The sequence below is a fragment of the Pinus tabuliformis genome, chromosome 5_1 (genome assembly GCF_031772625.1).
Source record: "Pinus tabuliformis cultivar Carrire ecotype Pingquan chromosome 5_1, CPIR1, whole genome shotgun sequence".
Classification (NCBI taxonomy): Eukaryota; Viridiplantae; Streptophyta; class Pinopsida; order Pinales; family Pinaceae; genus Pinus; species Pinus tabuliformis.
This window is the reverse complement of record NC_142305.1, coordinates 543,388,827-543,460,915: the sequence shown is the minus strand read 5'-3', so window position 1 is coordinate 543,460,915 and position 72,089 is coordinate 543,388,827.

Sequence of the window (72,089 nt, the reverse complement as noted above, 5' to 3'; positions counted from 1 at the left end):
GCAGGATATTAATGGTGACTGGGGAGGACGACGAGACATATCCTTGTTGGGGTTTTATCCTATGAGCTCAAATTGATTGGGAGGTATTGTTATTGGAATGGCTAGGAGCTTGTTGGAAAGCTTCAGGTCGCATGTGAAGGTTCTTCATGAGGTCTGCCATCCTAGTGCATATGGTCTCACCCTTTTCCCTGTGGACGACGACAACGGGTATGTTCACTCATTGTATTTCTCTTATGCCCTCATCCTTGTGAATCAATTCTATCTGATATTTCGTTGGAGAAGATTCTTTGAGACGATGTTTGTGGTTAGAAGGGAAATCTTCAGTGAAATTTGGGAGGAAAGAGTTGCTTTTTTTATGGGTTATCTGAATATAGTAGAATTGTCTTTTTTGTTATGGAATTTTACTCTCTCAAATGGGCATTTATTTGGGCTCTGAGCACTGGAATTCAGTTTGCATGTCCTCCATGGATGATTTTGTCTAATATCTTGTTTTTTCGATGTATCTGTTGGTCTTTAAGAGAATGGGTCTCCTGTGAAAGGATACGCCTAAATGGATTTTGCGTTTTGTCTCAAAAAGGCTCAGGGAGCCCTTGGTTGATGTGTTCAACCTATCTTGGAACACCCATCTCATAATCATTGGAAAAATTTTGGTTTATAGCCTTAACACTCATTGTTATATGGAATTATGTATCGCATATGTACAGGTTTATATTCTCGATGTGCACACAAGGATCTTAAGCTAGTCAAACACCTCGAGCTAGAGGTCTTGGCTTTCCATTTCAAGGTATCATATCACATTCAGGGTAGGCAGAATTGTAGCATAGTGCATCCTTATTCTGGAAGAGGCACCTCAATAAAGGGAGGTCGGTGGAAGAATAGAAATGTTGGCCAGTGGTGGGGAGGTAGACAACCCCAGCCATGTCGAGCTCGAGGTCGAGGTCGAAAATCTACTTCTAGCCTTATTTGGGATTTTGTATAGGCATATCAGACTGGCACGCAACCTCAGATCCACTAGTTAATCTCTGGTTGGGAAACAAATTTAAACCAACAAGTAGCTTGCATGGACTTGGATGTGGAGGAATGGTAAGACCTAGTGCCGGATCATGAACACTTGAGAGGTCGGTCCTCTCAATACAAACACATTGTCTATCTTTACTGGTTGATGAAGAATATTGTGGCTAGAGCCTTGACAACTCCTTCAGCTGATTTGTCCAACACTGATCCCAGTCTCCAGAAAATTCATAAAGAATTTCAGTTCATACTATTCCAGGTTCAACAACAGAATGCCTGCCTCAACCGCATAGAGAAGCATATTCCATGTCTCACTCAGATGGAATTACCGGGCTCTAGTGTGAAAGACCCAACACCTATATACTCTTCTCATGATTAATAGCATGATTTGCATAGTGTGGTATTTTTTTTGCTTTTTATAGATAAAGGCTCAATAAACTTTGATATTATGTCTTAGTTATCTAGATACTAGTAGAATTAAGTATAATTTGACATATATAGCTATGATAGACTTTCAAATTCTTTTATTTTTGGATGACTTATAACACGGTAAGATAACCAACAGAAGTGATTTACTAATAAGCATTCCATATAACCATCTGAATATGGATGCAACTTCCCAATTTTTGTTGGAAAAAAATGAAAAAATCCAACCAAACTTACAAAAAAAACACAATTTATTTGAAATTATATTATAGTAAATATTTTGAAGTGTTGAATTTACTTATGTATTCCCACATATATTTTAAATAACCAAAAAAATCACTGAAATCATAACAGTAGAATCTTCACCGTTGAAAAAATTAAAAAGGTAAAACACTTAAAAATATTGCTGATATATTTCACTTAATGCAATAATTAACAAAATTTCATACAACATACTGCAATTGAATGTAAATGCTTCAAATTCTATAACATACGGAGAATCTAAATCAAAAAATATTTTTATTTTTTTAAGAACGAAAAAGCATAATAGCATTATATTGAGACTATATAAAGGTTCTAGATAGTACAAAAATCAAGCTTATAGAAGCTGGATGATCTTGTTCTTGAAAACAAAAACTGTGGGAAATGACCCTTCATAAAGGGAAAGACGATCTGAGCAGAAACCATATCAAAGACAAATACAAATTTTATATGCAGCACATGAGGAACATATCTGAGATGTAACCTTGATTTCAGATATTGATGGACATCCAAAAATCATACATATACGAAGATAAAACAAAAAAGGTGAAAAAGAGAGGATCTGGAGATAATCAGATATGAGTTAAGAGCCAGGAATTGAGAAGTCCTGAATAGAAAAGGAATTCTCACCATATATTACCTTCATGGACCAAGAACCTGTTTCTAGTAGAATACCTTCCTTTGACAGGCTGCCCGCTTGCTGGTTCTGAGCTCGGTAAATGTGTTGAATGGAGAAATCTTTCATAGGTCCCCAAAAAAACATAATCCTGTCCATCCATCCTGCGAGGTGTGGGCTCCTGATATGGCAGTTTCCTTTGACATGATCGATCATTGTTTTGGAGTCACCAAAAATTGAGATAGACTGTATATCAAAAAAGATGCAAAAAGCCAGAAGACATTAGCGACATTAGCCTGTTTTCTAACAAAGGATCAACATGATTTTTTAAAGGGAAGGGGGGAGTCTGTCCGGAATTTTTCATGAAACAGTTTGCTTTTTAGAGCCGGGTGCCGAGGGCAATTTTTAATTAGGTGTCCTATCCTGTGACATGCAGAGCATCTGAAGGGGATTCCCCAAAAATCCAGTCTTTGTTTAATTTTTAAATCTCTCTAGGCAATCTCTATATGGTCAGGAAACCCTCCCCTGTAGGCCTTTTCAATAAGAATCCACGCTATTCGCTTGTCCTTCTCCCCAAGACATCTTGGGTCAACGTAGACAAATCTTCCAATGGAATTACCTATCTCAGCTAGAGTCTCCTTGGACCACATCTCCAGGGGGAGGTTTGGGAGCTTTACCCAAATCAAGTTATTCGGAGTGTTTTTCAGAGGGTTGTACCCGATATACCACTTGTAGAGAGCAAGAAAGCTCCTTTTATGAACCCAAGGTCACTTCTGAATGGTTTCTAAATCACTGGCGCTTAAAAAATGAAAGCAATACCACTCCTTCATGAGATTTGAAACAATGGGGGTATATCCGATCAGTGGTTTCCACTGAATCTCAAGCCATTTTCTCATCGTGGCATCATCCATTTCTGGAAAGTGCCATCTTCCAACCAAGGCAAGGTCCTGTAGACTTTCTATACGCTCAGTCAAGTGGACGCTGTCCAATTTTACTGCAGCAGGCGGGGGGGTGGTTTTGACAGGGTTCCGAGCCTTGTTATAGTGGCTTGCGTGTTCACGCATAAACTTATCCTTCTGTTGAGCAACACTTTTCCTGTTGATCACCCATAAAGGTTGCTCACTTTGAGCCCCTTCCCTATCCCTGTCAGCATCCGGCATCAATGGCTGGACTACCACGTCATCCAGAGTAGATTGCCATCCTCCAGATAACGTGGAATCCCCCCATACCTTCTCGGCTTGAATTGCTGCCCTGAACAGATGAACTTAAACCATGCTGAAAAAACCAGACTCCGAACAGAGAAATTTAAAAAGCCAATTTCATAATTCAAACTCTCTTCCCAACTTATATTTTTAAAACTTCAGAGCAAAGAAATTTCAGACTATAAAATTCACTGTCACTGCGTAGCTCTTAAATTCAGAATTAAAACTGCATCCCATAAGCTAAAAAGAAGTAGAAAAAACACACTGTAAAAGGCAAAGAGTCTGACCTTTTACCAGGCGCGTGCCGAGGGGAGAGCGTCCATTAACCTCCAGCAAACCCGAAAACCAGCAGGATATGAGCCAAAGCAAGAACACCGAAGGATGAAAGCGGATGGGTGAAAACGATAAAGCTGCCAGGGTATGAGAGAAAATCAGCCCTGCGCCTGGGCGCGCAGGGAAAACGGAGAGGCTAGCAAAAATTTTCTCCCTTACCAACGAACTGATTATGTAATGGCTTCAATGGACGATAGGCCAGTGAAAAATACAGAGAGTGCATGTCAACTATGGTTTTGCATGAATGGCAATAGGGTTAAGTGCTGTCAGGTGGCGATGGGACGAAGCACGTTGGGTAGCAGACATGCATCGTCGTTCAAACACACAACAACCTCAAAAACGTGGCAAAAAATAGATAAGAAAGACATGCACTAGCTTGCACTTACCTGCTTAGCATTGATAGGCTATGGACATGTCTGTGGCGACCTGGTTGGTTGCTTGCAGCGCACATCTCTGCTCGGCACACGCCTGTCTTTCAAAACCCATTTGATATCGCTATGTATATGTATACCATTCTTATCACAATCCGTAGTTAACTTCAGTGCATCCTAATCAAAAATATTTTTATTAAACTTTTTTAAAGTAATATTTTATTATATTAGCAAAACATTTTCTGTTATTTGAATGAGCGGCTGGAGTTTTGGCTATGATTATGGCAGTTGTAGTTGCAGAACATCTCCGCCAAATCGAAATCTAAGAGCCAATACCAAACGAAGGGCTAGGCAGGGATATAGCAAATAGATCCAACCGGTAAATTTTGATCTATGTTATAATTTTTTTTAATTAATTAAAAAAAATGTTATCTGCACATATTATATTGGGTATTGGTGTTGATAAACTATGATATTGGCCCATGGTATTATAGCAATACCTATTTACAATATTTTCCATAGCAAAGTGGGAGTGAATCTCTATGGCTAAAAATATTGTTTAACTCACATATTGATTGTTTTTTATAATTAATAATAATAATTTAATATAAATTTATAATTTACTTAATCTTTATGATTTTTTTTAATACAAGCAATGTAAGATATATCACGTATAAATGTTTTGATTCTTATGATGAATTGATGCCTATCAACAATTATTATCCATTTACTTTATATGGCTATGCTAGTTAACATCAATTATAAGAAAACCATTATGTATATCATACTACCAATATATGTAAACACATTAATAACCAAATTAATAATGAGTAAAAAATATTATGTATTTACATTAATACTAATACAATGCCATAATACTATTAATGTGTTCATATATATTAGATAATTTTATTTTTGAAATATACTATATGAAAAACATTCTAGAACATATATATATATATATATATATATATATATATATATATATATATATATATATATATATATATATATATATATATATATATATATATATATATATATATATATATATATATATACTCATTAAACAAAATGCACACATCATGATAGTGAAAGCATAATAACGATTCTATAATGCGAAATAAACACTTAAAAAGAATCGAAAAATTTAATGCCCAAGAAATCGTACCTCCGGCCATTGATACTTGCTACGATTCTCTCACTATTTCTCTCATTTTGGCACTTCCAAAACTCTACTCACTCTGTTTTGACGGTGTAAGACTGAAGGGAATTGAGTGGTGAGTTTCAGGACCAAACTGAAGTATTTATAGCCAAGCTTCCATCAAGCGATCGGTGGCTACGTGTCAAGTGTTCCACAACTTCAGTTGATCATGGGGAATGTTCCAACTGCCCTATGAACGTGGTAGAGAACTTAAGGTAAGTTATGGACCACTTCAATAGCTCCCAACAAGAAAAGGAATCCTGCGAGATGGTTTCCGTGAGAACCGGTCGTGGCCTGTTCATGGCCACGACCAGATACAGGGAGCTAACATTATCCCACTTGGTCCATACTTCTAATCTAATGTTTCATCTTAAAACCCATTGATAATCTGTATTAAGTAATAAATACATGAATCATGGCGATAAGTCCTCTAATGACGAGTATTATCTTCCATGTATTACTATGTATTTATTTCTATTATAATTTATGTGGCAACAATTTCTTAATGAATAAACCCTATGTTTATTCTTGGTCCTACACAGATGAATTTTCTCAAATCAAATTAAGGTGCACATAAATATGAGGAAAACATCACAATAATTAAGAATTTCATTAAAATAACATTGTCCATACAATGAGAAACTACATAATGGAACCAAGTCCCATATTCACTACATGATCCTTGAATTTCAACAGTGGCATGCCCTTAGTCAAAGGATCAGCAATCATCAACTCAATGCTGACGTGCTCAATGACTACTTTCTTTTCTTTAACACGTTCCCTTTTAGCTAAATACTTAATGTCAATGTGTTTACTTCGACTCCCACATTTGTTGTTTTTAGCCATAAAAACAACAGCTGAATTGTCGCAATACATTCTCAATGGCTTAGAGATAAAATCCATAATTCTAAGCCCAAAAATGAAACTCTTAAGCCATACACCATGTAAAGTAGCCTCAAAACAGGAGACGAACTCGGCTTCCATAGTGGAAGTGGCAGTCAAGGTCTGCTTGGCACTCCTCCATGATACAACTCCACCGGCCATCATAAAGATGTATCTTGATGTTGATTTGCGTGAATCAACACATCCAGCAAAGTCAGAATCTGAGTAGCCAATTACTTCCAACTTGTCCGTCTGTCTATACATAAGCATGTATTCTTTGGTTCCTTGAAGGTACCTCATTACTTTCTTTGCAGCTCTCCAGTGGTCTAAACCTGGATCACTCTGATATCGTCCCAACATTCCCACAACAAAGTCATTCTTCGGGTATTGGTTCAAATTGAACCTATCACCCTTCACAATGGGAGCTAAACTTTGTGAACAATCCTTCATCCGAAATCTCTCTAAAACTTTATTAATATAGGTTTCTTGAGATAGACCCAAGATGCCTCGAAATCTGTCTCTATGGATCTTAATGCCAATGACATAAGATGCCTCACCCATATCCTTCATATCGAAATTTTTAGAGAGGAATTGTTTCATGTCATGCAGCAAACCCTTATCACTGGTTGCTAGCAAACTGTCATCCACATATAAAACAAGAAAATAGATTTTACTCCCACTGACTTTCTGGTATATACATTGATCCATAATGTTTTCTACAAAACCAAAAGAAGAAATTACATTATGGAATTTCAAATACCATTGGCGGGATGTTTGTTTTAAACCATATAAGGATTTCTTGAGCTTGCAAACCAATTGCTCACCATCACTAGAGGGGAATCCTTCAAGTTGTTTCATGTAAACCTCCTCCTCTAGATCTCCTTTGAGAAATTCCATTTTCACATCCATTTGTTGCAACTCCAAGTCAAAATGGGCTACTAATGCCAAAATAACGCGCAAGGAATCTTTCTTAGATACAGGAGAGAAAGTCTCCGTGTAATCAATTCCTTCTTTCTGAGTGAATCCCTTAGCAACAAGTCTTGCCTTATATCTCTCAATATTTCCCAATGAGTCTTTCTTTGTCTTAAAGACCCATTTACATCCAATGGCTTTTGCACAATTAGGAAACTCAACAAGATCCCAAACTCCATTACTCTTTATAGAATTCATCTCTTCCTTCATGGCATTATACCATAATTCTGATTCTTTGCAACTCATGGCTTGTGAAAAGGACTTGGGATCATTTTCAGCTCCAATGTTATAGTCAGATTCTTGCAGATACACAACATAATCATTAGGAATTGCTGATCTCTTTGGTCTAATAGATATTCTTAATGTTGTACCATCATTTTCTTGAGAAGTATGTGGTTCAACTCGTTGTTCAAAAGTTCTTGGCAACTCTTCAACTACCTGATCTACTGGAATGTCGTCAGTAGCTTGTGGAACTTCAACGATTGGTTGTTCAACACCGGTTTGTACTTGAGGGGTGCTGTGAACAATAACCAATCTATCACTTGAGGTGGAAGGTTGAGATTCTAAATGATCTTTCTCAGAAACTATGTTCCTGGTTTGATCGCTCCCACTAATCAAGTCATTTTCAAGAAACTTTGCATTTCTTGATTCCACAATCCTAGTGTTGTGAGATGGACAATAAAATCTGTAACCTTTAGACCTTTCAGCATATCCAATGAAATACCCACTAATGGTCCTTGGGTCCAGCTTCTTCTCTTGTGGATTATAAATTCTCACTTTAGATGAGCATCCCCAAACATGCATATGTCGCAAGCTTGGTTTCCAACCTTTCCATAATTCAAATGGCATTTTAGGAACAACCTTGGTTGGAACTCGGTTTAATATATACATTGTCATCTTAAGTCCTTCAACCACAAGGATTTAGGAAGATTGGAGCTGCTAAGCATACTCTACACCATGTCCAATAACGTTCGGTTTCTTCTTTCTGCTACACCATTCTGGTCAGGTGAACCAGGCATGGTGTATTGGGCAACAATCCCATGCTCTTGAAGAAATTTAGTGAATGGCCCAGGTGCTTGTCCATCCTCTGTGTATCTACCATAATATTCTCCACCTCTATCTGATCTCACGATCTTAATTTTCTTGCTGCATTGTTTCTCTACTTCAACATTAAAGATCTTAAAGGCATCTAATGCTTCGTTCTTGTTATGAAGCATGTAGAGATACATATATCGTGAGTAATCATCTATAAAAGAGATGAAGTATCTCTGACCATGTGAGTCCATGTCTGGACTACATATATCAGTATGTATGATCTCTAATATGTCTGAACTCCTATTTGCACCTTTCTTTGACTTGTTGGTCTGCTTTCCCTTTATGTAGTCCACACAAGTCTCAAAATCAGTAAAATCCAGAGTATTAAGTACCCCTTCATTTACTAATCTTTTAATTCTTTCTATGGAGATATGACCTAATCTCCGGTGCCATAATTTAGAGGAATCCTCATTAATAACACATCTTTTAGTGCCAGTGTGAACATGCATTGAATCATAAGTGACATTGTTTTGTAAATTAATGCAGTAAAGACCATCAGACAAAGTACCATTCCCAACACAATCAGATTTATAAAATAAACTGAAAGATGTTTATGAAAAGTTAAAGGAATATCCAAAAGGTACAAGCCTTGAAACTGAAATCAAGTTTCTAGAAAAACTTGGAACATAAAAGGTCTTTTCTAATTCTAAAACAAAGCCACTACTTAAAGTTAAATAGCATGTTCCTATAGCTTCCACATGCGAGCCCATCTTGTTTCCTAATAAGATGCTTTGCTCACTTCCCACTGGCTTCCTTAGGTTTTGCAAACCCTGCAAGGAATTCGAAATGTGAATTGTTGATCCAAAATCAATCCACCAGGTGTTAATATTAACATTAACCATATTAGATTCATAACAAACAAACGAGATTGGATTACCTTTGTCCGCAAGCCATTTCTGAAATTTGGTGCATTCCTTCTTCATGTGTCCCTTCTTTTTACAGAAGAAACATTTGGAGTCCTTCTTGATATCAGCTTGGGGAGGTACTTACCTTTCCCTTTCTGATTGACTTGAGATTTGCCCTTTCCACGCGTTGTCAGCATTGCACTTTCTCCCAGTTCCATCACCAGTCTCCCTTCCTCTTGAACACACATGTTCATGAGTTTATTAATTGACCATTTATCCTTATGTGTGTTGTATGAGACTTTGAAGGGTCTGTATTGGTGCGGAAGGGTGTTCAAGATGTAGTGCACTAGGAAGGACTCCAAGATTTCAACCTCGAGTTTCTTCAATTGAGCCACAGTGTCCCTCATGTGCATGATGTGCTCGCGCACACCTTTCATACTGGTGAACCTTAGGGATGAGAACTTCATGATTAGGGTGCTTGCCAGTGCCTTGCCTGAAGTGACAAATTGATCATCAATGGCTTTCAGCAAGTCTCAGACCTTTTCACGCTGATCAACGGAACCACGAATACTAGCAGAAATTTTAGTCTTAATGAACATCATGCTTAGGTGATTAGATCGCTCCCATCATTCATAAAGCGTGATGTTCGTTGCAGTGCTGGTATCAGTGAGTGCCGGTGGTTCATCTTTCCTAATAGCATAGTCTATGTCCATCCACCCTAAATGAAGGAGAATTCTCTCCTTCCAGACCTTATAGTTATCTCCCTTAAGTTTAGGGATATCACAACGAATATCAGAAAAATTTGCAGGTTGTACAATTGCATAAAATTAAAGATTACATGCTTATGTTAAAATTGAGGCCTAAATAAAATTTCATGCCTTACCAATGTAAATCATGCTTAAAATTGAATCTAATGACATAAAAATTGTCTGTGGGCTAAATTTTTAATTCAAGCAGATTCAATTATTCTTTATGATAGAATTTATCAAATTATTCACTTAATTCATAATTCTAAAGGGTATATTATGATTATAATTTGATATAAATTCTATCTTAAATTAAACTTTATGATAAAACTATTAATTCATAATTCCTGTGGGTAAGTTATGAATAATTTGATATTTTATCCTAATTAATTATATAAATATAATAAAAATTCTTGTGGGATAAAATTTATTATATTAAGTATAATTAATTACAATTAATGTCTAAATATTCTTTATGTGATCCTAATCAATCATAATATATAATATTATTTAATTAGAGATGCTGTGGCTATTCTCTAATCAATTAAAAATTATATGGATCACTAGACATTATTTCTCTTATGCATAAAAATTAACTTGATATGAGAATAATTATAAATTGGATAAATAAAACTATAATATTCATGCATAACATTCAACGATGGGTCTCTTATACTTATCCAAAATAGCATGTATTAGTTAGAGCAGAAATAATCAATTCATGCAAATTAAATATGAGCATAGTTAATAAATTTGCACAACAATTATCCAAATTGCATATAATTAAACCAAATAAATATTATAAGCATAAAATTTGAGCAAAAAATAGACATATTTCCAAACAAATGCCTTAATTCAGAAAATTCTCAAAAATACAACATTGAGCCAAATCGATGGCTCAATGGCTCAATGCGTGCCTTCATAACTTGGGTTGGTTCGAGTCCCTACGAAATACCTCTTCAATTTTTATGTAAGGAAAGAAAGAGGGTTGGGCCATCTAGGCCGCATGCATAAAACCTCCAAAAACAGTTTCTACATGATTTCTATTTCAAAACTTAATGAAACAGAGCATAATAACATAGAGACAAACAAAGACAAAATGTCATTCATAAACACCAAGGCAGATCAAACAGAGCATGTCTATAAACACCAAGGCAGAGATAAAATGGGCTTTGATACCAAATGGAAGCAAAATAACGATTCTAATGCGGAATAAACACTTAAAAAGAATCGAAAACTTTAATGCCCAAGAAATTGTACCTCCGACCATTGATACTTGCTACGATTCTCTTACTGTTTCTCTTGTTTTGGCACTTCCAAAACTCTACTCACTCTGTTTTGATGGTGTAACACTGAAGGGAATTGAGTGGTGAGTTTGGGGACCAAACCAAAGTATTTATAGCCAAGCTTCCATCAAGCGATCGATGGCTACATGTCAAGTGTTCCACAGCTTCAGTTGATCATGGTGAACGTTCCAACTGCCCTATGAACATGGTAGAGAACTTAAGGGAAGTTATGGACCACTTCAAGAGCTCCCAACCAGAAAAGGAATCCTGCGAGACGGTTTCCGTGAGAACCGGTTGTGGCCTGTTCATGGCCACGACCAGATACAGGGAGCTAACAGATAGACCATAGATTCATGTGATAGAAATCTTAAAAAGTCCATTTTGTGTACAAAACAACATGTTAAATATTTAAAATATGGAGCAAGATCAATAATAATTAAACCTATCCTTTAATATGAGATAAGCTTAGTCCAAGTAAGACAATTATATTTGTTAACAAATCCATAACTATATATAGACATAGGAAATTTGACCCAACCATAGAGTTACAACTCCAATTCTTTCACTGACAAGACATCCCCAAGCTTTGGCTATGAATCCACAAGAAAAAGTGGCTCCTAAGGTTTCCTATTATATCTTTATATCAATCTAATTTTTATACCCATTTCAATCAACATTTCTTTTTCCCTCAACCTACATAATCAAACGACTATGATACCTTTCTCTGTCGTATAGTTCTTTAGGCTATCCAACTTCTCTATATGGATCTAACACAGGTTGGCTAGGAAATCTCTTTATTGAGGACTTTTGAAATTTTAGCAACATTATGAAAAGATCACAATAACAACTCACTTGTTGTTGGGTAAATTTCTAAATATGAATCAACTTATAGGCTTTATAACCTAATTTTTCATGCCCTTTCCAACTTTGACAAGATGTCTTCAACACTTCCTATGGATGCCTACAATTCTCTAACAATAGAAATCATTTTCTCTCCTTTCCTCTAGCAGTAAAAACTTCCCTCTCTCCCTATTCAAATTTCCCATTATCCCATGAAATTTTAACTCTCACATTTCCCACATTTGATTTACTTAGCCCCACTCTCTTAATAACTATGTGACATGACTTTTCCCACTAAACCTCCCACATGCATTTAAGTTTTTTGGATACAGAGAAGAAGAATTGGACTAACCCCTTATCAAAGGGAATTGGACTAAAGTGCCTAGGCACTTATCAAATTGTCTGGTCCATTTGACATGCAAACAATATCAACAAGAAACAAGTGGTAGGTGAAGGGCTAGCAAGGCACCCAATCACAACCCCTAGTCACAGGGTGCTTGGCCTAAGCACTCAAGGGATATTCAAGCCACTCGATATAAATGATGGGCACAAAAAAGCATGGGCAATGAGCAACAAGTGGCATAATGTGGTAGTAAAAGTGGCATCTTCACATGGTAGGTGATGATGTCATGGGGACAATCGGAAGGTATATGTGTATGGGATGATACATGTCACTTTGTGGATGTGACATGTGTTAAGTGGATTTGGCCTTTTTGGGTTGTTAAGTGGCCCTTTTCTAAGTGACATGTGGTGGTGACATGGGAGGACATGTGGCAAAAATTGATGTGGTGGTGACATGGAAATACTTGTGATAGGTACATGTCAATAGAAGGCATGTGCCCAAATTTGATTGGTGCACATGGACATGACATGGAAGCTTGGGATGCTTTGAGATCTATGCCAAGGACTAGTTTTGTAAGGCCTCATGATGTTAAACTATTTTTGCATTTGTCATGATTTCATGCAGTGGGGCCATTAGTCACTTCCCACTAACCATTGACAAGGGAACAAGCAATGTGAGCATTATCCAACAACATAGTAGTAAGTGGTAAGGCATTAGATAGAGTTTGGTCCATCCAGTGTAGCATTGTCTTCTTACGGTTCCACATATTGGACTGCCAATATAGGACAATCATGATTCAAATTTTGGGTGGAAAGTGGTGATCAGTAACGTGGCGGTCATAAACCTCAATCATAGGAGCTATTAGGTGAGCATCCACGAACTGATTGGCATATTAAGGTTGGGGTTTATTTATTAAAAGTTGGGTTTGGGTGTTTTAAGTTGTAGTTTAGTGATGGTGGGTTTGGGTTCTCACTAGGCTCCATGGTAACCAATTTTCCTATAATTCAATATGGTTCTCGTATTTATGGTATCATTTAGGTTTTCTTTCAATTTTAAAACAAATTTTCAAAAAGAAAAATAAAGGAAATCCCATTAGAATGCTTACGTGGAATCAAAATAAGTTACAATTCATTGGCTTGGTGCTCGATGTAGACCAAGGATGAAATCTTTGGCTTGATAACAACTAAAAATATGCCACATGGTCCAAAATAGTAAAAAAAAAATGGTTGTCAGTGCATAAAATTATCTTGCACCAGAAAATTGTGCATTCTTTTGAGCCATGTTGACCTAGTTCCCTAGCTATCATCCTAGTTGGCAGTTAAAGGCTTGTCGAGCCTAGATGCATGGGAAAATGTGCACACTCCTAGGAATGTACACATATTCCTAGTGGCCCCATTTCATTTTTTGGGCCATCATTATATGTGATTACGCATGTGTGTGTGTGTTCATATTCAACTATTATAGTTAATTTATGCATTGAGATATTTTATTCATAATTGACATTATTTTTTTAATTAATATTTTTCCTAAATATCACTTGTTAACTTCATGTTAACCACTAATAGAATTAAAAATCACCTTCATACTAAACACCTAACAACTTTTATAGAATAAGATTTTATTTTCTTTCATTCACCTTCAATATATATAGAGAAATGCACACACATGCACACACACATGGACACGCACACGCACGCACACACACACACGCACACACGCGCGCACACACACACACACACAGATATGATTTTTTTGAATAAAATGACATGTGGTTTTATTCATCATAGGAAAAATAAAATTACATTTTGCATACATTGTAAGCATTCCAAACAGAATACGCCTCTCGGCATAGAACTATAAAGAGAAACTAACAATTGAGATAATCATGCATCAATGAAAGGAAATTAATTCTAACATTCTACATCTATATTTTGTTTTTTGTTTTTCCTTTGTTGCACTTATTTCCAACCATCTGAATTTGTTTCAAAAGGAAGTAGAGCCAAATCCCAAACTACTTCCATATGGGAAACATATTTTTTTGAATTTAACTCTCTCAAACATGGGTTGTTTTTGTGCCCCCACTTCCATCCAATGATTGAGTACCTTCAAATTTCCTCCCTTTTTGAAGAAAGATAGATGTTCTTTTTGGATCCATTGTTTCCCCATCCATTTTGATTTCTTATTGAGCCAGAACATCTGCATCAAAATGAATAGGATGGCTCTCATTAATATTTTCCTCCTCATCTTCTGAAAGATGGTGGTAGGAAAATTTCCAACCTTTTGGCCTATTGGATTGTATCTTTTTCTTTCTTGGATTCTTCTTCACTTGAGGACATCTATTCTAACGATGTCCTATTTGAAAGCAAACTCTACATTCAAAGGCTGTGTTTTCATAATATAAGACTTGGGACCATTGGAATTTTCGTTTCAATATAATGTGATCTGGAAGACCTTTGCTATGGTTTATCTCCAGAAATATTGTGGCAAATGTTAAAATTCCTTTATCAGTTCTTCTAGATCCATTTTTTCTAATTTTACCAGAGTGTTTCCAATGTCCTCAAGGACTTTGTGATGCCAGGAATGAAGGAGGAGATTTGGGAGCCTCACCCAAACAGGCATGGTTGAAACTACCATAGTTGTGGTGTCAAAATCTAGGAACCACGGAGTGATAAATAACCTAGTTGTACCACTAAACCAAGGGTGTTCATTTAGAGAAAAATCCATATCCTTTTGGGTTTCAAATTGGACTATAAAAAATCCTTTTGAACATAGATAAATATTGTAGTTGGGAGTCCACATAGAGAAAACACACTGGTATAAAGCTTCCAGTATTGGCCAATAACCATTAAATCTGCATATAATAGATTTAGAATGAAGGAGAAAAAAGAGGGAAGATACCTCAAAAGGGTTGACCTCCATCATAGGTGTTTTCTCCATTTGATCAACAATGTTAGGGCCTGGAAGGTTTTGAATTGATTCTCCTATGGTTGATGACTTCCCTTAAACCCCTTCCTTGAAAGAAACATAGTTTCTAGATGGATTCCTAACACCTTGAGAGCCCTCATTCAACCTTCAGGCCAAGATTATGGAGGAATTTTTTGTGATTCCATAGTCATGAGTTGATTTGAATCTTGAAGAACTTTCCCTTCATATTGTAGTCATAGGATATTTTTAGGAAAACCCCATCTAATCTACAATATGCTTCTTGAAATAAAAAAACAAAGGAAACACATTGAGTCAAAAAATTGATGTCTACCCATTTATGTTCCTAAAAGAAATCTGGGAAATAAAGTTTTTGGAACTCTCTTCCTGTGGAGCAATATGCCTATACCATGAAGAAGGACAAAAAATATCTAGTAAATACGTTAGAATGGAGTTAGGTGACACTAACATGGCCCTTTCAACCATCCATAAGGTTGAGCGTAAATCTAAAATAAAATAAAATAGGGTAGAGGGCAAAAGAAATTCCTCCCCTGTAGTCTGCCAACACTCTTTGCATGTCCAACCCACCTATTGAGCAAATTCAGAGTATGATTTCAGTTGATAGAAGAGACTGGAGATGGTTTTCATTATTGGAGATCAAACTAATTGCTCCACTTTTCTCCCTTGTATTCTCATTACTTTAAAAAACCATAGGTCACCACCATGCATAGAGGCATGATTCACTAAAGGTAATGACCTTAAAGAAAGATTGTTCTCATGGCAAAGGATACCATAATGATCTGGATTTATGAAGGAACAAAATGAAATACATACAAAAGCATAAACACAGAAATGCAGAGAAAACAAAACTTCAATTCATTAATGACAAAGTACAACAAATTGTTTACATGAAGAATGGAAATAAACTATCTCAAACAATGATAGCTTATCTCTGAGAAGAGATGTGGCAGATACATGTCTTCGAAACTATGTTACAATGAGGCTCAAAGGCCTATTTATTATTGAGAAAAAATGTAAAACCCTAAACATCCAAAAACCTAACCTTAGGATATGAAGCACAAAAAATGTGGGCTCTGTTGTGGTAAATTGGTAAACTTTCTGGGCTCATAACTTTGGCATACGATATCAATTTGATGCATACAATACCTTGTTAGAAATATCTACTCGAGGAATACAAATTTTGATTGCAAATGTTATTGAAAGACTCACGTTTACCCTTTTTCTAAAAAAATGTCATGTAGGGCCTCAAAACAACTCCAGAAGTTCAAGACCCAAAAAATTGCAAAAAATAGTAAATTGTGCTTCAATTTAGGAAACTGAAAGAAATAATGGTAGGGTTCCAAGTGGAATAGGCTGATGGCCACCAATATCCACCTAGATCACAAAAGGAATTACACCCCTCCATGAAACATCTTCGAAGAGGGATGCAAGGTCTTGAATCGTGGCAATGGTGGGAAAGGAAGAAACATAACTCTCAGAAACCCTAAGATCCATTGCTCGTTCAACTCCTTCAACGAGTCTTGGTTTCCTCTACTTGTTAATTCTACACACACATGCTAATTTAAAGTGGACATTGTATGTTTTACGTATGGATAACATTGAAATGATTACACATGCACATACTTAAAGTGGACATTGTATATTTTATATATGGATAACATGGAAATGATTTTATTTAAATATAATTTTAAATGACATGTGTCAAGTCTATATTGAGAATGAAAGAAATTATGTCTCCCTCATGCTAAGCTATAGAAAGTGTTTTTTAGTGTAATAAAATCATACCCATGTTGATTAAAATAGTTGGTTGGTAATGGGCTAAGTTCATGTTTCCAAATGTGTAACTTGAATCCCCTAGTTAAGATGCATTAATCCATACTAAAGATTTTAGTAGGGATTCCATCCATGAATGTGAGAAATAAGGATAAATCTTTCCATTTTACAAAAGTTGTTATTAATAATTATGTTTTAAACAATAAACTAATACTTTGTATATATAACCTATTTAAGCTATCTTTGAGATAATTAATCAAATCAATCCTTGATAGATATATTAAGTTATTGTAATTTATTATGGAATATTAATTGTACAAGGCAAATAGAAATATAAGGAAAATTATTTAAATTATAAAAACAAATAAAAACTTTTATTTGAGAAATGTGAACTAAGAAATTTTTTTACAAAAATTATTTGTTTATTACTCAAAAAAAATATTACACATCCTAAAAATCATGAGATAAATAATTACATTATAGTGTTGAACATTAGTAAGTTTTTTCTCTTCTTCGTGGATTAAACCAATCTAGATCCATCTTAACTTGAGATATATCAAACGTCGATAGGGATCAAATCTCTTGAGGTGAAAACCTCTTTTTTGAGTGAAATACGTGAGGTGAAAACCTCAACGTGAAATGTCTTTTACGATCATGAGTTGGAAGTAGTCATCCATGCACTTAAAATGTGGAGAAACTAATTAAATGGTATAACATTTATCTTAGTTACTAATCATGTTAGCTTAAAATAATTTTTCATCCAACTTGACATGAATGCCAAATAGGATAGATGAATTTCCTTCGTGAATGAATATGATTTCGACATCAAACATATGAAAGGAAAAAAAACAAGGCGGTAGATGCAATAAGTCAGAGTTTGAAATATATTTGTGAAATAATAGTGAGTAAAGCTAAATTAGATTTCACTGAATAGATTTAGGTGGAAGTATTATAAGACCACAATTATAATAAGATTTGTGAAAATATGAAAGAAAAAAATTAAAGAAAAAATCAAAGGAAACAGTCTAATTATGAAGTTAATATAAGTGGGTCATGAACATATAAGGACAAACTTTATGTTCTAGAAGTGGATAAAATCAAAAGATTAATATTCTCACACCAAAAGAGACCCTTCATAACTCACTCAAGTTATCAAAAAATGGTTGTTGCTCCTAAAAAAGAATTTTTCTAGCCTGGAATGAAGGAGGTATATGAATATTTAGCAAGATTCCAAGAATGTCAGTAGATGAAAGTGGAAGACCAACACCTAGCTAGATTAATGAACCCTCTTCCTATACCAGAGTGGAAATAGGAGGTGATTTTATTAGACTTTATTACTGAGTTACCAGGAACTCGAAGACAACAAAATTATATTATGCTTGTGGTAGACAAATTTCCTAAGGATGCCCCTTTTAGACATGTTCAATGTACTTATAGATTTGCAAACGTGGTAGAAATATTCATGAAAGAAATTTTCAGACTTCATGGTGTGTTGAAGATAGTTATCTCAAATACATATGCAAAATTCACCTCAAATTTTTGGAAGACATTATTTATTGGCATGGGTATGAAACTAAGTTTCAACACCATGTACCATCCACAAATATATGGGAAAATATAAAGGTTTAATCAAGTACTTGAGGACATGATACGCATGTATATAATGAACCAACCCACGAAATGGGAGGACTATCTGCATTTAGTAGATTTTGCTTATAAAAACAATTATTAGGCATCACTCAAGATGCTTCCTTTTGAGGTTTTGTATGGGAGGAAGTGCCATGTTCCCTTAAGTTGGAGTCAACCTGAAGATAGGCTTATGCTAGGGTAATATTTTCTACAGGAAATGTAACATATGGTGAAAAAGATCAAACAAAATCTAAAAGAAGTGCAAGACAGAGAAAAGATCTATAGAGATTTAAAAAGAACAAATAAATAATTTCAAGTGGGTGAATATGTTTATATTAAAGTATGATAGAAAAATATCTCCTTAAAATTGTGAAGTTGTTCTAAACTAGCCCTCAGTTTTGCGAGTTGTTTGCAATACTAGCCAGGGTAGGGCCAGTGAGCTACTACCTAGCACTACTAGCCCATATTAGAGTTCATAATATATTTCATGTGTCTATTTTAAAAAAGTATATGCATGATCATGCTCATATAATTGATTGGAATGTTGTACAATTCAAACCAGAAGGAGAGTTCCAAGTCAAGCCTCTACAATTTTTGAACCGGAGGGAAACTACAATCTAGAATCGAGCCATTGCCTAGGTTAAAATGAAATGGAATAACTTTGGGCCTGAGAATGCCACTTGGGATATGGAAGATGAAATGAAAGAAGCATTTTTTATGTTGTTCCAAGAAAAATGGAAGCATGAAAACATCGAAGGTGATGTTCCCTTTTAAGGGGAGTGGAGAAGTAATACCCTTGGTAAATTTATTTTTATGACTTTTATGTTAAATTTGTGGTTGAAATGTCAAATGGGACAAGTGACATGATGTGATGATGTAAATATTTATTATGATTGAATAAAAGGAGAGACTTTTTTGTGTGTGTCATTATTCTGGAATATAGGTTAAAGGCTAACATGTGATATTGGACTACTAACTTCCAAGGAAATTGTTGGAATTAGTTATGCCCAAGAAGAGGCAAGAGCAAAAGAAGAAAAACCCCCCCTTTTTTCCATCCAAGAGAACTATTGGTAAAGACAGATTACCAAGAAAGTTCATGACTAGATATAGATGTCATGAGGTGGAACCTGTAAAAAGAGAATTTTAGGAGATAAAGGTAGTTAATTTTAAGAAAGGCTAGTGGGAGATAAATATTGGTCTTGAACCCAAAAAACTAGCAGGACATTGCTAAAAGGTTACATAGGTGAAATTCAAAAACGATTTATGTGTTGTTTTCCTAGAAAGTACAAATGGAGCTTCAAGAGAATTAACTAATAAACTTATTTCATGTTTGGTAGGAACGTGGAAGCCTTTAGCATATTTCTTAGAAGACTTTAGATAAGTATAAGAATGTTTGATTAATTATGTGATGGTTGATTTGGTTTATGGAAACTAGAATAGATTGTTATTATGAATTTAAAATGATTTATGTACCGAGGAAGAAATAATGGGAAAGATCTAATAATGTTTTGTAAATGTAACATGTAGATATGTATACCTATGTATGTAGATGTGTGTGTATTTTTTATTGTTGTTCTATTATAGGTAAATGGAAGATTTCAGGTATAGGGCTAGTACTTCCTTTGTTGTAGAGGGTGGTAAGAAGTATGCTTTATATGGGTGAATATGAATAAGGAAAACCAGAGACTATTTTCTAAGGTAAAATAGGCACAAGGCAGTAAGAATAATGTAAAGGCACAAAACCTGTATCTAAATATTAACCCCTTGTATTAGAATTGAGTTATGAAAATTTTAGGTTTATCCTAGATTAGTTGTCTTAGACCATAACAAGGATGAAACCTTATTCATAGGCCCAAGGACAACAATCCTAAACAAAGAATGTTAAAGCTCAAAGAAAGACCTGAAATAGTCTCCCATGATAGGAGTCATCCATGTCTCTGACCTAGTTTGTATACTATTAAATTTGTAGCTATACAATTCATATAGATATACAAAAAATGTATAACAAGTTATAGAGTATGCATGTTCAATATAGAATTAATGAAAGTAATATGACAATCCATAATTACATATAAAAAATGTACAACACATATGCATATAGAATAGAAAAGGAAATAATATCAATAAGGGCATAAAGAATTTGTAGTAATCAGTAAACAAGCTACATGTTTCATTTTAAGAATAAAAAGGAACCATATAGTTTTTTCATTTCTCATAAACAAAGGAAACATAATTTCAACCTATGTCCATACAGGCTTCAACCTCAATTTACTTAACTAATTAAGAAAAACCTTGTTCAGGTAACCATATTTTATTAATATGCATGATGAATTGTAAAGGAGAAAATTGTAACCATTGTTTGGGAAAATAAAGGAAAAGAACTTACATTCTCTCCCACACACTCAACTAAGAAATAAGAAAAATGGAAATTAACTAGAGGGGGGAAAACCCTCAATACAAAACAAGGGAACTTAACTATTTTTGAAATTTCATGCACAAAAACTGGGAATTTTCCATATATTAATTAATAAAAGTTCCATACAAAGAAGTTGCAAGAAAATATATGATTATGGCCAACATAGGGCCGCTTAGTAGAACCCTAACACAAAAAAATTCTAGGTGAGCCACTGACAAGCTAGAAGTCTATTAATGGCATGGGAACCTTCAAAAGAATAAAGACAAATGAACACCTATAGTAGTTGTGGTTAACAGAAATAAAATTGTGGATGCCTACTCAAGAAAATGCCCAAAACAAACCCCAATCACAACTAGAACTAATATGGAAAAAGAATAGAGTGCAACCATTAGTCAAATTCTTGAATTTCTTAAGAATTCACCATAAGGAAATGTTATTGGAATTACCAAGGAAGCTCAAATTGTATTTACCTTTGTTAATAGGAATGAAGACTCTGCATAATTCCCTGCAAAGAAAAAAATACCCAACATCTAAATTATAACTCATAGACAAAGAAACCCATTGAAAATGTTAGATTTGGGGTTTCAAGAATTAAACTCCCTGTAGAACACAAAACCAAGTCAAATCCTTGTGGAAATGAGATGTCACAACTAAGAATCCTCAAAGAAGAGCTAGGTTTAATATGCTAACATACCAATTCAGCCATTAGCGAGTGAAATTCATGAGAAACATCATAAAGAAGCTTCAAATATATATACATATCCAAGAAAGAAATAAAAAAATTGAGGATTTACGAGGTGAAATCAAACGAGGTGTACACAAATGTTTCTGCAAGTATATAAATTAGTTATGGATGATAAATCTAAGTAAAAGTATCAAAACTTTGACGACAATACTCTCAAGAACAAAAGAAAACCCACTATTTTCCATTAAAATCACCATGAAGCTGTAGAGCTTGGCACTCAACCAGAGTAAATGACAATGATACGAGGTGACAAAGGCAAAGGTAGGGTAGTTTCCCGAAGGATAATCATAAAAACAAGCATTGCCGATCAATCCTTGAATGATCCTCACCCTCAAACAAAATAACTAGATATGGTTTTCATTTTAGTATCATGGACCCCTTATCCATGTTTGAGCACCAGGTGAAGCAAGTCCATGTGGTAGCCATGGTGGAGCTTAATACCACCAAAGCCCATATTTAAATTTTCATGTCATAGCTTTGTAAATACTTTTGAGAGAGTTAGAACAAGTCTAAGTGTAGACCCTTATATCAATATATATATATATATATATATATATATATATATATATATATATATATCTATATATATATATATATATATCTATATATATAGATATAGATATAGATATATATATATACCCACCAAACTTAGAACAAAGAGTCGAGTGATATTTAATTATATTATTAGTGTTATACAAACTAGAATGAGAGGTATATATATATATATATATATATATATATATATATATATAGGTTCCATAACATTAAACATTAAAGATAATAGTGCATTATTGTATAAAACATTTATTTATGTCAATGTAATAATTTATAATTAAAAATTTGTAATAAAGGGTAGTTAGAATAAATTAATTTAATTATTAAAATTGATTGTTTAATATTATTGGAGATAATATACATTTAATTACACTTTAGTAGGATTATTTTTATTTGGATAAGATAGTTAGTTGATCGCTCCTACTTAGGATTATCTCCACTTGCATGAGATAATTAACTCATGACTGCATGGCCAGGGAACTATGACTATCTCCACCTCAATGAGATAGTTCAATCATGACTTCTACACGGCGAGGGAACTATGAATATCTCCACCTAGGTGAGATAAAGTGATGACTTCATGGCCAAGGGAACTATAAATATCTCCACCTAGGTGAGATACAGTCATGACTTCATGGCCAGTTAACTAGGACTAGGTGTCATTTTTCTTTAGTGCATGTTCACATATTTATATTTACTACTAGACTCACTATTATATTAGTTCAACCATGTAGGATATATTTCATTGGATTGTATTCTCAATTTTTTTTATTTTTTTTATTATGTATGAATAGAATTCATTAATTCTATTTTCAACCCAACAGACTATCTCCACTTACATAAGATAGTTAACTAATGACTACTAACAAGGATTATCTCTAAGTGTATGAGATAATTAACTATGATTGTATGACCACGTAACTATGACTATCTCCACCTCCATGAGATAGTTCACTCATGACTTTATGGCCAGTTAACTGAGACTAGGTATCACTTTCTTTAGTACATGTTCACATCTTTATATTCACTACTAAACTCACTATTATATTAATTCAACCATATAAAATATATTTCCTTAAATTATATTCTTAATTTCTTTCTTTACCTAAATAAAATTTATTAATTCTTTTCTTTATCAATATATTCCAAAATATATTTAAATGACGAAAAGAAACCACTGAAGTCATAACTGCTGAATCTTCAGCAGTGATAAAATAAAAAAGGTTAAACAAATTTCCATTACCATATATGACATACGTCAATTGAACTTAGATCATATTGATGGAAATGATTCGCCCAAGTGAAAAGTTTTATTCATTATCGAGGTATTTGTAATCGTAATTATATTTATTTCAATTGTGGATTTATGAGAGATTATTTTTTTTACTTTAAAAAAGTTTGTATTTTAAGTTTGATTTTTTTCTATATTTAGTAAATACCAAGATAGATTTAGTTTTTAATTATTAAAAATTGATTATTATAATTATTAATTTTATATAATTTGATTTAATCAAAATGTTTTAATTAATAATCAGAAGTATTAATTTTATTTTTATATTTTATTTATTTTTAATTATATTTTATGTTTATTTTTAGTTGAGCTGAGAGGGTTATTCTACAACCCAATGTGAAAGCGATGTGTAAGTCTGTCTGTGCTCAATTTGGAATTGACACGTCTCTTTTAAAAACAAATCTCTAAATAGAAAAATAATTTCAGCTATAATAAAAAGGAAAAAAAGATATGCTCTCCATGCATGTAAAGTAATTAAGTTAGAAGTAAAAAAATTATGTGAGTAAAATGTTTAACCTTAATTTTTAATATTTTAACACTTTTAAATAAATTATTTGAAGATCTATGTTAATGAATATTAACTTCATATATATTAAAAGAAAATATGTTAATATTGTATATAATAAAATATCTAATGTAGGTTATGAATAAAATATTTTAGTATGAATTAATGTTGATGTATACTTAAAAATGTATAGCATTCAAGAATAAAATTTAAACAACTAAAAATTACACATTGTTTTTTTGCACTCTAAAATAAGTTTGAACTTGAAAAAATTTGATCTCTCAACTCATGTTAAATCTGTGCTTAAACACACAAAAGGTTTCTTGTTTAAGACCAATAAATTGCTTTTTAAATTATGCATGATTTATACAAAAATATGTAAAACTTAACTATAAATTAATATAAATATTAGTTTATAAATTAATTGTTTTAAATAATTTTTTGATATTAATTTTTTTAATTAATTTTTACTATATTAAAATATATATACATTTTAAGTAATATAAATCTAATTTAATTATTTTCCAAACTTTCCAATTTTACCTATGAAAAAGTCAATTGTTGTCTTAACTCCTCAAAATGGGAAACCAATTTTACCTATGAAAAAGTCAATTGTTGTCTTAACTCCTCAAAATGGGAAACCAATTTTACCTATGAAAAAGTCAATTGTTGTCTTAACTCCTCAAAGTGCCCTCAACGAAACCACGCATAACCCTTCCTTCAGTTTGATGTCTATTGTCCGGAGGAAAAATAAATTTAAAAAGCATCAAACAGTAGTCGTATGATGTAATTAGTAATTAATGATATTATTAATTTATTGAAAAAATGTTAATTATTTATATTAATATTAATAATAATTAGTAATTTTTTTTTATTATTCACGTTAAACACTAGTATAAAATATATTAATATTATTAATGTGTTCATATATGTGAATACTCTTATATTTAAGATTTATTATAAAGAAAATATTATGGATATATAAGTATCAATGTATTTAGAAACGTTGATAAAAAATTAATAATTAGTATAAGTTGTTATTTATTTGGATTAATACTAGTAACAACCATATTAACATTATTAATGTGTTGATTACTTAAACACTAATATAAATTATATTAATATTATTAATGTGTCTATATTTGTGAATAATCTTATATTTAATATTTATTATAAAGAAAATATTATGGATGTACAAGTATTAATGTATGTAAAAATGTTAATAACGAAATTAATAATTAGTAAAAGTTATTATTTATTTGCATTAATACTAGTAATAACTACATTAACATTATTAATATGTTCATATATGTTGATAAATTTATTTTTGAAATATATTGTAAGAAAAATCTTATGGACTTACCACTATCAAGGATACATTAATATTATTAACGTGGTTGTTGTAAATTAATAAATCATAATACCCATTAAACCAAATACATGCAATATGACAAACCATCCATTCATGTGATAGAAACCTGAAAAAGTTCATGAGTGTATTCCATTTTATGTACAAAGCAACATGTTAAATATTCAAAATATGGAGTAAAGTGGATGACAATTAAACTCATCCCTTAAACATATAAGCTCAATGAATAAGGCAATTATCTTTGTGAACCAATCTACAACTAGGTGTAGACGTAGGACATTTGACCCAACAATAGAGGTACTACAATTCTCTCAATGGAAAGACACCCCCGAGCTTTGGTTATGAATCAACAAGAAAAAGTGGGTACAGAGGATTCCTATTGTTCCCTCATATCAAGGTACATTTTTTAGCCATTCTAATCCAACATCTCTTTTTCCCCTCAATCTGCACAACTAAAGGAATAGGATACTCTTCTTTTTCCTATACTTCCTTAGGTTATCCAACTTCTCTCTAGGGATCTAACACAGGTTGGCTAGGAGTTCTCTCTATTACAGACTCCAAGATTTTAAAATCATTATGAAAAGATCACAACAACAACTCACTTGTTACTTGGTAAATTTCTGAATATAAATCCACTTATAGGCTTTACAACCTACTTTTTCATTCACTTTCCAACTTTGACATGATGTCTTCAACACTTCCTATGGATGCCTCCAATTCTGTAACACTAGAACTTCTCTTTCCTCCTTTCCTCTAGTAATAAATATTGCCCTCTCTCCCTATTCAAATTTCCATTTATCCCATGCATGTTTAACTTTCACATTCCCCATTTTTTTTTACTTAGTCCTATGCTCTCAATAACTATGTGACATAACTTTTCCCACTAAACCTCCCACATGCATTTGATTTTTCTTGGATATTCATAGAGGAAGAAAAAGTTCTATACAAATATAATATAGAAAGGTGGTTTGAGACTAATAAACATGTGTGATCTCCACCTTGGATCCCCATTTACCCCCCTCACTTGTGTAAAATTATCACCCATGTCTATATCCTTATCAGTCTAAAGTTAAGTGATGCATTTTATTCTTGTTTTTTTTAATGTACATCATTTACATATTACATTACTTTGAGTATGGTTGTGCATCATACCTATAAGATACATTTGTAATATGGGGATTAAAGATTGGGGTTTTTACACCATCCTCGATGAAAATCGCCATACCAATGCATATTTACATAAATACAAATTTGAAAATTTGATAACTCTTACAAGATTTCCAACTAGTAATTTCTCATTCCCCTTAACATGTTCTCAACATGTCGATAGTTTTTGTAATTGATGTCATGTCTAAGTCATTGATGTCAACTAATGTCAAGTTCAAGGGAAGCTTATTGAGCTTTTCATGCATGAGGCTTATGATGTTATCGATGTCTTGGTTGTTTCTATTAATAATGTTCTAATCCTATAATTCCTTCATCATTGTTGAGTAACCTACTTTGAAGGAATTTTGTCTGTAGGCGACTTACTCACAATCACATGAAAAGTACTTGGTTGGATAGTCCTCCCCGAGAAATTTCTAATGGTGTATGGAACTTAGTATAACTCCTAAGGAATGAGGATGAATCAAAGTTTGAAATTTTATCGTTCAAGCAAGGTTCCACTAGGTCACGGTTCCTGTTATATGAAAAATTCACTTATGTGGACAAAAATGAATTCCCTAGATATAGTGGTATAATATAGAACAACATAGTATAAAACGATCTATGTTTTCCATGAAGAGATTAGAATACAGAAAAGGGACATACTTGGAATCTGAAGTAAGTCCTCTTCTCTTTGCTTGTAAGCTCCAACTCTAGCTCCACATGCTATAAATGGAACCTGGAACAATAACTAAAACAAGCAAGATAACTACAATATCCACATAACATAATCCAATATTTCTAATCAATGAGTCAACATGGCATGAAAATATATGAGCATCAATATTACACAAGTATAGGAAAACATAGTACTTTTTGTATTAATAAATAAAGGAGAGAGTTACAACCATATATAGAAGTTGACTTTGTAGATGCGTCCGTAATTGTTTTGTCCTATTGGGTGTGGAGCCTGATTATTTTCTTGATTGTTCAAAGGTTTTTTTTTTTTTTTTACTGGTGTTGGATCCCTATTCTTAATAGGGCGTCAACGTTGCCCGTTTAATCGCCGCCAGGGGGGTCTAGGGGGACGGTATAGGTTATGTTAATTTAGTGTTTTTTCCCTAGAAGGAAACCCTTGGTTTATATGAGGGAATTGTATCATGAATGTATATTATTATTCTGAGAGAGAGAGATAGAGAGAGAGAGAGGAGGAGGAGGAGGTTGTGTGAAAGCGAAGAGAAAATTACATCAAATTTGTTGTAGGTTGTATGTCTTCATTTCGTTGGATAATATAAAAGGACTGGCTATCTGTTTCTCTGTGGATGTAGCCTAAATTGGGTGAATCACATATATCTGTGTCTCTTTTGTTTTATGCGTTTCTATATTTGTGTTTCCCCAATATTTTTTGTATTTCATTTCTCCGTTAATTAATTTCTAACAACTCATATTAGAGAAAAAGGTGTATTTTTCTAATAAACTTATAGGAGAGAAGGGTTCCTGGTTCGAGTGGGAGCAATGGTAGAATATGGTAGGTTTAGGGTCAAGAAATTTAATAGCCAAAACTACTAGCTATGGAAGATGCAGATGGAAGATTATCTGTGTCAGAAGGTATGTACTTACCTTGAGCGGAAAAAAAAAGATGTCGACGAGTATCACGAATACAGAATGGGAGGTTCTCAATAGAAACTCACTAGGAACAATACAAATGTGTCTGGAAGCGTAAATGACATTCAACATTCCAAAGGAAACGACAACAGAAGGTTTAATGACGACATTGATAAAACTATATCAAAAACCCTCAGCCTCAAATAAGATATTTATTATGAAGAGTCTATTTAATATGAATATGTCAGAAGGTGGATCTGTTGCTGATCATTTAAATGAATTTAACATGGTTACCAGTCAGTTAAGTTATGTAGGGGTAAATTTTGATGATGAAGATAGGGCTTTGTTGTTTCTGTACACATTGCCTAAAAGTTGGAATGTCTTAGTTATGGCTATCAATAACTCTATCTATGGATCTAGTACTTTAAATTTTAATGATGTTTTTGGTGTTATCCTTAGCGAGGAAATGTGACAGAAAAGCTCAGGTTAAACATCAGATAATGCTTTTACTGCAAAGACTAGGGGAATAAAAATGGAAATAGGAAGGAGTCCAAGAAATAAAAGTAAGTTAAGAAAATGCGGATCCAAATCTAGATCAGGGATAGTGTGTTGTAAATGCGGAAATAAAGGACACCTAAAGAAAGACTGCAAATCTCAGAGAGGACGAGAAGGAGATGGACAACAAGAGAACAATCATGAAGCCAATATGATAGGTGATGTGGTGTAAGATGCTTTGATTCTTTCATTAGAGAATATTATTGATGCCTAGGTGGTAGATTCAGGGGCCTCACTCCATACCACACCTAATAGGAAAAAATTTCATGACTATGTTCAAAGAGATTTGGACATGTTCATTTGGGTGATGATAAACCCTGTAAAATCGTTGGAATTGGTAAGGTTTTTATAAAGCAATAGAATGGAAACCAATGGTTATTGAATGAGGTAAGGCATGTTCCAGATCTATAGAAAAATATAATTTCAATAGGGTAGTTAGGTGGTGAAGGTTGTGTAACTACATTCACAGGCAAGACCTAGAAGGTCACTAAAGGAGCCCTGATAATAACAAAATGAGAAAAGGTTGGTACATTGTATTTATGAAAAGGTATTTCTAATTTTTTATTGCTTTAACCTCCACAGGAGAAGATATGACATTGTGGAATCATAGCCTCAGACACATGAGTGTGAAAGGGATGTAGATTCTTCACTTAAGAAATTTTTTGTCATGTTTGAAGCATGTTGATTTGGATTTCTTTGAGAATTGTGTTTAAGAAAAATAGAAGAGAGTCAAATTTATCAAATATGGGAAGGAAAATAGAGAGAAGAATTAGAGCTTGTGCATACATATGTATGGGGACCAACTCAGTTATCATCTCTTGGTGGCTCTCGCTATTATGTTACTTTTATTATTGATTCAACTAGAAAAACCTAGATTTATTGTATTTGGAATAAATCTGATGTATTTGACACTTTTAAGAAATGGAATGATTTGGTTGAGAATGAGACAGGAAAGAAGTTGAAGTGTCTCAGATCAGATAATGGAGGTGAATGCCGCAACAAAAAGTTTGATAACTATTGTTCAGAACATGGAATTCACAGAGAGAAGACAGTTCTAAGAACACCATAGGAAAATGGTGTATCAGAAAGGATGAATAGGACAACCATGCACTAGTACAAAATGACTAATTAGTTACTAAAAAACAACTAAAATTTGCATATAAACGATCATTTTTCAGTCGGTGACCAATAGTATCCAATTTACATTATCTTATAATGTGATGATCTTTTAATCATTTTTAGCTTAGTCATTAATTTGTTTCCTCAATTTTACCATCTATTAGTATATTTAGTCATAAATTTGGTCATAAATTTTTCATTGGTTTAGTCATTAATTGTCGCAATTAATGACCAAATATACAACAAAATATATTACTATATGAATCCTCAAGAAAACCAATTAATGACCAAAGAAATATGACCAAAATGTTGGTCATGTTATAAGATATTGTAAATTAGCTACTAATAGTCATATATATGCAAATTTTAGTCATCATTTGAAACCAATTAATGACCAAAGAAATATGACTAAATTTTAGTTGTGTTATAAGATATTGTAAATTAGCTACTAATAGTCATATATATACAAAATTTAGTCATCATTTTAATAAAATAATTATCATTTACAGTATTCATTTATCTTTTTTTGGTATTTTCATATTCATTATATAAACGACTGATTTAGTAGTTTATATTCATTTCATTTAATTTCATTCATAATCATTATAAACGACTAATTTAGTCATATATTCATTTTATTCGTGTTCATCATTAATTAATATAAACTATTAATTTAGTAGTTTTAGATTGATTTTATGTGTTAATTATTAATCAACATAAATTAATTAGTATGATTTTGCGACTAAATTTTAAAAAAATTCCATACAATGTGCATGTTTATCTAATATGATAACACAAAGTTACATATATTAATTACAAGACTAAATAATATCAAGTGCAACTAAAAATAATTTCAACCATATCAAGTATATAAAATATCAAGTATTACAATATGAGTTTCCAACTTAATATCGATTGGACTACAATTTACACATGAAATATTGTTTCATTATTTTAAAACATTATCACTATGTTGCCAAAGCATTGCTAGTGAATTCACCAAATTTGAAGGCTTGACCATAAGTCTCTATGAGTGTGTCTTATGCAAGATATTGTCTCTAAGGGTATCACTGGACAAATCCTCTTCTCTATCTCATTTTTCATTTGTCACTCCAGTGTTATTTTTCTCCTCTTTCTTCAATTACTGCTTCTTACCATCAATATTGAGTTCCTCTCTTGAAAATGAAAGAAGATACAATGCAAAGTATAAGACATGAAAGACAATGAATAATTGAATATAAAATAAAGTATACTATAAAATATTTATACGACATATACCTCAACATTTGATAGTGGCCACTATGCAGCTAGATGACCTGTATAAACAAAGAAAATGAAATGTCACCATAGAAAATAACACCTTAGGAACTTAGCATTCAACCTTCAACAAAACCTTAGGCACAATCATACCAACTAAGTTACATGTTAAAAATATCAGGCAATAGATAACTTGTGAAAACAAATGGAAAAAAAAAAAGATCAGTGTAAAAAATATCCTTATTGCTTGTTCTAAAAGAGTCATGTTCCTTAAATTTGGTTATTCTTTTGCCCACAGTAATTATGACCTATGTTCTTAGAATCATGAGATTGATCCAACATCATATTGGATTGTGGAGACAAAATGATTCAACTTTCCAAGATGAGTACCTCACTTGGTTGAATGAAGGTGCTAGCTGTGAGTAGTGTCAAAACCTTAAGGAAGCAGAACACTAAGGCCTAAGAAAATAAATCACCACTTGTCAACTGAAAGAAAGATATTTAATCCCACAATGGCTTCTAGGAGTACATTTCGTTGGATGGATATCACACTTTGAGAGATGACTGTCTAATACAATGAGAAGTCTACATATATTGTCACAATGCCCCTCACAATCAGACCCTATAGTTGTGTCCTATAATATTAATCATATTATACTATTTAATTATAAATTATGACTATAAGATAATTATTAGTTTGAAAAATTAGTATGACATTACATTTTTAGTATTTCTCTATACATGAAAATATTCAGAAAACATAGGTACTTTTTGTGACTAGTGAATTTCGAGTGAATCTAAACACATAAGAAATTATGGTGCCTCGGTGTTTCTCTAGTAGTTATCCACTCATTGTACCAATTGCTCCCATGTCCTCTACTGCTTTTGGTGAATTCCTCTTTGATGATGTCCAATGGTAATGCAATGGACATTTATCCTCGATGTTTTTCTGAGCCAAAGGAAAGATCCACAAGTAACAACCAAAAAGTAGCGTCAAATATATTATTGGGGGGCCAAAATGCAGTAATTATATGACAAACCAAGAAACACTGCACGTTAATAATCTTCCCTTTAATATTAATTAATAATTTCTTTGCATGATTATGTAATACTAAAGTGTCAAGTAGGGACATTTAAAGTTAGTCATCCATCACCTTTGAGAGTGATTAGTAGTTAATACTTCCTATTACACTCACAGTAGATCACCAACTTCAAGGATAGCAATATAAACACAACAAAAATGAAATTAAAGAAAATGCTAGGAAGTCAAATGCGACTAGTCTTGAGTCAAGAAAATACCAGGTTCTTCACATTAGCAAGACATTCTTAGGCACTAAAACAGAAAATCCTTCCATTGCATCATTTTCACATTTTCTTTAATTTCTTTAATTGAGAACATAACTTTCAAAAGAAACAAAATTCATTGAAAAATGTCTCAAAATCCTAGAAAATGCTCAAGTGATTGTCGTATCAATTAAACAGAAAGGAAATCGTTCGATATGCTTTTAACTTGCGAAATATATTGAAGAATATCACTTTCCCTCCAAGATAGTTAAGAGATCACTTTGGAGAAGGACTTCTAAAAGCATTGGGATAGTAGAAATGGAATTAACTAGGAGGAAAATGAAGCACTTCAGTGGGTGCTCCAAAATATTTGAACACAACTGAGAATGATTTTATACTCCATCCACACATTTTAAAACAGAAACTATTCAGCTGCATCTCATTTATTTTGCACCTTTCTGTAATATGTAATTCTTTGAGCAAGAATAGAGCATTCATAAATATTGTCATGAAAAAGGACTCTTCATAATCCTAATAAGTTGGGCTCTAACAAATACACAATTTCTTGTAGTGAATAAATCTTACATGATAGATTTCTGTGATTAAAATGACAACTTTATTCTTAATCTCATTACAACAAAAATAAATTCAACCCTAACTAGTTGGGATCTAACAAACCAAGAATTTCATGTAGTAAAGTAAACTTACATGGTATATCCCAATTATTTTCAATGACAACTTTATTCTTGATCTTATCACAACATAGATAAATTCAAGAGTACATACATATTTCCCTATCTGAGACAAAATTTGAACACATTCCAAGATTTCATATAAATATAATGATACAATTTACTCATAGGACATGAGAAAGCTATCTACATCTAGCACTCGTCATTGGATAGTAGTGTTATTGAGACACCATCTCATGGCATTAGAATCCTATGTATAGACAATGTTATAGAGATACCTTGCAACACCTATTCAACGTTACCTTCAAGCTTCAAATTCATCAATTGATTTACTTTAGTAGAAAATTCTAGTGGTATTTCATTAAATACAACCCAACAAAAGCCATTTATGATAGTTGTCATTGCCTTCTCTAGATGAATCCCCCTCTGGAAATAGAATAACTGATATTCTCCAATTTTTGAGGTACTTTCTTCATGTTCAACATGGGCTATTGTGTTCTTCACGTGGAAAAGATTGCAAATATTAGATGTATAATGGAAACAAGCATATAGTTCAAGGTTGCTCTTAAAGTCTCTTGGGTGAATTATAAAACAAAATCTACTTAAAACATGATATACGGTAGTAACAAAAACCTACCCAAGATCCCACTTAAGAATTAAAAATGTTTCAAATAGGAGATGTCTTAAACAATATCAACTATTTAATTGCATAACCACACTAAAATAGACAAATCTTTAAAATGTTGAAAAGTGTGAAAAAAATGGAGTTGGAATATTATAGTTATGTTAGGGTAGATATAGCTATGTAAAATGTAACTTCTATATAAAACACGTAAATGTAACTTCTATAGCTACATGAAATGTAACTTCTATATAAAAAAATGGAGTTGGAATATTATAGTTACGTCAGGGTAGATATAGCTACATGAAATGTAACTTCTATATAACATTCTAAATATCATTTTTTCATTTAAGAGACTAACATTTTTTTTAATCTTCAGTTAATAACTTAATACTCCACCAAAAATAGCATTGAATTGGTTCTTCACCAACCAAGGGGAAATTTTAAACCAGTGTGAAAATGCTTACTCATTCCCTTGCCATATTTTTGATATTTTATTTGTGTGCGGATTTAAGCTAGTGTAATGTAACTTCTACATATTTGACAATTTAAATGTAAAAAATTACCCAGATTGAAGTTATACAATTAACATATGCACAATAAGATACAATATGCATGAGTTATAAGTAATATGACGTTTACATGTTATATCAAGACAAACTTTTTCTCATCTCATTAACTCTTATCTTATAGTTGGTGATGGATATAGCGTTTAAAATTATGATCCATCCTTGTCATATATTATATTTAATGATGGATATAGCTTTTAAAAGCATCAACCTTGTTTTTTATTAATGTTCAGTCAATTTAAATGGAAGTGCTCATAATTTTATTCAATATTATCTTTGTACAACTCGAAATAAAATGATGCGGGGGTGGTGTTTCTAGTGATTTTCAAACTTTTTTAATTACCTAACTTTAGTCTATTTAAAATAAACAGGGATGGTGTTTCTAGTGGTTTTCAAACTTGTTTTAATTACCTAAATTTAGCCTATTTAAAGTAAATAGTTGCACTGACCATATTATCTTCAAGTCAATAACATTGCTTGAGGGCATCTTCATGACATCCACCATCTCTAAAAATTATGAAATATTAGTAGTATCTTGCACTAAATAGACAGTGTTGGTATATAATATTTTATTGTGTTTTTACTCCATGTCACAAATTTATTGATATTTTATGATTCTTAGTTTCGATCTCTATGCTAAGACTGGATTCATCATGCCTATTAGGATTTTTGGTTGTGCACACATCATATTTCTTACTTCTAATTGTATAAAAAACAGAGAGTATGCACAATGACATGTAGTGACATGTGGGTGTCTATTTTATGCAATGATATGCTTGCTTTTTCAACCCATTCCAATCCCACCACAATGAAATTAAGAGAGACAAGGACACAATGAGGACTATCAATAAATGAAATTAGAGACTTTAGAATACAACTCAAATTGTACCTGAATGTAACGATAAGTATTTTTATCCGGATTTAAACAGGGACGCAAAAAATTACAGAGATAACCATAAACACAGATATGTAGCGGAAAGAATATTTCATTAATTAATGTAAAATATTGAAATATGCTTACAAACAGTAATGGAAATAAACCAGCTAGGGCTATGGTAGCTTATCTCTGAGAAGAAATGTGGCAGCTACATGCCTCTGAACTGTGTTACAGTGAGGCTTGAAGGCTTATTTATTGTTGAGAAACAATGGAAAACCCTTAACATCCCAGAACCTAACCCTAGAAGATGAAATTCCAAGTTGTGGGCCCCGTTTGGGTAAATTGGTACATTAATTTCCGGGGGTCGTAACTTTGGCATACGATCTCCATTTGACGCATACAATAGCTCATTAGAAAGATCTATCCGAGCACTACCACTTTGGGCTTGGACCGATGTTGCCCCCAGATTTCCCAAAAAACGTTGTTTAGGGACTCTAAACGGCTCCGGAAGTTCAGGACTTGAAAAATTGCTAAAAATAGTAAACTGTGCTACAATTTAGGAAACTGAAAAAAACTAAAAGAGACAGTTGTGGGGGTCCAAATGGGATAGGTCGCTGGCCACCAACATCCACCTGGATCATTCCTTCCCCCTTAGGAAGCAATGGTCCCCATTGCATTGAGTTCCTCCATCTACTGAACTTGGTCCCTGGTGAGCTGTTCTGCAATCTCTGATGTGTCCAGTAATGGTGGGAAGCATGGTCGAGGGTAGTACTCATTGAATACTTGGTGCAGGCGAAGGAATGGAGGAATGTTGTGCTCCAAAGCATTATCTCCCACAACCTTAGTAATGGTGTATGGACCATGTCAGTGTGGTCGGAGCTTCTGATGGGCACTTGTAAGGTGTTCTTTCTGTTGATGCAACCAGACTTTGTTGCCCACCTGAAACTTGTGTGGTACCCCTATGGGTGAGGAGAAGTTGTTCCTATGTTCTGTCATGACTGTATCCCTTTGCTACTGCTGCATGGAGGAACCATTTGTGGGGGTCATGGATGTGGTGACAATCTTCCCCTTACTTTGGGAGCGAACCAGATAGAAAATAAATTTCCTAGTCTGTGAGATGAGGTTGCTACCTTCCTTGGTAGTGATCAAAGAGGTGGCGGTATGTGGGGCTACCTCCGGTATCCTGTATAATGAATTATCCAAAGAAATAATGACAGCGCGAGGCCTTGACTCATACACAACATGTCGCCTCCACAGGTATGGCTGACCTAATAGCAAATCACAAACATCCAGAGGTGTAACATCACACAATATCTCCTCTGTGAAGGGCTTGATGTTGTAGGGAAGGTGGCACTACTGGCGAACTTTGAGATCTCGTCCTTCATGAAGCCACCCGATACTATACGGCTGTGGGTGTGGTGTAGTCGGTAGGCCCAACTGCTTCATGACCTCTGCTGAAATGAGGTTCTTTTGGCTGCCACTATCGACAATGAATTGCAGTAGCGAACCCTTCACCCACATTTGTGAGTGGAAAAGACGTTCCCCCTCCTCTGGATCTTCGCGCTCATTCTTTTGGATCTTGGCAGTGGCAACAGTGACGCTGGGCTCCGCATCAATGATCTGCTTCCCTTTGCCATTTTCCTTGTCAGGTTCTAGCTCAGGGTCGGAACATGCATCTGATTTGGAAGCGTTCAACTCAGCCACCAGTGACTGCTTGGTCCGACACTCACTTGTGTTGTGAGTGGGACTCTTATGGAACTCACACCACTTTCCTATGCCCTTCTTTGACTTCGTGGTGTTTTTCTTTTCTTGCGGCTTCGACGGGTTGTCTTGGGTCACCCCACCTTGGATTTGTCCTTTGGTATTCGGATTTGTAGATCCAATGTCTCGCTTCTTCTGTTTGAACTTTTGCTCAATTTTGACAGTGTATTGGTATGTTGTTCCGAGCGAGGAGATGTTCAGGAACTCCATCTCTTCCTGGATGTATCTCTGTAGGCAGCCACAGTATTCGAGTACCAAATGTAGATCAGAATCTTTGATACCCAACTGTGTGCGAAGGGAATGAAAAATGTTGGTGAACTCCAACACATCTTGGTCCTGTCCCCGCCGCAGTGTGGTCCATTTGATGTATTTGTCCTCATAGATTTTGACAGAGTAGTACTGCTCCTTGATGGCATCCCAGAATGAATCCCAAGTGGGTGCGGCTGAAAACAGTGAGCCTGTACTTTCACCCTTTTGCTCGCAGTAGGTTTCCCACTGGTTCTTGACATGGGGGGCTGCTTTGAGAAGAGCGAAAATAGTCTTTTCTTGACTGGAAAAATCATGAACAGAAACATACCCATCTAGCAGATTTAACCATTTATCTACGACATCTGCATCTATTTGACCCTCAAAGATGGGGATTTCAAAATTAACTTGTACCTTAAAGGGTGTGGCGTTTCCAAAGTAGCTGTTGGAAGTCGATGCATCGCCTCTGGGTGGACGCTGAAGGATCTGCGCAAAGTTGTCCATCATCGCGTTTCTTTGCCGCTCGAGAGCTTCATCGAGTAAGATTTTGATAGCATCTCCTGCCCCCTCATCTTTCTTTTCATCCGCCATGGGAGGCTGTCGGGATTTGTGAGGCAGGTCTTGCAAAGGTTCGACCAGTTCAAGCCCTAACTCCTTATATCCTGACCTCATTGGGGACATGCAAAGAAAAACAGAGAGAAAGCAGACCGCTCTGATACCACTGATCCGGATTTAAACAGGGACGCAACAAATTACAGAGATAACCATAAACATAGATATGCAGCGGAAAGAATACTTCATTAATTAATGTAAAATACTAAAATGTGCTTACAAATAGTAATGGAAATAAACCAGCTAGGGCGATGGTAGCTTATCTCTGAGAAGAGATGTGGCGGCTACATGCCTCTGAACTGTGTTACAATGAGGCTCGAAGGCATATTTATTGTTGAGAAACAACGGAAAACCCTTAACGTCCCAGAACCTAACCCTAGAAGATGAAACACCAAATTGTGGGGCCCGTTTGGGTAAATTGGTACATCAATTTCCCGGGGTTGTAACCTTGGCATACGATCTTCGTTTGACGCGTAAAATAGCTCATTAGAAAGATCTATCCAAGCATTACCACTTTGGGAAGGGACCCAAGTTGCCCCCATATTTTCCAAAAAAATTCGTTTAGGGCCTCAAAACAACTTCGGAAGTTCAGGATCCAAAAAACTGCTAAAAATAGTAAACTGTGCTACACTTTAGGAAACTGAAAAAAACTGAAAGAGATAGTTGTGGGGGTCCAAATGGGATAGGTGGCTGGCCACCAACATCCACCTGGATCATTCCTCCCCCCTTAGGAAGCAATGGTCCCCATTGCGTTGAGTTCCTTCATCTACTGAACTTGGTCCCTGGTGAGCTGTTTTGCAATCTCGCATGTGTCCAGTAATGGTGGGAAGCATGGTCGAGGGCAGTGCTCATTGAATACTTGGTGCAAGAGAAGGAATGGAGTAATGTTGTGCTCCAAAGAATTATCTCCCACAACCTTAGTAATGGTGTACGGACCATGTCGGTGTGGTCGAAGCCTCTGATGGGCTCTTGTAAGGCGTTCTTTCTGTTGATGCAACCAGACTTTGTTGCCCACCTGAAATTTGTGTGGTACCCCTATGGGTGAGGAGAAGTTGTTCCTGTGTTCTGTCATGACCATATCCCTTTGCTACTGCTGCTGCGTGGAGGAACCCTTTGCAGGGATCATGGATGTGGTGATGATCTTCCCCTTACTTTGGGAGCGAACTAGACAAAAAATAAATTTCCTAGTCTGTGAGATGAGGTTGCTTCCTTTCTTGGCAGTGATCAAAGAGGTGGCGGTAGGTGGGGCTACCTCTGGTATCTTGTATAATGAATTATCCAAAGAAATAATGACAACGCGAGGCCTTGACTGATACACAGCATGTTGCCTCCATAAGTATGGCTGGCCTAATAGCACATCACAAACATCCAAAGGTGTAACATCACACAATACCTCGTCTGTGAAGGGCTTGATGCTATAGGGAAGGCGGCATTGCTAGCGAACTTTGAGATCTCTTCCTTCATGAAGCCACCGGATACTGTAAGGCTGTGGGTGTAATGTAGTCGGTAGGCCCAACCGCTTCATGACCTCTGCTGAAATGAGGTTCTTTTGGCTACCACTATCGACAATGAATTGCAGCGATGAACCCTTCACCCACATCTGTGAGTGGAAAAGACATTCCCCCTCCTCTGGATCTTCGGGCTCATTTTTTGGATCTTGGCGGTGGCAACAGTGACGCTGGGCTCTGCATCAATGATCTGCTTCCCTTTGCCATTCCCCTTGTTGGGTTCTAGCTCAGGGTCAGAACATGCATCTAATTTGGAAGCCTTCAACTCAGCCACCAGCGATTGCTTAGTCCGACACTCACTTGTGTTGTGAGTGGGACTCTTGTGGAACTCACACCACTTTCCTGTGTCCTTCTTCGACTTCATGGTGTTGTTCTTTGCTTGCGGCTTCGACGAGTTGTCTTGCGTCACCCTACCTTGGCTTTGTCCTTTGGTCTTCGGATTTGCAGATCCAAAGTCTCGCTTCTTCTATTTGAACTTTTTCTCAATTTTGACAGCGTATCGGTATGCTATTCCGAGCGAGGAGATGTTCAGGAACTCCATCTCTTCCTGGATTTATCTCCGTAGGCAGCCACGGTATTTGAGTACTGGATGCAGATCAGAATCTTTGATACTCAACTGTGTGCGAAGGGTATGAAAAATGTTGGTGAACTCTAGCACATCTTGGTCCCGTCCCTACTGCAATGTGGTCCATTTGATGTATTTGTCCTCATAGCTTTTGACAGGGTAGTACTGCTCCTTGATGGCATCTCGGAATGAATCCCAAGTGGGTGTGGCTGAAAACAGTGAGCCTGTACTTTCATCCTTCTACTCGTAGTAGGTTTCCCACTAGTCCTTGACATGGGGGGTTGCTTTGAGAAGAGCGACAATAATCTTTTCTCGACTAGAAAAATCATGAACAAAAAAATACCCATCTAGCAGATTTAACCATTTATCTACGACATCTGCGTCTATTTGACCCTCGAAGATGGCCATTTCAAAATTAACTTGTACCTTAAAGGGCATGTCATTTCCAGGGTAGCTGTTGGAAGCCGATGCGTCACCTCTGGGTAGCCACTGAAGGATCTGCGCAAAGCTGTCCATCATTGCGTTCCTTTGCTGCTCGAGAGCTTCTTTGAGTAATATTTTGATAGGATCTCCTGCCCCCTCATCTTTCTTTTCATTTGCCATGGGAGGTCGTTGGGATTTGCGAGGCAGGTCTTGCAAAGGTTCGACCAGTTCAAGCCCTAACTCCTTATATCCCGACCTTGTTGGGGACATGCAAAGAAAAACAGAGAAAAAGCAGACCGCTCTGATACCACTGATCCAGATTTAAATAGGGACGCAACAAATTACAGAGATAACCATAAACACAGATATGCAGTAGAAAGAATACTTCATTAATTAATGTAAAATACTGAAATATGCTTAAAACAGTAATGGAAATAAACCAACTAGGGAAATGGTAGCTTATCTCAAAGAAGAGATGTGGCAGTTACATGCCTCTCAACTGTGTTACAATGAGGCTCGAAGGCCTATTTATTGTTGAGAAACAATGGAAAACCCTTAACAACCCGGAACCTAACCCTAGAAGATGAAACACCAAATTGTGGGCCCCGTTTGGGTAAATTGGTACATCAATTTCTCGGGGTCGTAACTTTGGCATACGATCTTCGTTTGACACGTACAATAGCTCGTTAGAAAGATATATCTGAGAACTACCACTTTGGGAAGGGAAACATGGGTCCAAGGACCCATGTTGCCCCCAGATTTCCCAAAAAACGCTGTTTAGGGCCTCAAAACGGCTCCGGAAGTTCAGGACCTAAAAATTTGAGAAAATAGTAAATTGTGCTACAATTTAGGAAACTAAAAAAGAACTGAAAGAGACAGTTGTGGGGGTCCAAATGGGATAGGTGGGTGGCCACTAACATCCACCTGGATCATATTTGCAGCTTCCTGGTCACTAATGAGCATCGAATCACACTGTAAAAAATTCCTTACATTATGAGAAATTGGTTGCACTTGCACTAATCCTTTGTAGTAGTTCCTTGACTTGCCTATAGATATAATTTTAGAAACAATCCTACTCCTGCAATTCTTCCCTATAAGGATCATCTTTGTCACCCCCTATTGATATTCATTTTTGAAGGCAACAAAATAGAACTCTCCAATTGCATCATCACCTTTCAAAATAATGCTTGAGTATTTCTAGGTGATTGTCAAACCAGTCTCTACTCAGGTCCATGAAATCCTTGATTTGTCTTCATCGCACAAACCTCTTTTCATAATAAAATTATAAATCCCATATCTGCATTCCTCATCCCCAACATACCAATTCTTTATAGTGGAATAGTTTATCGTTTCTCCCTTGGTGTAATAGATATCCACTATTGTGGCATGAAGATAATTGGTGTCATAAAATGGTGCAGTGCATCCTTCAATATACGTCACAGAACTCCTCTCATCTACAATAATAAGAGTCGTCTCAAACTGCCTGGTCTCCATCTCAATCATCCTTAAATAAGTGGACATTTCCATGGGTGACAAAGTGTGCTTGGGGATTTAATAGAAGGAGATATCACTAAAAAAAATACAATGCAACATAATAGTTATTAGTAGGAGTAACAACCTTGTCAAGCTACTTCCTAACTAGATCAAGATACACCTGAATTACCTCTTATAATCGATAAAAGATCACCTCAAATTCCTATAGAGTCTACCTATGCATGGTAGGAATGAAAACACTGTAAAAAAGAACATCTACAACAACGTTGGTCAATCTTTTCTTCTAGTCAAGGGCATGCCCAACTTTTGAAAAGTATTAAGCAGGTCAGGGTCCACCTCATCCAAGCTCCTCTTCTGCTTCTACTCTCTCTATTTAGGTTCAGGATAATAGAAAAGGTCTTGGAAATTGATGGGTGGGTAAAAGTTATCACAACATTTGGGTTCTTCCATTTTTAATCATTGTCTGTAAGCATTGATTCTAAATTGCAAAAGTCATCCATGTTCCTTCTTTTTAGCTGAAATTAACCTAAGCTTTCGAGAGTTGTAATGTTTAATGGATATATGTATATTCTACTTAAAATATAGTAACATGGTTTAAAACTGTAGGCATTGAGATCAGAATCTAAGGATGAAACAAACAAGATTTTATGTTCATGATTACAAGAAATTTTACTTTCATGTAACAAAGTTTGAGGAAGGTCTAGTATTTGAATCCTACCAGAAAATTTTCTTGCACAACTCAAGCCCTTTGAATTTAGGCATGGTACATTCCATTACACAAACAATAAACCACTAAAAAAAAAGGTGAAAAGAAAAAATAAAATTTCTTGCATTCTTACCCTAGAAAAGTTAGGGAGGAGTGAACTAATCTGTACAATAAGGACATGAAAAATACCTACTTGTCCATTATCTTTTGATGAATTGTTGGATGTAATAAATATTTGCATTATCATAATCATTAAACCCTTTGTACAATAAGGACATGCAAAATTCTTACTTGTGCATTGTATTTTGATGAATTGTTGGCTGCAATCAAGATCTGCATTATCATAATCATTAAACCCTCAACTCTAGATGAAATTTATGCTTTGATCATATAAACCCTCGAAATTGTTTACCCATAAGAACAAAAATCATCTTTAGTAAAAAGGAAGAACTCTCCAAAGTCCAAATTCATACCCATGTACAAATGGCCAAAATCTCCACACCCAATGACCTTGCCCTTCCTCCATCTAATCGTTGATGCTCTCCTAAGGTGTTTCCCATGCAAACTCCATCTGGGGTTCAAATCCCATGAAATCCATAGATCACGTTGATGGTCTTCCTTCTACTAGCATTTCCACGCAGATATCAACAAGGTAGAGAAAACTGGAGTTCCACAATGTGATGTTGTAATTTGTGAATATTTTATTTAAACCCGCGCTAAAATGGAAATAAAAAAGACCAGAAAGAAATATTTCTAATGGAAAAAATAAAAGAAATATTTATAATATAAAATAAAATATATAAATTACAATTGGGTTAAATGATTTATTTTAATAAGAATTTATTATTTTTGCGGAAGACGTAAATTAAAAATAAGAATAAGAAGTTAAAAATGATATTGGGATGAGAGTAAACATTTAAATATGGCCTCAATTACTAATAAAAAGTTAAATTAATAAAAATAATAAAATTCAATTTTCTATATTTTGATTTTGTCATTAACTTGTGAATAGGATTTGTTATAATACCATGGGCCAATGCCATGGCTTATCAATACTACAAGTCCAAAAACCATAACTTATTTCACAACCAAAATATTGTATAGCAATATGACAAGATTCTTAACCATGGACATTCAACCCGACATTATGGTAGATATTATTAACTTGTAAAAAATAGTCTTTGTTACAATACAATGGGTCAATGCCATGGATTATCAATACAACATGCCCAAAAAACATAAATTATTTCACAATCAAAATATTTTATAACAATATGACAAGATTGTTAACCATGGATATTCACCCTCACTTTACCATGGATATTAACTTGTATATCAGCTTTGTTACAATACCATGGGCCAATGCCATGGCTTGTCAATACCACATGCCAAAAAACCATAAATTATTTCATAGTAAAAATATTGTATTTTAATTTAATTTTACAACATTTTTTTAATTGAATCTAAAGGGGAAAATGTTGCAATTTGAGATATATCTAAACCCTCTATCCTCACAACTACTAAAAATATTCCCATAAAAATTAAATTAAGGTTTTAATAAAATTAAGCTAATATGGATCTATGTCAGCTCTATATATATATATATATATATATAGAACCGGCATAGATCCATCTTAGCTAAGGATCCAAGGGATGAGAACAAGCAAATTGAATAATTATAATAGATTAAATATAGTGCATGATTTTTTAAAGTTTTTCATTATTTTATTTTCTTTGACATGATTGATCCAAAATCTAGTTTTAATATTTACAACCAATTAAGATTTTTTAATTTAGATCATCTCTTAAACAAAATACAATGTGATCAAATTTAAGAGAGAGTTGGGGAGTGGGCAGAGAGAGGGAGGGAGATAGTGAAAAAGTTGGGGGGAAAAGAGAGAGAGAAAGAGAGAGTGATGGGGGGGGAGAGAGGGAGTGAGAGGAAGGAAGAGAGAGGAGAGAGAGAGAGATGGACGTGGAGTGGGAGAGAGAGGGAGGAAAGAATAAAAACATAGAGAGATATAGGTGGAGAGTGAGAGGAATGAGAAGGGAGAGATGGAGAGAGAGTGAGGGAGAGAGGAGAGGATAGAGATAGGGAGAGAATGGAAAGGGAGAGAGATGGAGACATAGATATGGAGAAGGACAGGGAGGGGGAAAGATAGTGATAGAGTTGGACGGAAGAGAGAGAGAGAGAGAGGGAGAGTGATTTAAGGGGGAGAGATAGAGGGTGGAGGGAGATAAGGGATAGAGAGTAAGGAAGATAAAGATGAGAGAGAGATGGAATTGGAGGGGGCAGGAGAGGGAGGTAACACGAAAAACATAGAGGGAGAAAGGTGGAGAGAGAGAGGGGTTGACGAGGGAGTCGTGGAAAGAGAGTGACAGAGGAGGAGAGTGGGAGAGAATATAGAGAAGGGGAAGAGAGGGAGAGAGAGTGTGTGTATGTTTTGGGGGTGAGATAGAGAGAGGGATTAACAAAGAGACAAAAGTACAAATATAGATATTATATAGTATTATATAACCAACCTAGATCCATATTAACCCTATAACTATAAAGTTCTGAGAGGGATCTAATTTCTCGAGGTGCAAACCTTTCCTCAACTTTTGCACTAGAAAAAAAAGTTTTCACCTCGAGAGATTGGATCCCTCTCGGTGCTTGATAGATCCGGGGTTTAGATATATCTATGTTGGTTAATATGCAATTAAAGTAGCTTTATTTGATATTATAGTCTTAAAAATTAAAATTTCTCTTCAAATTAATTTCAAATTGGAACTAGATCCAATTAGATTCAATGAATAGATTTAAAAAAAAAAAAAAAAAATATTAATTTTTTTTTTTTAAATTACAAATTATTAGAGATAAATAATGCAAAGTTGGCTGACCTATACAACATGTGAGGATGAAGAAGTATTTAAGGAAGGATAACCTTTCAACCAATATTTAACAGCCTTTCAATCCCCTATCACTTGTAAGTTTAGATTGCTTGACACAATTAAGATGACTAAAATAAAAATTGATTCATATTATTGTAGTACTTGTTAGGTAGTTGTAATTTTGTTCTTAGACAAAATTAGTCATTCATGTTAGTCATTTTTAGTTGTATTACTTATTATCTAGTCACATATTTTAACTTGTGACTAAATTAGTGATTTATGTTAGTCGTTTTTAGTTCGGTCACTTAAGATTTCTCATTTTTGGTAGCATTTCACTTGGAAAAGTTGTGGTGACTAACCTTTTTAGTCACCTAGCCACTAATTTCTCATTTTCTACTAGTGATGGAGCATGCAAGGTGCATGAGATTGCATGAATTATTTCCCTTATAATTTTGGGTAGATGTTATAGATATTGTTGTTTATTTAATAAATAGAGGGCCTTCAAGTTCCTTGGATGGTGGTATTCCAGAGGAGGCATGGACAGGGAAAAAGTTAAACTACTCATTTTTAAATAATTTCGGTTGTGAAGCCTTTTTCCACATTAATAAAGAAAATAGAATAAAGCTTGAGGAAAAATCAAAGAAATGTACCTTTATTGGATATGGTATTAATGATTTTGGTTATCGCTTAAATGATTGTGAAAATCACAAAATCATTAGGAGCAAAGATGCCATATTCAATGAAAGGGTTTTGTATAAGGATCAGATGCAGGAAAAGAAACAGGAAAAGGAAAATAAAGAATATGCAATGCTTGATGAGATCACAAAAAAAAGCAAAGGTGCCTGAAAATCATAATGATAAGAAGCGACAACAACAACAAAAAGCACAACAGAAATATGCACCTCAAACACCTAAAAGTGGTGTTAGAAGATCTACTAGGATAAGTAGACCCCCTCAACGATACTCTCCTTCATTATATTATGTATTGTTAACTAATTCTGGTGAAATGGAAAGATATGAAGAAGCAATGCAAATAAAAACCAAGAAGAAGTGGGAGCAAGCCATGGAAGAAGAGAGGGACTCCTTGATGCATAACCAGACTTGGGACTTATTCAAGTTGCTTGCGGGTAAAACAACATTGCAGAATAAATGGGTTTACAGGTTGAAGGAAGAAGATGGAGGAAAACAAAGGTATAAGGCTAGACTTGTGGTGAAGGGGTTTGCATAAAATAAAAGTATATAATTTGATGAAATTTTTTCTCTTGTTGTTGAAATTATTTCAATAAGAACTATTTTAAATCTAGTGGTAGCAGAAGATTTGCATCTTGAGTAGTTAGATGTAAAAACAAGCTTTCTCAATGGGGGTTTGGAGGAAGAAATATATATGCAACAATCACAAGGGTATGAGGTCAAAGGAAACGATAAATTAATGTGAAAATTGAAGAAGATATTGTATGGCTTAAAACAAGCTCTAAGGTAGTGATATCTAAAATTTTACAGGTTTATGTTTGAAAAAGGTTATACTAGATGTCACTCTCACCATTGCATTTTTCTTAAAAAGAAAAATGATGGAAACTATATTTTATTGCTATTGTATTTAGATGACATACTTGTTGCAGGGTCTAACATGCAGGAAATAAATGTGCTCAAAATAAAATTGGCAAATTCATTTATAATGAAGGATTTGGGTGCTGCAAAAAAAATCCTTGGTATGAGAATAAGTAAAGACAGGAAAAATTACAAATGAACATTGTCTTAGAGTGAGTACATAGAAAAGGTGTTGGAAAAATTTAATATGCGGAATGAAAAACCAGTTAGTATACCTTTGGCTAGCCATTTCAAACTAAGTGAGGAGATGTGTCCTAAGACCCAAGAAGAGATGGATTATATGTGTAAAGTTCCATATGCAACAACAGTTGGAAGCTTAATGTATGCAATGGTATGCACAAGGCCAGATATTTCAAATTCAGTGAGAGTTGTAAGCAGGTGTATGAAGAATCTAGGAAAAGAGCATTGGATGTTGGTGAAATTGATTCTCAGGTATTTGAGAGATACCACAAATAAAGCATTATGCTTTGGTGGTTCAAACATTTCTCTACAGGAAAATGTTGATGTAGATATGGAAGGTTATAGAGATAACATGAGTAGCACCATAGGGTATGTTTTTACTATAGGTAGAACAACTATTAATTGGGTTCCAAAGTTGCAAAACATTGATGCACTTTCAACAATGGAAGTAAAGTATGTTGTTGCTATAGAGGATAGTAAAGAAATTATTTGGTTACAAAGGTTTATGGATGAGTTGGGCAAGAAGAAGGAGATGGGGAAGTTATACAGTGAGAACAAAAATGCCATTCATCTTGCAAAGAACTCAACATTTCATTCAAAGACTAAACATATACAGCTCAAGTACCATTTTATATGGCCAGTATTGGAAGATGGACAATTGAAGATGGAAAAGATACACACTAGCCAGAATCCTGCAGAGGCGTTAACAAAAGTTGTAACCAGGGAGAAATTGAGATTTTTCTCAGTTTCAATTAGTCTTCAAGTATGATGATGAAGATGAGAAACAATTAGGTCCAAAGTGGAAGCATTGTCCAACAAGTTAAGTAGCGATGGAGTTGCTATAATTAGTCTCCAAGTGGGAGATCATTGGGTGTGGAGCCTAATTATCTTCTTGATTGTTAAAAGGTTTTTGTTTCAATCGAGTTGGATCCTTGTCCCTAACAAAGCGGTTGTTATCACTTAAGAAGCGATTACCAAATTTTTCACATCAATTTGTTTGTGAAGGTTAGGTGTTAGTCCAAGTTCAGTTTTTCCATGTTTACTTTAGTGTCAAAGTCTTAGTGTCTTGAGAGTCTTGGTAAATTGGTTAAATAAAGGTCAATAGTCCATTCTCATTCACCATTGGTCCCATAACTTACATGGATTCTCTGTATCAAGCTTATTGTAAAGGTTCTTATGTGTTATGAAATGCTTTAGGTGTTTTCGCAGCACAGCGCAGTTTAGGTGATTTCTTAGAGCATAACCCAGATTTTACACTGGCTGCGCTAAAAAATCGGAGATTCGTGCAATTCATAGCAAATCTTTCTTAGCTGTCATATCTGTCAAGTTTAGTTATGGTTGCATCATCCACTGTCAGCTTATACACTTCGCCTATCATGTCCAAATTCTTATCTTCATCATTAGAGTCATTAGATACCTTGGTACACTCGGATTGCAAGTTTCAAGAAGAGCCATACATTCACAGTCATAATTATGATTGTATTCATTGCATGAGGAAAAAATCTGCAAGCGTTCAATTTGAATTCATTATACATCAAGCGAGGCAGTTATCAAGCGAGGAAGCCATCAAGCGAGGCAGGGATCGAAGATTGAGCAGTGCCAGTATTTCAAACCTTCATTACGCTGAGGTCTCATGGAAGGATCTATAGAAAGAAAAGAGCACAGGTCAGGTAGATGTTTGAGGAACGAACCTGAAGGTTTAGACATTATCTTGAAGAATAGAGAAGTTGAGCATGCATTCAAGCAGGTTGGATGTTGGAATTTTTGCGAGAAACTCCAGGGAGGTCATGCACAAATCACCAAGGAATTTGCCTTGAATTTCACAGGACTGAATTCAAAGGTTGGGATGCTTGAATTGCAAATCTCTCCAGAGGTAATATCCACAGTTACTGAGATTCCAAAGGGACAAGAAAGTTGGTTTAAAAATTTCAAATTTGATATGACCCCCTGCAAAGAATTTCTGAAGCCGGAGTTCATTGACTCAGATTTAAACAAGTCTGTGCCTAGAAATTATGTCAAGGACTCATATGCCAATTTGCTTACCTGCATACAGAGGTACCTTACCTGTGAAGGGAGATATAATAAGGTGTATTCATATCATTTCAAGCTTCTGCTGCATTTCACAGGAAAGATATCTCTTGATTTACCTTTCTACTTATTTTGTAGCCTAAGCAAAATGTGTGACAAGGTGCAGCTAAGGAAAGAAGCCTGTGAGACTCATTGTTTCATCACGGCTTAGTTAAGTTGATCATTCTGCATGAACTCCAGAGAGTGGGTAGGGACTGGCCCACGTTCATGTTTATGTCTGGCTTTAAAAATGAAATTGGTCTTAGCCCCCAAGCTGTAAAAAATTCCCCACCAACAACTGGTCATCATACAGAAACAAGATCCAAGAGATTCACAAAATTGAAAGCTAGGAAACAAGAAAGGGAGCCTGCCAGATCAATGGTTATCCAAGACACACCCCAGCAGTCCCTTAAAAAGAAAACTCAGATCAAAGAAGGTAGACATGAATCATTTGCAGGTGAAGTAGTTCAAAGAAGAAGGATTAGGAGTTAATTAGCTAAGGAAAAAGGCAAGAAGGTGGTTGCTGAGGAAAACCCTATTACAAAGGGAAACTTGAATGATTTACTGCAAGCCATTGATATTGAAGAATATCCCTTGGTTCAAGCAGATTTGATAGAATCAGGTAAAGACAAGACTAAAAGAACCAAAGCCTCGAAAAAGCTCAAGTTTGATGATCAGGTTGCTCAATTTGTTTTTAAGCCGAGAAGACCCATGACGAGGAATTTCAAATAGATACAGGAGATGCTACCAGAAGCAGGTGAAACAAAGGAGATCGTAAAAACTCATGACAGACCTGTGACTTCGTTACAATCATCATCACAGCTGCATAAAGAAGATAGAGGAAAGGCAATCATCCCGCAAGAGGAATATAGTGTTGAAGAATTGAAAAATAAGTTGAGGTTAGCAAATCTTGAAATTGCTAGATTGAAGAAAGCCTCTAGGAAGCATGCAATCAGGGAAGCTCATTTTGACAAAATGCAAGCTCTGTGGGAAGACAAAACATTTCAAATACCCGAGGTGGTCGACTGTAATGCACAATATTATACCTAGACAATCCCTAGACAAAAGATTGGTTATGTGATTTTTCCGAAGATTATCTAAACGAAGCAATGTTCATCAGAAGGGTTAACACGAAACTTAGAGCTGGGATCAGGGTTATGAAGAGACAAATTGAAGAGTTGAAGCTGCAGCTAGGCCAACAGGAAAGACTTCCTTAGCTAAGGAAAATCTCACAGCAGGTAAGGTTAAGTTCCAAATTTTGATGATTTACCATGTTCAATTTTAGACAGCTTCAGGGCAGCTGAAAAGGACATGTCAATACAAAGAAACCCAAAGCAGTCAAATTTTGGCTTGAAACTGTGTTTTGGTGATTACACAGTAGTTTCGTAGCGCACTACGAAACTGCTGAAGATGATGCCTAACACATAGCAGTTTCGTAGCGTGCTACGAAACTGCTGTAGCTGCATAATTAAAGCTCAGTCGACAAATTTTGAGGGACCAAGGGGACATTTTTTAAAGGAAATCTCAGAAAATATCATTTACAATGTGCAAGCAACTAGCCATGGAAAAACAAGCGGAAAGAAGTTATAGGAACTTTAGAATTTCTTTTATACAAATGATCACCTCTAATATTGTAAATGACTTTTAAATCAGCTTTACAGAAGTTTTGTCATCAAACATGTATATGGGAATGGCTTACAACACATGAAGAACGTGGCACTCCAATAAATTGTCAGCTAATTAAAGAAGATCAACATGGTTAATCGGTTCCAAATATCTTTGAGGAAACCAAAAGCATAAAAATAGGGGCAGTTTCCTACTTCTCAGCAGCCGTAAAGGGATAAGACATTAAGGACCAGTAAGGAGCTTTGAACATCCACCACAGCTAAATTGAAGGAGACCACTTGTCAAAGAACGAGATTTGATTGTAATTAATGCTATTACCAGCATGATGTGGAGTTAGACTCCTAATTGTCTTAGGTTTCTAAAATATCTAGTTAGCAGTTTATTGCATTTAATAAGTAGTTAAAGTTTGAATAGGTGTCATAGCAAGCAAAATTCGAGTTCCCCTCATGTTGGAGGAGGAATCTCAGCTTTGTAAAGAATTCTATATATAGCAGAAACAACAATGTACTCAGGGTTGGAAAATCTCAGAGAAATTGGAACTATTGTGCTATGTATATGACTCGGCTTTAGTAATACAATACTAGACTTTACTTCTCAGGAATCAGAAGGAGTTTTATTGTTCAGAATGTTGTGTATTATCCTCTCCTCAGTATTTGCAGTGATATAGATGTGTGATTACTTAGAAATCACTGATTGTGCTCTAATTTCCTTCACATATTTATAAACTGTGTTGTCCTATATGTTTCTGGTGTGTTCTGAATGGTTGAAATCTAAATGTCCTGACTTCTATGTAAGATTGATATCATTGTTACACTGAAACCATTTTGACTCCATAAGCCCAATGGATACTTTTTAATTGTGTTTCCACCACTTACATTTTTATCTTTGTTTCATAAGAGTTAGCCATCTTAATCATAATCAAAAATCATTAATCCTTTGAGAGAGCCCTCTCAGGTTGGGGAGGCTAAGCCTCAGCCTAAAGTAGGTTTGAAATAGTTACTTAAGGTCTTCCTGGTCAGCAGCCTTCTAGGGTCTGATTTTGAGATAACAGTGGTAGCACCGCACATTTAATCACTGTTAGGGGGGTCTAAGGGGGGCGACCATTTGTAGATGATCTTATGGTAGAAGTTATGATAATTTAGTGTTCTTTTCCCTAGAAGGAAACCCTCAATTTATATGAGGTAATTGTATTGCAATTGTGTATTATTATTCTGAGTAAGCGAGAGAGAGAGGAGGATGTGTGAGATCGAAGAGGAAATGCTAGTGGATCTATTGTAGGTTGTATCTCTTCATTTGTTAGATAATATAAAAGGAAGGATTGGATATTTCTCTGTGGACGTAGCCCAAATTGGGTGAACCACATATATTTGTGTCTCTCTTGTTTTATGTGTTTCTGTATTTGTGTTTCCACAATATTTTGTGTATTTCATTGCTCCGTTAATTAATTTCTAACGTTTCCTTCCTTGCAACAAAAAAAAACTTCACACTCAACCCTAATGCATAAAAGGATGATGATTCGTTAAGCTCAAAACAGCAACATGAGGGCACTAGAAATCTCCAAAATCCAACCCAAACTCCATGGGAGGCACTAAATTTATAGGGTGACAGTGGTAGTTTAGGATTTACCAATCTGGGCTTGAGATCTACATATGAAGGAGGATACGCTCAAAGGATAAGAGGTAAGACCTCTCGAGAAGGAATTCAAGATCTCTATCCATGATACATGCTTAAAACTACATTAGAAGCTTCTAGACGGAGAATATTCGAAAATATTTTTTAACTTTCCCAAAATTCTAGAACCATCACACCTAGAAAGTAGAGAAATCTACGCTGGTCAGTGTAGGTGCTCAGTTATGCAACTTGGAGCCATTGTATGTGGACATGCATGCACAGTGCGTTGGGGCTAAAAATAATGTTTTTGAGTTGATTGACCCCAAAAACTCAAACTTTTTGGAGAGGTGATGCTTAGGGATTTGCAAAGGGATAATGGCAGTGTTCAAGGATATTGATTGATTTGGTTTTTATGGCTTTTGAGTGGATGTGACAAAATTACCTATAACATATTTCCCCCTAAAGTACAAAGTAAGAAGCAATGGATGAGGATTGAAGTGCTTTACCTTGTGACAAGTTCGTATAAATAAAAAATTGGTCAAGATCATCATTTGTTATAATACATATTATCATCATGATATCATTACTGAGGGAGGCATACCCATGCTCCTTGTCCTCCCCCAAGAATTTCTCTTTTGACTGCGTCTGTGGCCCCCAGTGCCAGAATGGCTTGTACTCGTGGATGGTCTTTCCATCTCTGTCAATCGTCTCTGAGTTACACTATAATTGACTACCCAGACCACTGAATGAGTGAATACCCTCGACTCATCAACTGGGTGGCCACTCCAATTATAAAAACCTAGAAGAATTACAAATAACAAGAGTAAGAAACAAAAAACATTAAACCCAAGCAAAGTGAAAGTAGAATAGGATGTGTCGACCATCCTCCAGTGGTTCTTTCTTCTCATTACCCACAATCTGTGCTCAAACATCTCATAGAATATATTAAATCCATAGAGGGCCTATCTCCACTAGATGACATAACCACTCAAAAACATCTTAAACCACTTCCCATATATACAAACACCAATACATTGTAAAACCAGCACTAATGACAAGCATAGATGAATCACAAACCAATTCAACCAAAGATAGAAGCAACCATTCCAACTTGGCAGTACATCCTTTCCACACAAACAAGAAGGCCAAATTAAACCATGCATTCCCATACAGAGAAAGAAGATACCACAGGAAATAAATATCAACTTGGAAATAATTATTTCAAAATATAATTGAGCCACAAAAATATGCTCTTTAGACGAACAAACATTGTCAAGACCCACAATGTCCCATTCATAGAGGGGAGCGAAAGTCCTACAGGCATCATTTAGAGAACTAGTATGTCGCAAGAAAGGATGGGTGGAGAGAAACGATACATACCTTGTTACCCCCACCACCAAGCCTACCCGAGTGATCTCCTGTAACCATCGCCTCCCTGCCAATTTTGGTACCAGACGGGAGCCACAGAGCTTCCTCACAACTCTCAATACCCCTATGTACCACATCATGAATGCATGTAATGTGATACTAACTACCACCACCCAGAAGTTTATATCACAACAACATTTAATGCTTGCCTTAACACCTCCCACACCGCCTTCCATCACATCCACCTGGTCACACATGTCGTTCATCTGCTGAAGTCACCCCTCCTCCATGCCTTCCATCTAATCACCATTATCGTGAGGCCCAAGTGGGACAATGACCTGGTCTGCACCCCAATTGGGGCAACATTAATAACAAAATTAATAATTAGTAAAAAGTTTTTATTTATTTACATTAATATAATTTTCTCAATGGAAAGACACCCGTGAGCTTTGGTTATGAATCAACAAGAAAAGTGGTCCTGGAGGATTCCTATTGTTCCCTCATATCAAGGTAATTTTTATATCCATTCCAATACAACATCTCTTTTTCCCCTCAATATGCACATCGAAAGGAATAAGATACCCTTCTTTTCCCTATAGTTCCTTAGGCTATCCAACTTCTCTTTAGGGATCTAACACAGGTTGGCTAGGAATTATCTTTATTACAAACTCCAAGAAATTTAACAACATTATGAAAATATCACAACAACAACTCACTTGTTACTTGGTAAATTTCTAAATATAAATCCACTTATAGGCTTTACAACCTACTTTTTCATGCACTTTCCAACTTTGGCAGGATGTCATCAACATTTCCTATGGATGCCTCCAATTATGTAATACTAAAACTCCTTTTTCGTCCTTTCCTCTAGTAATAAATATTTCCCTCTCTCTCTTTTTAAATTTCCATTTATCCCATGCATGTTTAAATCTCACATTCCCCAAAATTGTTTTACTTATCCCTATGCTCTTAATAACTAGGTGATATAATTTTTCCCACTGAACCTCCCACATGCATTTGAGTTTTTTGGATATTCATAGAGGAAGAAAAAGTTCTATAAAAATATAATCTATGAAGGTGGTTTGAGATTAATAGACACATGTGATCTCCACCTTGGACCCCCATTTATCCCCCTCACTTTTGTAAAATTATCCCCTATGTCTATATCCTTATCAGGCTAAAGTTAGGTGATGTGTTTTATTCTTGTTATTTTTTTTAATGTATAATATTTACATATTACATTACTTTGAACATGGTTGTGCATCATACTTATAAGATACATTTGTAATATGGGGATTAAAAATTGGGGTTTTTACACCATCCTCGATGCAAATCACCATACCAATTCATATTGACTTAAATACAAATTTATACATCAAAGTAATTAGATAATTTTGTAATTTGATAACTTTTACAAGATTTCCAAATAGTAATTTCCAATTCCCCTTAAATTGTTTTAAGCATGTTGGTAGTTTTTTTCATTGATGTCATGTCTAATTCGTTGATGTCAAGTAATGTCAATTTCAAGGGAATCTTGTTGAGGATTTCATGCATGAGTCTTATAATGTTGTTGATGTCTTGGTTGTTTCTATTAATACTTTTCTAATCCTATGATGAATTCATTACTGTTTTTTTTCTAAGTAAAACTATTCTATTTAAAATAAGCAAAATAATAATACATCAAGGCTCTGGCCTCTGCGGTGCGTAACAGCATTATGTCATAATTGTCAAAAAAAGAAACTTGACTTCCCTTCAAGGGGAAACCAGTCCGAGTGAGATTACAACAAAAAACCCACATAGGGGTCCTAGTTCAAAATCAATTAAAACATACCAAAAGTTTTGAAAAAACAGGAGTAAAAACCTCAAACAACAAGCTTGTAAAACCTCTGTTGATCTGCAAGGCGACACTTGGCGACTAGACATATGGGTTGGGTGCTCTAACCATGCAAGGGACCCCCTCGATGTCGTATGGGTTGGGCTCTTCCACAATGCAACACATGTACTCATCCTCTGCTGACGTGCCGCGCGGGATGCCACTTGTTGTTTGAATGCCTGCTGAGCTGCCCTCCGTTGCATGCATGCCTGATGTGTCATCTGGGGTGCCACCAGCAGCCTTCGTGCCACCCGCTCTACCCTCAGCTGCATGCTCACTTCCAGCCAACTCCTTGCCATGCAGAATTTCAATTTTCCCTGCCTTCTACTGCTTTCCTAGTTCACTGTCATCCTTGTTCCTCTTAGCTGCCTTCTGCTTTGCGTCATTGTTCCTTTTCCCTAGTCTACAGTTGTGGGTCTGAGCATCCTGCTCAGCTTGCGAACTAGTATCCTCACTGAAGGTTATGTTAACCGTGGCTAAGATTTCTGGCCGAATCAGCGAACTCTGGAAGCGAAATTGGGTGGTATGGTGAGAGGGGTGAGGTGGGGGTGAGGGAATTCTCTGTTTGGGTAGCTGCATTTGTGCTTTGGATGCCATGGGCCTGTGACTTCCCTCTACCACTGCGCGTATCAGGGTATCTTTCGGAGAAGGGACCACGGGAATGAGTGATGGATGGGGAGGAGAATGGAGCAGCAGAATCAGGGCTGGGCGTTGTAGGGGGGCATATGCTTCCGCCTCGACTACCCCCGCATCTGCAATGCATGCGATGTTGAGTGCGCGCCATGACTATGATGATTTCAGGATTTGCAGGTGGGGAGGCAGAGGTTTCTCGGGGATTGAATTGGTTATGCCGAGGAAGAACAGAGGAATTCTGAGCGTGATTTAGCACACAGTGTGTCATTTGGGAGAAATGGAAGCCATTTCCCAAGTCGACACAGCTGAGTATCCAACACCTCCTGCCAGTGATGGTGCGTGAGCTTGGCTCCGCTACGTGAGGGGGACAAGAATAGTTTAGCAAGGGAGGGATGAATGAAATGTGGCTTGCTTCCACCATTGCCTTATGCTTGCTGCATATTTCTCGACTGAAGCACCAGAGTAAATGTGCCTGCAGGTCGACTGGAATTTTCCATAAATTGGCGTGGGGAGGGATGCAGGTGGCCATGTGTCCCAGCCGCCTGCCGTCCTGCCGTCTATTCTTCATTAATGGCCTCATTATCACCCGCATCCGGGTATGCCTCTTCACTCTATACCAATTCATGAAATTCCTTTATTTGGGAAGCAGTGGCCAAAGTATTGAGCAAACCTGTATGTAGAGTCCGATCACTGTCCACCCCTAAATTAGCCAAGAAATCAGCCAATTTGTTGCCTTCTCTTCTGATATGTTGGAAGGTGACTTCTCTGTTGGTGGTGAGCCATTGTTCGATGAGCTCTAATCTTGTTGCCAATCTCCAACTGCTGACTACTTTGTATGCCAGGGTCCCCTGCAGGATCTGATTAACCATGTTAATGAGAATTTGAGAGTCACCTTCAATTACTAGTGGGAAGAAGCTGTGTTGTTGAGCTAAAATAAGCCCTTGCCATAGCCCTTCTAGCTCTGTAGAGTTGTTCGTGTCCCATCCTATTGAGCCTAGGAAGATTAGAAGAGGTTTGCCTTTGTGATCCCTGAATGCTCCTCCATAGCCTGCTTTGCCTGGGTTACCTTTGGAGGCGCCATCAAAGTTTAATTGGATCATATTATGTGGCGGAGGAATCCATTTGTTTGGTATAGTGTGATGTAAAGAGGATTTACTTTGTTTTGCCTGTACCTGGTTCATCTGAATATTCCAATTTGTCCATATATTCTGCTCCTGAGGAAGGGAAGGAAAATCCTCTTCAGTCCATGTTTGAAGCATTAATGTTTCCTGAAGGTTTTTGCAAAGGTTGTTCCATAGGACTTCTAATGGTGTAGATTGATCTTTAAAGATGTGCTGATTTCTTTCTTTCCATATAGTCCACATAAGAAGACCTGGGATGATTTTCCATAAAGAGTTTAACAGTTTGCTCTTGTATGGATTGATTGCCCAACTACGAATGGTGTTGGTAATATCCTCTTTAATTCTTCCTTCTTTTTGGCATCTGAAACTTGTTTTTTCCCAAAGTCTGTTTGCTAAATGGCATGAGTTCATGAGATGCAGAATTGTTTCTTCCTGTTGTTTACAATTGGGGCATATGGAGGGCCCCTGGAAGCTCCTTTTCCTTAGATTGTCCCAAGTAAGTATTTTGTTTTGACATAACAACCAGAGGAAAGTTGAAACTTTTGGCCATATGTTTGGGGACCATATTTTGTCCCATAGAGGATCTTTGACTATTTGTTGGCTGAGTAATAGATTGTAAGCCTCTTGAGTGGTGAAAGTTCCTCGTGCCTTGTAACCCCATCGTATTATATCCTTCTTGTCAGAAAAACGTATTTTCCTATTGATGAGCTCTGTCTCCAGCTTCTTGTGAATAGATTCTGTTCCTTGTCGGATGATGTTGTCCATGCTTATCCACTGTCTGTATCCCTGCATGATATTAGGTGTCCAATGCTAGCTAACTTTATCCATCTGATGCTCTTCCAATTCCTGTATTTGGTGAGGTCTAATCAGTTCACTTAGCTTGGGTCTCTGCTGCCATGAGTCATCCCAAAAATGTGCATTGTTGCCATCCCTTATTTCCCAGAAACTATGCTGTTGTTTGCATATTTGGCATTCCAGAGGATGGCCCATGGTGTGTGTGGAGCAGAAATCCATTTCCACCATAAACGTGCTCCCATAACTGCATTGCTATGCTGAGGATCATGAAGACCAGTGCCCCCTGAAATTTTTGGATGGCAAACCGTAGCCCATTTGACCAGTGCCCATTTTCTGTTTTGTCCCGATGATCCCCATAAAAAATTTCTCTGAATATTTTTTATTTTCTTAAGCACCCATTTTGGGGCTGCTAATATAGAGAATAGATAAAGAGGCATGGATTGCAGGACAACTTTGACTAATACTAGACGACTGGCCATATTGAGGGCTCTATAAGTCCAGGAGGAAAGGCGATCTTCCATTTTCTCGAGGAGCAATTGCCAGGTGGAGTGCTTTAGAGCAGAGTCGGTCATGGGTGCACCCAGATATTTAGAGGGGAGAGAGGCAACTGAGAATCCAAAAATGCGTGCTATAGAAGATTGAGTGATGGAAGGGGTATGAAAGAAGAAAATTTGGGATTTTGCATTGTTAATGCTGGCACCAGAGGCTTCAGAGAACTCAGTCAGAAGGGATTTTAATTTACGGGCTTCTTGAACCGAGGGATGGCCAAACAGCATATTATCATCCACAAATTGTTGGTATGTAAAAGGAGGGGTGTTGGGGAAAGAGAGACCTCTGAGCTGCTGGGATTGAAGAGCATTTTTGATACTTCGTCCAAGCCCTTCTGCCATTAAAATGAACAAAAAGGGGGAAAGAGGATCACCTTGTCATATACCTCTAGAGGGGTGAAAGGGGGTGGAAGGTAAGCCATTAATCAGAATGGAGAAAAAAGTGAAGGATATAAGACTCATAACCCACCTAACCCAGGGTGGGGAGAATCCAAAGGCTATCAGCATCTTTTGAATGTAAGTCCAACTTAGTTTATCAAAAGCTTTTGAAAGGTCAATTTTAAGGAGCATACCTGCTTTTTTGAGCTGCTTCAGGGAGTGTATGATCTCATGGGTGAGAATGATGCCATCTATGATTTGTTGTCCTTCCACATATCCCGATTGCTCTGGCGAGATGAGCAGAGGTAGCAACGGCTTCAAGCGGGAGGCAATAACTTTAGATATGATTTTGTAAATAACATTACAGAGAGCGATAGGCCTGAATTTGTTCAGTGTTAAAGATTGTGCTTCTTTGGGGATGAGGGCAATAAAAGTCGCGTTCAGTGAGGGAAGCATCCATCGTGAAGTCCAGGATTCTTCAACAACCTGCCAGACCTCCTCTTTTATGAGATCCCAGAAATTATGAAAGAAATTTGAGGTAAAACCATCTGGACTAGGTGCTTTTCCTTCCTTGAGCTGTCGCATAGCGGACTCGACTTCCTGTAGAGTTGTCGGATGAAGAAGGAGCTGATTGTGTTCTTCAGTTATAATTTTCAAAATGTTCTGTATAATCTTCTCTATAGCTGGCTATTGATTAACTTGTGGTTCTTGATGCATTTGTTTGAAATAAGTGAGAAGTTCTTGCTCTATGTCCTCATGTTTTTCCAGGCATGCTCCTTGTTGATTCTAAACATGATTGATATTGTTATGCATTCTTCTCTGTATGGTGGTTCAATGGAAAAATTTGTATTTCTCTCTCCCTCCTTAAGCCATCTGACTTTAGATTTTTTCTTCCAGAGTGTTTCCTCTTGTTTTTCTCTTTCTGTTATTTGTATTTGAAGGAGCTTTTCTTACTCTGAGAGGGTTTCAGTTCTTCCCTCCGTGATGATAGTCTGCTGGATTTTGTTCATTTCCTGAGCTAGAGCATTCTGAGCTTGGAAGATATTGCCAAAGGTCAGTTGATTCCATTGCTTAATGTTCTTTTTGAGATGCTTGAGTTTTTGTTGAAATTGATACATTTTTTAACCTTCCGGTGGACTGAAGCTTTTCCAAGCTGTGTGTATTAGGTTGTTGAAGTCTGGATGCATTAACCAGAAAGCTTCAAAGCGAAAAGGTCTCTGAGTGGTGTTCCCGGGCCTTTGCCATTGGAGCGAAATCGGCCAATGATCTGAGCCAGTAAGAGGTAAGATCGAGGCAGAAAGATCTCCTCCAAGATGAATGGCATTGTCTGACAGCAGAAATCTATCCAGTCGGGAGGCGATTTGATGAGTTCCAGTTCTTCTATTATTCCATGTGTAGATACCATTATTGAATGGCATATCTATGAGCCAGTTATTTTGGATGAAGTTCTTTAGATGGATACTTTCACTATCCAGTTTGTTCCTGCCTCCTTTTTTTTCTTCCAGTTTAGTAATCATATTGAAGTCTCCTCCTGTAATCCAGAGTGGATGAATTCTGGTGGAGTTGATCAGAGTTAATGTATTCAGAATGTCTATTTTATTCACAGCCTCCTGGGGGAAGTAGACATTGGTGAGGTGACCATGCACATTTGTTCCTATTATATGAAATGTGGCCTGAATGAAATGATGATTTGCATGGATATTAGTTAGCATGATAGCTCGTTCATCCCAGGCTATCGTGAGTCCTCCTGAAGCTCCTAAGGCATCCACTGCTACTGCTTTACTGCCTAGCCAAGCTTTGGCGAGAGTTTGGCCTAGTGTGGTAGAGTTACATTTTGTTTCTTGCATGAAGAAGATTTGGGGTTTCTCCTACTGAATCATGTTTTTTATCATTCTATATTTCCCTGGGCTATTTAGCCCTCTTATATTCCAAGATGTGAGCTTCATATTTCATTAATGGGAAGGGGACTGTAATACTTTGTAAGCTTAGAATATCTTCCTGATTCCACCAGCATTCGGATGGTTCTTTGGAGGTCTATCTTTCTCCCGCACTTTTTATTGTCTTTTAGAATGTTTTTTCCATCCCATTGACTTCCAGGTTGGATACCTAGAGATCGTTGCTGGTGCGCTCTGGATAGGATGACTTCCAAACTTTCCAACTGTCTTTCTGGGATCTTGTCAAATTCTTTTTTCCTACAAGCTTGTTCTAATCCCATTATGTCCAGATCTCCTATGTCTATACTTTCGGGCTCTTCTTCCATATGCTTGGCCTCACTGCTTTCCGCTGCAAAGTCTGTTGCTACGGTAGTCTCTTGTTGCAAAATGTCTATGTCCATGCCATGAGGTTTCCAAATCAGTTTCAGACTGGGTGTGGAGGTGGTTAAATCAGTGGGTTGCGAGGGCTTCTGAGATTGCCCTGGGCCCAAGGGGTTTAGCTTAGAGGTTGCCTTGGGAGGCTCCTCAGAGAGTAAGGGGGACTCAGATGCTTTCGTCTCAGGTTGAGCTAAGATATCAAAGCTGTTACTGGTGGATGGTATTGAGGCATTGGCAGAAGGATTTTTAGGAAGGAGTTGGGGGTTTCATATTTAATGGGAAATCACGAAAGAGATGGCCAAGGGCAGGACATTTTCTACATCTAAATGGCACATGTTCATAATATTGATTGAATCCACTCAAAATCATCATGATATAAACTTACCGCATCTGGAAGAGCTTTGCTTAGATGCATGTAGACACAAATGCAGGCGTAGGAAGTGTATCTTCTGAGTTTTGTCTCCTCCGTGATCTTAATGAACTCCCCCAGGCCATTTCCAATATCTGTCAGTGATTCTTCATCCCAATATTCCAGAGGAAGGGAATAAAGATGGATCCAGACTGGTGCCCAACTTAGATCCTCTTTGTCCAGGTTGAATCGCTCGATCCAGTCTCTCAGGTAAAGACCAGCTGCATTGAAGAAGTATGGACCTCCATCGATGATCCTATTTTGGTCTTCTATGCAGTTGAAGACTGCCGTGAAAAAACCTTTTGGTCCCAGCTGCAAGGTGATGTGCCCTTTTGGTTTCCATTTGGCTACGATCCAACCGTGCAGGGCTTTCTCAGTGGGCCAGAAGCCGATAAATTTTCCTATTAAAGCATGATCCTTCATGTACTGGATTTGGGTATTGATTCTTTGACTTGGTAGTTCAATCTTAGGTCTTTCTGCTGCAACAAGTTTGCAGGTTGTTGAGGTTGCTTTGGGGGCTTCATCCCTTCCTGTGTTATCTGTTTGTGCTTTATGAGTCGTTTCCGCTTCTTCCTATGGCTTCTTCCCATCAGTTCCCGTGTGCATCTGAGTTTTGTCCTGATCATTGGGGGGAGGCCCCGTGTCCTCCCCCTGAAGGTCTTCCATGGCGGGTACTCTAGTCGGTGTTGTAAATTATTGCCAGTATTGTTGAGGAATAGTTGCAGGGTTGCCGTTGTCCGAGTAGGTCTGCCATCACAGAGTTTGTCAGAAACCCTAAGTTGTCATTGTCGCAGAATTCACACTCCGTAAGGTTCAATATTTGATGTGACATTTATATTACCAAGTATGTGTTGATGCCTTCATTATTGTTAAGTAGCCTACTTTGAAGGAATTTTGTTTGTAGGTGACTTACTCAAAATCAAATGAAAATTTGTTGGTTGTATAGACCTATCCAAGAGATTTCTAATGGTATATGGCACTTAGTCTAACTCCTAAGGAATGAGGATAAATCAAAGTTTAAATTTTATCATTCAAGCAAGGTGCCACTAGGTCATGGTTCCTGTTATATGGAAAATTTATTTCTGCAGACAAAATTGAACTCCCTAGATCTAGTGGTTTGATCTAGAACAATAGAGATAAAATGATCTATGTTTTCTTTATAGAGATTAGAATATGGAAAAAAGACATACCTGGAATCTATAGTAAGTCCTCCTCTTCTCTTTGCTTGTAAGCTCCAACTCTAGCTCCACGCGCTATAGATAAAACTTGCAATAATGACTAAAACAAGCAAGCGAACTATAATAACCACATAACATAATCCAATATCTATAATCATTGAGTCAACATGTAATTTCAATACATGAGCATCAATATGACACAAGTATAGGAAAACTTAGGGCTTTTGTATTAATAAATAAAGGGGAGAGTTAAAGCCATATATAGGAGCTAACTTTGTAGATGTCTCCCCAATTGTTTTGTCCTTCCTTGCCACAAATCAAACCTTCACATTCAACCATAATGCATAAAAGGATGTTGATTCCTGAATCTCAAAGCATCAACATGAGGGCACTAGCAATTGGAAAAAGCCAGCCCACACTCCATGCGGATGATAAATTTATAGGGTGAAAGTGGTAGTTTAGGATTTACTAATCTAGGCTTGAGATCCACATATGGAGGATAAGCTCAAAGGTTAAGAGATAAGACCTCTAGAGAAGGAATTCGAGATCTCTATCTATGGTAAATGGTTAAAACTACATTAGAAGCTTCTAGAAGGAGAAGATTCGAAAATATTTTTTAAGTTTCCTAAAATTATAGAACCATCGCACCTGCAAAGTAGAGAAATATGTGCTAGTCAATGCAAGTGCTTAGTTATGCAACTTGCAACCATTGCAGGTGGACATGCATGTGGGGTGCATTAGGGCTAAAAAAATTGTTTTTGAACTGATTAACCTAGAAACTCAGACTTTTTGGAGTGGTGATGCTTAGGGATTTGCAAAGGGATAATGACAAAGTGTTCTAGGATATTGATTGATTCAGTTTTCAGGATTTTTGAGTGGATGTGACAAAATGTCCTGTAACAGATTTCCCCTTGAAGTAAAAATTCAGAAGTAATGGCTGAGGATTGAAGTGCTTTACCTTGTCACAAGTCCGGATCAAGGACAAATTGGTCAAGATCATCATTTGTTACAACATATATTATCATCATGATATCATTGTTGAGGGAGGGATACTCATGCTCAGTATATAATCCAATATTACATGTACAATGATCAAGAGGTCTCATCCACTGATGACAGAGTGTGGATCCATGCTTGGATGACTATTTGAATGATCATAGCCATCATACTTTGTAATCTTGTATGAATCCTAAAATCACAACCCAGATGGATGGAAATAGGTCCAAGGTGTTCTACCGTGTCACTTGATAGTATGAACCTAACCATGAGAATAAATGAGTTGAAGTCAAACACGGTAGACACCATTTGATTACTAGCCAATGATGTAAGTTATTAACAGACACCAGAGAAATCACTGATAATAATAATGGCTTTCAACGTACTATAGTATAGTCTATGTGGTGTGAATGAATGAGTTGAAGTCAAACACCACACAAAATCTTCCGAGCAAAGTCCAATGATGAATACTGGTCGTCGAGAGTGAGGAAACTTTTCATTGAGGCCAAGGTAATGAAACGAGTTTCTAAGTCAACTTCATGAATAATGAGCTAATGTCGACAAGAAGTGACCCGTCGCAAGAGGGCCTTGATGTATTCCTCATCAATGACACAAAATAGGTATCAAGATTTGAGACAGAATGATGTTGATGTAGAGTTGGTTCAAGAACAACATACATGAAAGAAGACTTAAAAGTATTGTAGAAAATTTCAACTAAAGGAATTCTCCTGAACATATTGACAACACTTTACGTAGTTGGAATCTTTGACTCAAAACCGATTACGAAGGCTTTTGATATGGTGTGATTAACCAAAGAGGCAAGAAAATTTCTCAACCCAAGGGTCACGGAGATGAAGTGAAAGAGTGTCATGTTTAAGAGAAACTCACTGCCATTAATAGTTTAAGTACCCCATATTCCCAATTTCCCCAATCATTTCTGGTCAGTACCTCTTTATTTTTTGACAAGCTTGAAGAGGATAACATATGCTTGATCTATAAGTTCATCTTTAAGATGAATGCTTCTATGTATATTTAACAAACCTTGAGAAGGAGTGGTTTGGTCCGATAATGTTTAACGAGTCGAACATTGTTTGATGATTTTACGAGTCCAGTGAAGGTGTAACTCGACTTCTTTTTCATGTTTAGAGAGTTTGAAAAAGAGGCGAAAAATAAAACTCCAAAGGTTCCTTTTCATAAATTTAGTCTCTTTTGTCTTAAAAGGCAGAAAACGATACTCAAGATAACCTTTTAGTTATGTTCAACTAAAGTATTCCTTTTTCGTAAATAGTCTATCCCAATCTAGAAAATGGTTAAATTTATACTAGCCAAACGCCTCTTCACTTAGTTTAACAAATTTGAAAAGACAAGTGATTGACAATATTTTCATGTTTTAAGAGTAAAAAGAGAGTTGAAAGAGGACTCCAGGGGGTTCCTTTTTCGTAAGTTTATAGATCCTGAAAAAGTGATAAAAGTGTGTTTTTTAATCAAAATGACCTGTATTGAACTTAAAATTCACATAATATCCTTCAATTAATTCTTAACCTGCTCAAAAAATCACAAAAAGATTACAAATATATGACATGTGGTAAAATTAGGTCAAAAATACTAAAAATATAATAAAATAATTCAAATTGGCCATAAATAGGAAAAAGTACTTTTTTTACCATTTTCATTTTACCTCTTATGAGGGGCCTCTGAGTGCACTTTACCCTCAAACTTTAGCAGGTGATTACAGCCAATCTGATGGACCATCTCCAACCTTATTAATTCTAGGTAGGAGATCTATCCTTTCTCTCCTTTTTCATGGTTTTCATTTCTCATTTCATGTAATTTTTTGAGAGTTCTCATAATTTTAGGGTATATATTTTCGCCCTAGGCCCATCGAACCCTCCTTGTATCGAAAGGTGCGTTGGATTTACCTGATCTACACTAGAAAGAGTGAACCAACGCTCCTACCAAGAAGGAAAAGTGTGTTGGGGTGCTCTATCCACTAAAGGGTAGGTGTTGTACAAAATTTGTGATAAGTTAACCTGATAATGAAATATAAATCAAAGCAGAATACTATAACCTACTTCTACTATCAATTTGCGGAAGCTTAAAGATAGAGTTGAATAATATAACCAGAAGAAGAAGAATCAATGGCACAATACACATGAAAATACTTTGCAGAAAGTCTCAGATAAAAACCCCACACTATTGTATTATCATACATGGTGGAAATACATCGGCATTATACAAAGCCTTAGCTCTCACAGCTAGCCAGCTCTCAGTACAATCCTCACAGATGCTCATAGGAAATCTTGGCTTCTCTCCAGCCTTCCCCTCTGCCCTCCAAGCTCCTATTTCCTTGTGTTGTTCCTTTTGGATGAGTAGCCTTCAAAACTGCACAATCCTCAAGGATGAATCCTTGACTGCATGCATGAGTTTTCTCCATGAGAAAACACATGCAACTGATAGTACACTGTCCTTGAACATTAATCTCAACTGTGTCTTTCTCATAATATACATGCATGAGTTTTTGATGAAGGAATCTTCAGTTAACTGGAGTAGCACTAGTTGAGTGCATTAATGCATCAACTGACTATTAACACACTATTAGTTCCTCAAACAGTATGGAACTAATTTAACTAGACTTAACTCAGTAAACTAAGTTAACTAATTACAACTCAAATAAACTCAATCTTATCTCCTTAATTTAAGGGATAACTCTTGCATGACTTCAAAAAGACTTCTAACTTGAATTTCTCCAACTAATGAATTTAAAATAAATTAATTAATTATTTCCAAGTAGCTATTAAGACTAAATTTGATTTTAATTCACAATTTAATTCAAGGACAAATTAAATTGGAATATTCTTTTTGCCATATTTCAACACTCCCTCTCAACAAGAAAGGGATTATCTGCGACCCTGGTCTTCTCTCTATGGAACTCGAATTTACACTTTGACAATGCCTTTGTCAAAATGTCAGCATCTTGCTCCTCTGTCGAAATATACTGCATCAACATGATCTATGAAAAGCCATGGGCAACAAATTTGCCTTATGCTTCTCCACACTACCATCAGCAGCTTGATTTACCTTGTAAAGCCAACGGGAACTCACAACTGACTTGTTCTCCGGTCTCGAAACCACGCCCCAAACACTGTTATGAACTATGGATTCATACTCCTCCACCATAGAATCAACCCAAATCGACTACTGCACTACTTCCTCAAAGGAAGATGGATCGGTCTCAACACATTCCCTAGCAAGGGCCATGTATCTAGTGTACCTCTCAGGTGACCTCCTTTGTCTACGCTGAGAGGATGGTGCTCCCACATTCTCTCTCGCATCCTCCAACAATCTATCAACTTCTCTTGTGTGCTTCCGTCCATCTCTAGAAGACTCTGCTTGAATGGATGTCTCCACTCCTAGAACCTCTGCATGTGGTTGCTCCACATTAGTCTGAGGCTCCTCCTCCTTAGGAACCAAAAATTCCTCCATGACCTGTAGTTGGAGCTCCCTCCCAAGGGAAACTCGCATGGCCTTCTGCTCATCAAACTTGAGATCTTTGCGAACCACTGTCCTCCGACTGGTAGGCAAGTACACCTGATAGTTGTGAGGTGTATCAGTGTACCCCAAAAATATCCCCAACTCTGCTGTCGGCTCAAGATTCTTCCATGCATCCTTTGTCACATGGCAATATACTGATGAGCCAAAGATCCTGAAGTGACCCACATCTGGTCTCTTATCAGAGAAAGCTTCCTCTGGTGTCTTCATCCCAAGTATGTGATGTGGGCTTCTATTTTTCAAATAGATTGTAGTGTTGCATGCCTCAGCCCACAAGTGAAGTTGTAGGCCTTGGTCATGCAACATTTTCCGTTCTACCCCTACAATACTTCTATTCTTCCTCTCGGCCACCCCATCCTGCTGTGGGTTATGAGGTGCCGTCAACTCTCATTTAATTCCTTCCGCTGCACAGAAGTCCTTAAACTCTTGAGAGACATATTCTCCACCATTGTTGCTTCTCAAGGCCTTGATCTTCTTCCCTGACTCTTTCTTGACCAAAGCCTTGAACTCACAAAACTTTGTGAAAGTTTGGTCATTCTTCTGCATGAAATAAATCTATCATTTACGAGAATAGTCATCAATGAAAATCACATAATACCTTTGCTTTGTTGTGGATGTCATCAAGAATGGTCCACACAAATCAGTATGAACTCGCTCTAAGATAGCCTCTGCTTGACTGTCTCGATCATGAAAGGAAGACTTGGTGTACTTTTCCAAGGTACAACCTTTGCATGTGTCAACTTTCTCAAGTTTACCTTTGGGAAGTCTTGTAGATATCTGCTGCATTATCTTCAAAGCCCCACAATGCAAATGGCCCAACCGCCTATGCCACAACTTGCAAATGTCTTGGCTTTGCACCAATTCTGCTTTCGTACTCAATGCTGAACAATCATCTACCTCTACTTTATAGAGATTCTTCACCCGAATCCCTATCCTCCTGGTCTGACCCGTGGCTATGTGTCTTAGGAACACCTTTCCTTTACTGAAGACAACATCGTAGCCTTTGTCCTCCAACATCGTGACCGATACCAAGTTCTTCTTCAGTCCAGGCACATACATCACATTTGTCAAGGTGAGAGGAGGTCCATGCTCCCTTTGAAAAGCAACCGTGCCCACTCCTGAAACACTACACCTTCTATCGTCACTCATCTCTATGCGCATCTTGAGGTCTTTCTCCCCCAAGGCACTGAATAAATTTTTATCACTGGTCATGTGGAATGAGGCTCCACTGTCAAGATACCAAACACAACCCATCGGCGATGATACCATGCATGTGATGAGGGTAAAGTCCATTTCAAACTGAGAGGCTAATGCCTCACCTTCCGATTCTTCTGAAGATCCCTTCTTGGACTTCTTCAATGGGAAATTAGTTGCATAATGTCCCATCTTGTGACAATTAAAGCATCTTACTTTAGACATGTCACCCTTCTTCCATCCATGAGAAGAATTTGATTTGAAATGGGAAGCCTTCCCCTTCCCTTTCCTTGCCTTACTTGCTAAGGCTAGATTTTCTTCATCATCATTCTTGGATGAAGGACCATCTCGTGTGCTCCTCCTGATCTCCTCCTACATAAGTTATGACCACAGTCGTTCCTAATCTGACAGTTTCTCCCTTCCATTCACAAAGTCCTGGCAGCTATTCCAACTCTTTGGAAGGTCAAGGAGAGTGAGGCTCGCCATATCATCACCGACAGTAGTTATTCCCACACTGCCAAGCTCATCTCTGCAGGTGGTGAGCTTGTTCAGATATGTGGAAATAGTAACACCCTTCTCCATCTTGATTCTTCGAAGCTTATCCTTGAGCACCAATTTCCTTTGGTTGCTACTGTTCTGGTAGAGGTTCTTCAATGTTTTCCACATTGAAAATGGAGTATCCTTCCCATGGAGACTTGAGAAAATATGGTCTCGAACTCCCTCAAGGATGATCCATCTCACCTTTTCCACACACTTCTTCCACTTAGCAAACTCTTGTGCATTAGTTGAAGCTGGCTTTGGGATTTCTTGATCAATGAATTCCTTCAAGCTATTGTCTTCTAATACAGCCTCCATTCTATCTTTCCATGCTATGTAATTTGAGCTACCTTCCAAGGCATACTCGAATCTCAAGCCATAGAACGCCATTGGCCAACCTTGAAGTATGATATGAATTCGATTTGCACTTGCAACCCCAAACTTCAAAATTCTCTTCTCTTCTCAGTATACTGTTCATAGCTCTGATACCATGTAGAAAATCTGTGATAGGTTAACCCGATAATGCAATATAAATCAAAGCAAAATACTATAACCTACTTCTACTATCAATTTGCACAAGCTTAAAAATCAAGCTAAACAATATAACTAGAAGAAGAAGAATTAATGGCACAATACACATGAAAATACTTTGGGGAAAGTCTCAGATAAAAACCCCACACTATTGTATTATCATACATGGTGGAAATACATAGGAATTATACAAAGCCTTAGCTCTCACAGCTAGCCATCTCTCAGTACAATCCTCACAGATGCTCACAGGCAATCTTGGCTTCTCTCTAGCCTTCCTCTCTGCCCTCCAAGCTCCTATTTCCTTGCGTTGTTCCTTGTGGATTATTAGCCTTCAAAACTACGCAATCCTCAAGGATGAATCCTTGATTGCATGCATGAGTTTTCTCCATGAGAAAACACATGCAATTGATAGTACACTGTCCTTGGAAATTAATCTCAACTAGTTCTTTCTCATAATAGACATGCATGAGTTTCTGATGAGGGAATCTTCAGTTAGCTGGAGTAGCACTAGTTGAGTGCATTAATACATCAACTGACTGTTAACTCGCTATTAGTTCCTCAAACAGTTTGGAACTAATTTAACTGGACTTAACTCAGTAAACTGAATTAACTAATTACAACTCAAATATAACTCAATCTTATCTCCTTAATTTAAGGGATAACTCTTGCATGACTTCAGGAAGACTTCTAACTTGAATTTCTCCAACTAATTAATTTAAAATAAATCAATCAATTATTTCCAAGTAGTTGTTAAGACTAAATTCAATCTTAATTCACAATTTTATTCAAGGACAAATTAAATTTGAATATTCTTGTTGCCATATTTCAATAGGTGCGATGGGCACAATTGGAGAAAAAATTTAACATTTATGAGATAGATTTCTCTCAAGGTTTTACACAAGGCTGATTCCAAGTTTTTTTTTTGTGATTTTCCAGATATTGACTGGAACAAAAATTGTTCTAAGTTGGAGAGAAAGAGAACATGAGTCCAAAATTTAGATGTTGTCAATGACCCAAAAACAATACAAGCCTTAAGGAATTTTCGACTCCTTAAGTTTTTCTAGATTCCAAGAATGAGAGATCAACTTGATTTACTATAATATCAGGTTAGGGCATAGGATATTAAGGGACAATGATTAATGATTGGAGAACATACTGTCATGCTAGAGGTAGAAGATATTTATTTTCTAACAGGCTTGTCTCGGAGAGGAGCTCCTATCTCATTATCTGGTATGAGAAGGGGTGGTGAAATTGTGAAGGACTACATAGTTGTGCATTGTAGACCCTGTTCTCAACCAATAAAAGACTGAAAGATAGAGATTAAGGATGTGATTCAACTACCTCTCAGGAAAATCCTTTTCATCGTCGCTCGGTTGGCCAACAATGCTTCTTTGCATTTGGCTACTAAGTCCCAAATGCAATATGCATTGGAATGCATAGAACCTATTGTGTTTAACTGGAGTGAGGGGGTGTTGGAAAATTTGAAGGAACAACCTACGAGAGAAAAGGATGGGTGACTGAAGAAATTTGGGTATGGTTCCATCTTGATATCATTTTCTCTATAGAGGATACTACTAATTCATCCCCAATGCATTTTTCTCAAGCTTCCAGGTCCTAGGGTTCCATGGATGAGGCAATGGATATATCTCATGTCTTGTCATGGGGGTGTGTTTGCAATGAGTTTTACCCATACTTTATTCTGATGGCTATGGGTACAATTGATCATGATCGAGGATTATCCATATGTCGGGGCTTCTTTCTAAGGAGATCCAGAGTTCGTTTTACCAGAAGGAGAGTAATGGGGTGATATAAGTAAAATAATGTCATTTTGAATGCTTTTTTTGGGGGGGATTTTTTTCTTTTTCTTTTTAATTTATCAGAGGCTAACTATTGGTTCTCACATGTAGATATTGGACCAATATGACTAGTAAGCTCATTGTCTCTTCAACGGCGAGGAGAGCCACAACTTGCACCTATTGGAGTTGTTGCAGGGCAGAGGAGGAGATG